Below are 72,089 nucleotides of genomic sequence, written 5' to 3' on the forward strand. Positions count from 1 at the left end.
CATATGGTGACAATCCTGTCTTCCTGTCGGGTGTGTTTCTCATTGTCATTAGCACTAACAGCAGTGTGTCAGGCCATTTCAGATTCATGGATGCACACATCTTTGCAACTCTTAACTTCAAAGTACCATTCATCTGTTCCACTAGTCCTGATGCTTCAGGGCAGTACCTACAATGCAACTTCTGCTTAATGTTCAATGCTGCACACAGTAATTTAATTACTTCATTGTTGAAGTGATTTCCCCTATTTGATTCTAAAGAGATCGGAAGCCCAAAATGTGGTATCAGTTCCCTACGAAGTAGTTTCGCTCCTGTGAGGCTGCCATTTCTTCGTATAGGGTACGTTTCAATCCAGTGACTAAAGATGCAGACAATCAGCAGCACGTATCTCGAACCTACACACACAGGCATCTCAATAAAATCCATCTGCATTCTGCTGAATGGACCTCCTGCTCTTCCAATGTGGCTCAAGTTAACCACTGTCCCTTTCCCTGCGTTCATTTGTTGGCAAATGACGCAACAACGGCATATCCTGCTCTCAGTGTTTCTGTATTGTCTCTTAGACAAGAACCATCTACAAAGATAATTTTGTCATTGTCTTCCAATCGGGTGCCTCTAATATCAGGTCTTGGTTTTCTTCACAGATCAATTACTTCAAGACAATTATGTTCAATGCCTTCCACCTTCTCAATTTCAATATTTTTCTTTTGAAGTAAAGTTGCTGGGTTCAGCACTGTACATCTTTTCAATGACACATTTGGTGACGCTAGAATACTCGTCTCATATCTGGTCAACCTTGCACCTGTTAGTTATTGGGTCTTCATCTTTGTAAGTAGGATCTAAATGGAGTGAGGTACCATGACAGGTAAGGGGTGTCCCATCAAAATGCCTTCACATTTTGTAAAGCTCTGTCCAACCACTGCGCCTGCACGCAGGCAACCTGGTAAGGCTGCTGCAACTGGGTCCAAAGAAGATGAAAAATATGCTACTGGGTAGTGTACACCTTCATGGAACGGTGTCAAGACAGACAAAGAACGTGCATCACACTCATGACAAAACAATGTGAAAGCCTTCGAGTAATTTGGCATACCGGAAGCCAGAGCATTGCACAGACTCTCTCTCAATTCCGAAAACGCTTTCATGCAAGCCTGGTGTAACACTATGGGATCAGTGACCTTCTTGTGGGTCAGCTTTTGCAAGGGCTTGGAAATGACTGACAAATTGGGAATCCAATGGCAGCAGTAGCCTACCATCCCTAGAAACATCCTGACATCTCTCTGAGTGGCTGGGGTTTTCATCTGCAATATTGCTGTGACCCTTTCTCTGGATATTGTCCCTGATCCCTTCTCAATATGGTGACCCAAATACTTCACGTCTTTCTGACAGTACTGATATTTAAGTGGTGACACTTTATGATCATTCTTTCCCAAAAGGTTCAGCGAGGCAATTGTGTCATACTTGCACGCGTCCCTTGTTTTGGACACAATCAGCAAGTCATCAATGTACTGTACCAAGGTCAATTGAAAAGGCAATTCCAACGACTCCAAATTATTTTTCAAGATCTGTTTAAATATGGAAGGTGACTCTGAAAACCCATGAGGAATTCAACACCAACAGTAAACTCGATCTAAAAATTTGAAACAAAAGAGAAACTGGCTGTCCTCATTAAAAGGCACTGAAAAAAAAGCTTGTGACAAGTCTGTGACAGTGAACCACTCAGCATCACATGGAATCTGAAATATTATCACAGCTGGATTTGGTACCTCAGAGCAACATTTGATCACAATGTCCTTTATTTTTTTGAAATCCTAGACAATTCCAACTTTCCCACAGGGCTTTTTCAATCCCATTATTGGTGAATAACATGGGCTGCTCAACACTTCTTTTAAAACCCCTTGGTTTACAAATTCTGCAATTATATGGGCAACCTCTATGAGAATATCCTGCGGCATGTGGTACTCGGGAATCTAAGGAAAAATTGTGTTTGGCTTTATGGACACTTTAACTGGCTTCATTCCCTTTATCAGACTTATCTCTTTCCCTGTCAGATCACCCACCTCCTCTTTAACCGTTCCCTGTAAGTCAGAAGGAAGCTCCTTCACTGTGAACACTGAAAAAAAATCAATCAGGGGGCATTCCTCATTTGTGGTTTCACACTCTGTCTCTGGACCATCTTCATCATCGCTATTCGTCTGTATCTCGATCCCGTCACTTGAACAAGTAATTGAGCACCTCGTTTTACACAGCAAGTCTCTTCCCAGTAGAGATACCGGACTTGAATCACAGACTACGAATTTGTGCAATCCCTGCAAATTGCCGATCTTAACCTGAACTGGTTCTGTAATTGGGTTGGTTAAAACTGATTTGCTGCTCCTACAATCTGGACTGTCTTTCCTGAAAAGGGCACATTTGGAACTTCTGCAGATCTTACTGTAAAACGTGTAGCTCATGTCTCAACCACGAACAAAACTCTGTGACCCATGACTTTTCCCTTCACATAGGGACCTTTTTTGATCTAAGTCTAAGGAAGCTGCAAGCACACATTCCTCCTCATCCGAACTCTCACTCGCCCCATCATCGTTTATTCTATTCTCACTGTGTAACGGAAATTGGTGTACCATTACTTTGGTTGGACCTGTGACCTGTTGAGGAAGCATCACCTGCTGCTGCTATTGGGCTTGAGGTATTAGAATTTGCTGTCTGGTACCATGGGAACCTGCTGTTGCATTGGCTGCAACTGTGTCATTTGTACACGCGGCATTTGTACCTGTTTCATGTGTTGAAAATTCTGCATTTGATTCACATTATTTTGGAAATTCAGATTAGGACCTCTCATTCTCAGTCCTCTCATGTTTTGAAATGAGTTGATATCACATGTTTGCTGAACGACACCTTCCTGTACCATCATCGGACAATCCTGTTTCCAAAGTCTGACCTATCCGCAAGCATGACAATGCAACAATTTCTTCATTCCCTACACATCATTCTGAACCACTACAGTACCCCTGTCTGGACCACGGTTTACATTACCTCCGTGACCTCTACCTCTCATCTGATTCTGAAAGACCACAATTTCCTGCTGCTAATGATGTTGTGGGAAATTTCCCTGCATACCTGTTTGTGCAGCTTTAATCTGCATCACTATTGCCTTCTCTTTCAGCTTTCTCTGCTTCAATTCAATCTCATCACGACAGTATTTTGCATACTGCAATACCTCATCAATTGGCTCTTCTTGCCAGAAAATCAAATGACTCTTAATCATCTGGCTAATTTCAGGTCTCAATCCTTCCACAAATCTGAACACAAAATGAAACATGTCTTTCGGCTCAATTCTTTCTGTACCACTGTAATGCGTGAACGCCTGCAACAATCTCTCATAGTACGCATGCATTGACTCTTTTGTTCCCTGAGCTGTCTTGTCTATTCTCTGCCAGTCAATTTTTGGGGGAGAAATTCTTGTTTTAAAAAATTCAATCACCTTGTTGTAATATTTCATTACCTCAGGAGACGGCGCACCTGTATCCTCATCTTTCTCTGTTTTTTTTGCCGGCCAATCTATACTCCTTTTACACTCCATCCACAGATCAGATGGAGCTACTATCTCTAATAAAGTGTTCAAGTCCTCGCACAGGCATTTTGCAAGTTGCCCAAACCTGTCTGTCTGCTGGTACCATTCCACTGGCTTCTCTCTCAACCCAGGATAATGATTTGCAAATGACAGAAAGTCACTTATGCTCCAAGGGACATGAACAAAAATCCCTCCTGAAATCTCTCTCACTGGCAAAATCTTTACCAGATCCTTGTCCTGCAGCACATTTGCAATTAACTCAGCAGAATCCCTTTTTCTCTTATCTATTTTCTTTACCCATCTGCCTTCCCATTTATCTAATGCTCTCCAGGCCTGGGCACTTTGAAGTAACTCCCTAAGGTGTGTCTTCATTCCGGCGGATCTAACATGTTCAAAATCTTTGGTCGCAAAATCTAACCTGTAACTCCTTTTCAAATGTTTAGTTTGATTTATTTCTGCGCCATACTTATCTGCCAGGTCTGCTAGTTTTAGATGCACATTGCTTACTTCCTTCATAATCTTCGGTCACAGATAACTCAAATCTACGTCTGTGTAGGACGCTAACCTGTTCACACCCATAGTTCCCTCAATGAGCTCACCAGCTTCCATTATTAGTCTAGTGTAGTTGAAGTACTCCTCTTCCTTCGGAGCACCTGTGGGGTATTCAGCTTGTCTAACCATTCGGTCAATTGCTGGGCAGTCAAACCCTGCAACGAAATGTTCTTAGCCTGTGCTGGTGGCGCTTGTTGTACAACTGTATTCGGCATCTGCGGTGTCAGTAATTTCAAGCTCTGACTAATGTTCGACCCTATCACAGTATCCGGAGGAACTCCGAATGGACTAAGGTCCAGGAGAGACTACTCAAATATTCTCATTAAGTCCTCCCTTCATTACATTCTGACTCAGGACTCCCTGTCCATCTGCACTGGGTTTCTCTTTTGCAAACAAGGGTACAATCGGACCAATGGTAACTGGTACAGATACAGCATCTGGGTTTGGTCTGACATTCAGGTTTTATGGGAGAGTAATTCCTGGGTTCTGGTTCATCAGTACAGACATATCTGAATGTGTCCCCATTATTATAGTGTATTTCGTCATTGTTTGTGCCTGCGCTTGAGGCAGTAAAAGTGGAGTTGGCTCTGTCTGAACCAATGTCGGTTTCAGGAAAGCCTGTCCTGTAGGCACTATTACGTTTGTGGCAGTTTCCACAATAGGTACATCAGGGTAAATTGTCTGGACACTTGGCTGTGACATCTGATTTTGGACTACTAGAGTAGTAGGTGTGTTAAGGCTGCTCTGTTTTGGGCTCTGTGTAGGGCTATAATTAACCTGCATTGGACACGTTGTCACATTAACCTGCATCGGAGTAGAAGCACTGGTACTCAGACCACTCTCATGTGCTGCATATGGAGGTAGACAATTTCTTAGTAATTGCAAAATAAACTTGTCATCGTCTGACTCTTCCTTCAATGTCAAAGATTTTCTAGCCTCCCCACTCCCGGAAGGGATTCTCTTAGTTTTTCTAGTAGCTTTCCTCCCTTCTCTCTCAAAGTCTTGTGTAATTGCTGGGAATAACTTAATCCCCTGCAAGGTCTCGGTTCTCCAAAATTTCTGAGCATGGCTCATATAGTCACCTCTAGGGTCTTTTCTGCCTTTCTCATTCTCCTCTCAAATTTCTGTTGCTATTGCTGCCTGGCCACTAACTCCCAGATCACTAATGCCTCGAACTGAGCTGGTCTCGGAGGGGGTTTCAGATCATACAGCACCCTCCTCAGATTGTCTAAACTCCTCAAATGTAATGCTCCATCAGCAGGAAACACTAAGCTCCCATCTTTCTCTGTCCTTTTGCAGAATTGTTTGAACCAAAGACATGGTGCTGTGCCCTTTTCTTCGAACTCAATGTAAGCTGGTGTACCTTCGGACGGTACTATATTCCCTATACTCGTTGTAATGTACGTATCACCCCATAAAGCACTCTTTAAAGCTTTAAAAATGTTATCTTTTTGACCTTTATGTTATTCAAAATCAAATCAAGAAGTGACTTTTAATCCCAGAGTTCTCTTCACCTACCTTCTCAGCCAATTTTGCTTTCACGGACGGCTGCCAATCCATGCGCGACCCTTCTCACTAACCAACCTATCCCAGCCTAGTTCCAATGAAGTCACAATCACATGTACTGCGGCTGACAAAGTCTTGCAACGTGTCCTCCCAAACTCAATTTTGTATGAAACTAATGCAAAAGTATTGCGAGCACCAAACAAAATCAAAATCAGTTTGTCCGTTTACTACAGGTAAGGTAACACAATCGCATCAGAAACATTACGGATTTTTCACTGACAGCGTTTCGCTCAAACAGCTACTCCTTCTTTCTCAGCTTCCCTGATTCACAAGCAAAATTCGACCCCCAAATTTCACTCTCAACTGATAAATGGGCCTGTCTTGGTGCACATAGTACTCACCAGATCTCAGTCGAAAAATTATTTTGCTCACTTTGACTCACACTCTGACTTGTTGACCTTGCCCGATCGACCTATTACACCAGACAAATTACAACAAAATCCAAGTGTCTCATACACTTTTAAATATACTCTGGAGTCTTACACCACGCAGGGTACGTACATCAACAACCACATGCACAATCTTTTTGTACAAATCGCCACACATGTGAAGTTCGACGACTTCCCTACTCTCACACTTTGGAGTACGCACACTCCTTCTACAACTTCATTTGGAGTAAGCAAACTCCCTAAACCCTAAAAACATCACAATTCACCTGTAATTTTCATAAGCTGTGCAAGCACAAAACCTACTTCATTCACACTATCACTACAATGCCGAGAACTTCCTCAAACAACCATTGGCAAGCTCCATGATTCTGGGAAAGTCATTTCAGGTACTTAGGGACACATTTCTCTCCAATTTGTATCATTGAATTGATGAGCTCTTGAAAGACAACCCATGTACCGGCCCTGTATAATGGGCTCTTAAGGAGACAAACCATGTACCAGGCCTCTATGATGAGCTCTTCAGGAGAAAAACCATGTACCAGGCCTCTGTGATGGGCTCTTAAGGAGTCTACTGCCATCTCTGTTAGCGCGTCCGCCCTTAATAAGTAAACTTACAAGGGGACGTAATAGGTCGATGAACCTTTTGACTACGCTTAAGATGTTGCAGTAATGAATAACCATACCTTTGTGTAAAAGTTGGAATATTTATTTCCCTATATTAACAATGCTAATGTAACGTAGGTTAATCTCAAAATCATTTGATAAACACATGAAAAACAACACTGGCTGTCTGAAGCAGCAAAAGAAATGGAGGTTAATCAAGGCTTGAGCTACTACACATTCTAAAATTACAGTACAAATTAATAGCAAGAATAACTGCGCAGATGATATTACATACACTTAGATTCAGGAAAGAAAATACATCAAAGGTTATTCCATGTATTGAACTTCATTAGTGAAGACCCTACTTAACATCAGATTAGAATAACATAATTGTGCTTCATGCAAAAACAATTTAGTCAACAAAAATTTTGAAAAACATCTAACTATGGCTTTATCAAAATAGCAGTTGGTACAAAGAAACAAAAGCAACTAGACATAGCAAACAACATCATAGTCAATATACCTACCTCAGTTTGAATCAGCAAGCTGTGACAGTCTTCGTCCTCAGGACATCAGTTTGGTCAGCAAGGCATTTGGATTCAGCATCAAAGTTCAGAAATGGCAAAGTCTTTTAAGCAATAAAGTTAAGCACGTCTCATCTCAAGATGGTCAAGAAAGTAATGGCAGTATCGCAATGGAAAATGGGCAAATGGTGTCTTCTCAGTGCAGTATGGCTAAGATAGATTTCCTAAAACTACTTCCCAAGTCCCTATTGGTCAAGGGATCGCATGTTCACACTTTGTCCAATAAAACTAAAACTTCAAATCTACATTTCTACTAGTACATGGTTCACATGACGATGATTGGCTCCTTTCTTACTGTTCTCATCATCCGGCTCGTCAGGTAACAATATTGTTGCAGCTTATACTCCAGCTAGAGCCTCAATTGTATTCTGAGAAAGTCAGTCACACACACATTACACAAAACAATGTTGCATTAGCTAGTACAGCATCTTCTAGCAAACAGTTCTCATTAGAAATACTTATAGCTATGAGCACATGGACAGAACAGTGGAAAATCACAATTTAATTCTCTAAACAGACATTTTATTTAACGCCTAAGAAATGGAGCTTGACATGAGGCCATGCAACTAGGCCAAGACTTCCGCTAAGTTAAGGCCTACAAATAATAAGGCTAATACATAATACATAAAAGTCAATATGACATATTACTACATTAATCAAACATAAGCTCAACATTTCATATTTATAAGCCATTAATAAGTACACTTCGTGAACATTGGCGGAGACTCATGTTGTTGCACCTTCAAATGCGTGCATTATTTTTCCCTAAGTTATTACTTTTTCAACGCAAATACGACCCTCAAAATACATGAATATTCATTAGTAAAATCAGCGTTAACAATACCTGCACCTCCTCAGGCCTGGATGTGTAGCTGGGCATCCCCATGACAGGCAGTGCCCACCAGTGATGCTGTTAGAGTGACAACTGATGGTGGATGGCAGGGTCAGGCTGCAAGGCCTGCTGGACAGATGGGACTGGGTTCACCTGTGGCACAACTAAGTTTGGACTCTAGCAGCTGAGCGGTGTGGCAGAGCCAATACAGATTTGTTGCTGGACCCTGGCTCCAACCACACAGGCCCGTATGTATCATTAGGGGGTAAATGTCAGGCAGCACTTGGCTTTATGACAAGAAGTCCTCCTATCCTTGCAACAATTGATCAGTGTACTGTGCAATGGGGTCAGCGCCCCAGCCATGATTTTTAACCAGTATGATTGCCCAGAAGATCATGCCTTCTTGCCTGCGGCCTCTGCTGCCCACCCACCAGCATCCCCATCTGACATTTGATCTATTTCATGCCACTGAGATCCTCACTTGTGGCTACGTCTAGCACCTGCATAGGGTTAATTGCAGAATGTTGCTGGTGCCATTCTCCCTTTCTCCAGCTGGCACTATAGGGGTGTCCAGAGACTGTTCTTTGTCAGTGAGGGACATCCCAACTTCAAAGGGCATCTTTATTGACTCCAGGAGCCTCTTTGTTTTGCTTTTACCTCAATGGACTACTGACTACCCCTGAGGCCTATGGTGCTGGCTGCAATTAGACTTCCCATTGTGGCTTCCCTGTTGGGAACTATGCAGGGCTCTTCTGAATCTACGTGGGTCCTCCTCCCTGTATGCTTGTTATCACAAGAAACTGCAGTATGCCATTCATCACCACATTGGCTTTCATCCCACTCATGGAGGGACGCTGAAAAGAAGGGACATCCATGCTGCATTGCTGTGGACTCATAATCAATGCTGAAGTGCATGCTAGGCCCAACGCTGCTGCGTCCGTTTACTGCTGTGACAGTGTTGGTGTCCTCGCACAAATTCACCCACTTGCTTTTACAGAGTGCATTGTATGTTGGCAACTGGCCTATACATGGGGTCTGCTTTGATACATTCACAATGGCAAGTTAAGAGGATAGTTGCGGTTCAGACCCTTTGCGTTGACCAATGACCCTGGAATGAACAGCTGCTGTCAAGCTGTACAGTCTACGACTTTGTGTGCAATGCTGTTCATGCTGCAGTTGAAATCTGCTCTCTTGAAGACCTCCCAGCTCCTGCAAAAGGGCCTGGTCACCCACTAACATCTGCTGTACAAACTTCATTGCTGACATCACTGGAGGATAACTTTATAGCTCCTGTTAGACAGAATGGGTAACGCCAAGGCTCCTGTGACGTCTCTCAAACCCTATCTGTATGTGGCAAACCTCTTGCTCCGATGCCCGATACGGCCCCCAACATTGCATCCTCATCAAGCTGCAGAAAGGCAGACACATCTACATGACCCAATGAATCACATGTGTTTCCTAGGAGAAAGAGTAGAAAATGCTGATGGCTGGGGCAACAGAAACAACATCAGGCTAGTGGTCGGGAACAAGACAAGAAAGGTCAAGATGCTGTTGTCTTCGGGAAATGTGGTTCAGAAGCTTTTGCCATCTTACAAACCTATACCCTTATTCTCTACTGGAAAGGCCCTCAGAGTCCCAGAACGTGCAAAACCTCCTACTGGATCAGCTCACTGCCCAATGTTTGGCAACTTACTTCGCTACAGGCACTGCCGTATCATTCTACATGAAACCCAGCGGCTAACCACACTGGAAATTAACAGCAATCGAGTTAAGCTGTTTCCATCTGTACCATTGCAGTATATGATCAGCAACATCCTTTGCTGATGTCAAATGGAAATTATGTGAGATGCTTCTAAAATACAAAATTTTAGTCCCTGCAAAACACACAATTATTGGCCAGAACAAAACATAGTTTATTGATAACCCCTCTTCCACATGGGATTGGCCTGAACAACTGTCTGCTGCCTGACCATCAGCAAACACTAGCAAATGGGTCAAGCCAATGTACTGTCAGAGACATGAACTAAGTGTCTGCAAGAATTTTTAGAAAAGTGGCAAAGAGCCTGGCTCCATCGGTGTCGCAAGCAGATGTTGATAAGCGATCGCTATTGAGGACTGCATCATTTTGTGACCATTGCATAGTGTTTGAGACCACTCAGTATGATTAACCAAGTGAAGGAGAATCATCCCCATCCCAAGCATCATTGCAGAGTGTGACAGAACTCCCATTTGTCACCCCCCAGATGGCAGATGAGTAGTTACGAGCATCTGAGAAGTGGAGAGTTCTTACTATTGCTGCAGAATTTACATGGGGCTCCACTCCCTTTATAAACGGCACTATGCCCACAGCACACACATACTTGGGCCTGATTTATGAAAACTTAGGACCACCTTTGTGTCATTTTCTGACGCAAAAGTGGCGCAGCCTAACAAAATATAGTTATATTTTGTAAGTTTTTGTGTCAAAAAATTACACAAAGGTGGTGCTAACTTTTCATAAATCAGGCCATTGATTCCCCGGTCCACCCCATCAGCCCTAACCTCTCTAGGCATAGTCATTTATGTTCTCCTGAAGTAGGTATTTTCAAAACCATCCATCATAATGTTTTCAACTTTTTGCTGGCTTTCCGAACCTCCCCCCACACTTCCACTCTGGTTATTGTTCACTCTGGCACACTAAAGACCGACAAAGGACACAAAATACATTACACATAGTGCTCCTCATAGCTGCACCCCACTAATAGGTGATATACAGTGATATTAATTGGTTTGTATGGAGAGCTATGCCCTCTGCTCCAAGGGCTCCTTGTTGTCATTGTGGTTATCTTGCAGAATAAAAATAATTGTCAAACTTTCTACAGGGCAAAGTGAACACTGCTGAGGCCATCATTCACACGTGATTACTCAGCTAGATAAAATGCCTGTCCCACAACCAAAGATGAAACTGATGAGAAATACAAATATCACTATATGGAATGTCACGAGCATGCCCTCTACTAGAAAGCACAGTGCCATGCAATATTCTCCTCTCATCGGTGCAGGAGAAGTAACATAGCAATTCTTGAGGAGAGGTGCACTATACGGCTAGAGGTTATGATGAAGTTATGCATCTTATAGGGTAATAAAGATGATACCTATCCTCTACAACTTTCTCTGCTTTCTCTTGAATGGCACTCATCTTAATTAGAGCATGAGCTTCATCCCAGCCTGTACTACTGTCCTTGACAAGAACAGCAGACGGACACCTGGATGGGATCCTGTTTGTAATAGGCAGTAATTATGTCCTCAATACTAAACAACCGAAGTCCCTAGGTAAATTGCCTACAAAATTAAGGGGGTTTCCTGGAATCTTGAAAGGGACCTCTTCTGAGTAACAGATTTTTCTCGAGTCTAGATAGATCATTTCCTCTTCTCCTGCAAACACCAACATCATACAATCCCAAATACCTAGCACAGTGGCTGGATCACTGGTCCCTAACAGATATTTGGCATCAATGTATTGCAGGTATGAGGGTCTACTCCTACTCCTGCCTGTATGACTTTATGTCAGACTCAATTGTGTGGTATGTACAGCTTCTATGTACTCCTTGAACACTCATACTGATTATTTGGGTTGGACAATCTCTGACAATAATGCTGATTGGGTTGGGCTTAACTGTGGTAGGGTACAGTCATAGATACCAATAAAATGGCTTCAGCCCTCAATACTTGTAGATTTAGCCTTTCAACCTATGATATAGAATAAAATTGCTGACGTATTTGATCTCAATCAAAATTTAACCTCATTCAATGTCCTTGAATGGAAAGCATTCACATTTACTATGGGGGCACTGCATAAGCATGGTTTGAGGGTTCAGAAAACCCTGAGCAGGGAATTAAAAGCAATCAAAGAATCATTGCTTCAGCTAGAGGACTATGCTACACAGAAAGTTTGTCATGCACACATCCTTGCCACTGAATGTATCAAACAGGCTGCACTACTTGAAAAGTTCTGCCACATTACATTTGCTGCTCACACAGTAGAAACCCGGATGAGATGAACAAAACCAGCTCTTTACTTGCCTAGTTGCTTAACCCCTACTGTGCCCAGGACGAGGTGATCTCGTCGAAGGCGCCGGATCCCCAGTGCCTTGGACGAGATCACCTTGTCCTGATATGGGCCCCCGGGGGGAGCGCTAGTGCTCCCCGACGGCCAGGCACACCCCTCCCCTAGGCAGGGATGGAAGGGGAATCGCTTCCCCTTTCACCCCCACCCCAGCCCATGACTCCCCCGTGGCGTCTGATGATGTCAGTGCGCTTTCGCAAAGCATTTCTCCTCCGATCACGTGGAGGGGGCAGAGAAGCCTTAAAGGAGAGGAAAGGAAATGCGATTGGGAAGCCGAAATGTCACTAGACACCAGAGATTTTTTTTTAATTTACTTGATAAGGAGAGCGGCCCCTTGGGCAAGGGCCGCTCTCCAGGGGGGCAATTTGATTTTGGACTGTTTCTGCCCCCTGGGCAGAAAGCCCCTTAGACACCAGGGATTTATTTATTTTTAGTTTTTTGTGTTTTTTATTTGTGCGGAGCAACCCCTTAGGCAAGGGTCGCTCCCCTGGGGGAAAAAAATTTCTAGGCCATTTCTGCCGCCCTTGGGGGCAGATCGGCCTATTTTTATTAGGCCAATCTGCCCCCAAGGGGGGCAGAAACCACTAGACACCAGGGATTTTTTTTTTTAATATGTACACATAAGGGGAGCAGCCCCTTTGACAAGGGCCGCTCCCCAGGGGGGCAAATAATCTTACAGCTGTTTCTGCCCCCGGGGAGGGGGGGCAGAAACCCCCTAGACACCAGGTATTATTTTTTTTTTTTTGTTATATGTGGGGCGTGACCCCTCAGGTAAGGGTCGCTCCCCTGGGGGAAAAATTAATTCTAGGCCGTTTCTGCCCCCCTTGGGGGCAGATTGGCCTATTTCTATTAGGCCGATCTGCCCCCAAGGGGGACAGAAGCCACTAGACACCAGGGATTTTTTTTGTCAGTTTCTCTTGAAGGGAGCGACCCCTTAGGCAAGGGTCACTCTCCTGGGGAGGGGGAAATTCGTTTTAGGCCATTTTGGCCTATTGTAATTAGGCTGATCTGCCCCCAGGGGGGCAGAAGCCTCTAGGCACCAAGGATTTTTTGTTGTTGTTTTGTTTTATTTTTTTATATGTGGGGAGCAACCCCTTAGGCAAGGGTCGCTCCCCTGGGGGCAAAGTTATCTTTGGGCCAGGGGCAGATCGATCTATTTTTATTAGGCCAATCTGCCCCCAGGGGGGGCAAAAACCACTAGACTCCAGGGATTTTTATTTGTTTGCAAAATTTCACACAAGGGGAGCGACTTCTTAGCCAAGGGTCGTTCCCCTGGGTGGAACATTTATTTTAGGCCATTTCTGTCCCCCTTGGGGGCAGAGCTGCCTATTTTTATTAGGCCGATCTGCCTCCAAGGGGGGCAGAATCCACTAGGCACCAGGGATTCTTCTTTTTTCGCCAATTTCATGCAAGGGGAGTGACCCCTTAGGCAAGGGTCGCTCCCCTTTGGGGGCAAATTTATTTTAGGTCATTTCTGCTCCCCTTGGGGGCAGAACGGCCTATTTCTATTAGGCCGATCTGCCCCCGATGGGGCAGAAATCACTTAGGCACCAGGGATTTGTGTGTGTGTTTTGTTTGGGGGGCAGCCCCTTGGGCAAGGGTCGCTCCCCATGGGGGCACATTAATGTTGGCCATATCTTGCCCCTTTGGGGGCAGATCGGCTTATTTTTGGAAGGCCCATCTGCCCCCAAGGGGGGGCAGAAAGCCCACCAGGGAAGATTTGTTTTCAAAATAAGAGGGTGGGGGTATGGCCATACCCCCACTGCAAATAAATGGGGCCCAAGTTGTTCTGCCCACCAGTGGGCAGATGGGGCTATTACCCCCGATCCACACGCCGGGGGCCAGGAAGTCTACTAAATGCCAGGGAATTAAAAAAAATAGTGGGGTGGTGGCTACCAACCAGTATGGGCATGGTTATGCCCCTTCCCCAACTGAAGGGGGTAACAGTCTTTCAGCTCTCCCCCGCACACTAAAACATCTTATCCCACAGCAAGCAAGTGGACATTTGATTATTTGGGGTTTTGGTTTTACATATGGGCCATGAGAGCTTGGCTAACTCTCAAAATCGTCACACTTGGAATGGTGATGGCTGCAATTTATGGACTTTGGGACGCTGCCATGTAGAAAAATCCACAAGACCTAGACACATCTGAAAACTAAACATCTGGGTGAGTCCAGGGTGGTGTGCTTCAAATGCACCCCGCACCATTTTCTTACCCACAATGCCCTGAAAACCTCCAACTTTGCTGGAAATCACACATTTTTCCCACATTTTTGTGATGGAGCCTACCGGAATCTGCAGGAACCCACAAATTTCCTACCACCCAGCATTGTCTCATCTATACTGATAGAAATTCTGTCCTACTTGTCAGCCTAAAAATGTTTTTTTCCAAACTGCCCTTTTGGACCCACTTTGGTTCCCCCTCAATTTTGTAATTTTTTTGTCTCTTCCCCCTCACAGGCACTTGGCCCACCTACACAAGTGAGGTATCATTTTTACCTGGAGACTGAGGGGAATGTGTGGTAGGAAATTTGTCCCGGTGTGGTGATCCCACACAGAAATGTGGAAAAATGTGATTTTTTAGCTAAGTTGGAGATTTGCTGAGGATTATGGGTAGAAAACACTGGGGTATCCACGCAAGTCACACCTCCCTGGACTCCCTCGGGTGTCCAGTTTTCAGAAATGTCTGGGTTTGGTAGGTTTCCCTGTGTGGCTGCTGAGCCCAGGACCAAAAACGCAGGTGCCCCCGCAAAAACAGGTAGTTTTGTATTTGATAATTTTGATGTGTCCAGATAGTGTTTTGGGGCATTTCCTTTCGCGGGCACTGGGCCTACCCACACAATTGAGGTACCATTCTTATTGGAAGACTTGGGGAAACACTGGGTGGAATTTGTGGGTCCTCTCAGATTCCAGAACTTTCTGTCACCGAAATGTGAGGAAAAAGTATTTTTTGGCCAAATTTTGATGTTTGCAAAGGATTCTGGGTAACAGAACCTGGTGAGAGCCCCACAAGTCACCCCATCTTGGAATCCCCTAGGTGTCTAGTTTTAAAAAATGTGCAGGTTTGGTAGGTTTCCCTAGGTGCTGGTATAGCTGGAGGCCAAAATCTACAGCTAGGCACTTTGCAAAAAACACCTGTTTTCTGTAGAAAAATGTGATGTGTCCATGTTGTGTTTTGGAGCATTTCCTGTGGCGGGCACTATGCCTCCCCACACAAATGAGGTACCATTTTTATTGGGAAACTTCGGGGAACGCTGGGTGGAAGGAAATTTGTGGCTCCTCTCAGATTCCAGAACTCTCTGTCACCGAAATGTGAGGAAAAGGTGTTTTTTTAGCCACATTTTGAGGTTTGCAAAGGATTCTAGGTAACAGAACCTGGTGAGAGCCCCACAAGTCACCCCGTCCTGGATTCCCCTAGGTCTTTAGTTTTAAAAAATGCACAGGTTTGGTAGGTTTACCTAGGTGCCAGCTGAGCTACAGGCCAAAATCCACAGGTATGCACTTTGCAAAAAACACCTGTTTTCTGTAGAAAAATGTGATGTGTCCACATTGTGTTTTGGAGCATTTCCTGTCGCAGGCGCTATGCCTACCCACACAAGTGAGGTACCGTTTTTATCGGGAGACTTGGGGGAACGCTGGGTGGAAGGAAATTTGTGGCTCCTCTCAGATTCCAGAACTCTCTGTCACCGAAATGTGCGGAAAAGGTGGTTTTTTTAGCCAAATTCTGAGGTTTGCAAAGGATTCCAGGTAACAGAACCTGCAGAGAGCCCCACAAGTTACCCCGTCTTGGATTCCCCTAGGTCTCTAGTTTTAAAAAAGGCACAGGTTTGGTAAGTTTCTCTAGTTGCCGGCTGAGCTAGAGGCTAAAATCCACAGGTAGGCACTTTGCAAAAAACACCTCTGTTCTCTGTGGAAAAATGTGATGTGTCCACGTTGTGTTTTGGGGCATTTCCTGTTGCGGGCACTAGGCCTACCCACACATGTGAGGTATCATTTTTATTGGGAGACTTGGGGGAACATAGAATAGCAAAACAAGTGTTATTGCCCCTTGTCTTTCCCTACCTTTTTTCCTTCCAAATATAAGACAGTGTGTAAAAAAGACATCTATTTGAGAAATGGCCTGTAATTCACATGCTAGTATGGGCACCCCAGAATTCAGAGATGTGCAAATAACCACTGCTGCTCAAAAAAGGTTTTCTTGATACCTATTTTTGACTCTTTATATTTCAGCAAATGAATTGCTGTATACCCGGTATAGAATGAAAACCCACAGCAAGGTGCAGCTCATTTATTGGCTCTGGGTACCTAGGGTTCTTGATGAACCCTCAAGCCCTATATATCCCTGCAACCAGAAGAGTCCAGCGGACGTAACAGTATATTCCCGTAAAATGGCAGTTTTTTTCACCTCAATTTCAATATTTTTTTATTTCAGTTGTTATTTTCTGCAGGAAACCCTTGTAGGATCTATACAAAGTACCCATTGCTGAATGTAGAATTTTGTCTACTTTTCAGAAATGCTTAGGTTCCTGGGATCCAGCATTGGTTCCACACCCATTTCTGTCACTGACTGGAAGGAGGCTGAAAGCACAAAAAATCGTAAAAATGGGGTATGTCCCAGTAAAATGCCAAAATTGTGTTGAAAAATTGGGTTTTCTGATTCAAGTCTGCCTGTTCCTGAAAGCTGGGAAGCTGGTGATTTTAGCACCGCAAACCCTTTGTTGATGCCATTTTCGGAGAAAAGAACAAAAGTCTTCTTCTGCAGCCCTTTTTTTCCATTTTTTTTTAAACAAAATTTTCACTGTATTTTGGCTAATTTCTTGGCCTCCTTCAGGGGAACCCGCAAAGTCTGGGTACTGCTAGAATCCCTAGGATGTTGGAACAAAAGGACACAAATTTGAAGTGGGTAGCTTATGTGGACCAAAAGTTATGAGAGCCTATGCAAGAACTATTCCAAATAGGCAAAAAAAGGCCTGGCACGGGAGGGGGAAAATGCCTGGCAGCGAAGGGGTTAAGTAGCACCATGCTCATCCATCTATTTTGTCTATCTGGCTCACAGCCACTACAACTTATACCTACAATCTGAAATACATGCCTCCACCCAATGTTAAACAATGCTATATGAGGTTACCTGTAGTTCCTCCCATCCTCACATTAAAGCCTTTTTGGATGAGGTCACATTGCCTAGAATTACTCCCGAGCAGTTTCAGGAACTAGATGTGCCCATAGTTTTGACTGAAATAAAATAAGTAATCTGCTCCTTAGCCACACAAAACACCCCTGGCCCTGATGGGTCCCCTTGAGAATTCTACAGCACATTCCTTCATGTGCTAGCACTGTAGTTTGAAAGGCTAAATACCACAGCTATTTTGGAAAAAAATATGGCCCAGCCGTAAAGTAGGGAGGTATACAGCTGATCGGATCTCTTGTAGGCCGTTGGTAATCATTAATATGAAGTGTAATATTTTAAGCAGGGTTTTGGCTGAATGCTTACTGGCCTTAATTCTCAGCCTTATTCAACCAGGTCAAAATGGCTTAGCACCAGGGAGGAGCACAATATATCGCTCAATATATGTACACTATTCAGTCACGGAATCTGCCCCCAGTTCTTGACCCCCTTGCAACACGCATTGTGTTGGACCTGTAAAGCTTTTGATTCTCTTGATTAGGGCTAACATTTTGCAATACTACATAAGATGGTCTCAGAAAACACATTATACATTTCATTAAAATCCTTTAAACCAAGCCTATGACACAGGTTAAAACAGGGTGGCTCATTTCAAACCCAATACCAGTGCTCAGAGGCAATAGCCTGGGTCGTTGATGGACTTTGTCCTATATGCAGGGTCACCCCAGATTTTTGTCTTCCACTGCTATCTGTTTCTGAACACATTTTTGTTGATTTTAGGACTGCAAATCACCGGTAAATGTTTGTGTTATCTCCATAAGCTATGGTAAAAGTGGCCCACACCTGATTGGTACGGTTAATTTACTTGTAAGTCCCATGTACAACATGTTCTCAGCACCTGTGAATTAAATGCTACTAGTGGGAAGCAGCACTCATTGTACCGGCCACTCAAGTAGCACTGCAGAACATGTCACAAGCCTGCCACAGTGGCTTGTAGTGCATTTTTAAACTGTCATTTTTGACCTTCCAAAATACTCCTCTCACCAGGCCTAAGCCTTCCATTTTAATACTTACAGGTCACCCCTACATTTTTGTAAGGGGGAAACACCCTTTACAATGCTGCAGAAGCCATGCATACCGTAACGAAGCAAGCGTTACCACGCTTGCCTTGCACCATGCATGTGCCTGAACCATGCAAATGTGTGGTTAAGGCACCATGCATGTGTGTAGTTCAGGCAGACAGCATGGAAGAGAAATGCGGTGGGCGTGTAAGTGGGGGTGGAGTTGGTTGGGGTTGGTGGTGTTAATTTTAGACAGGGTGGAGTCAGAGAGCTAGGAGGGAGAGATAGCTTGGGGGGTTGGCTTTTTTTATTAAGGGGTATGTTCTAGGGCTTAGGGTGGGAGGGCCCGGGGTTGTTTTTAGGGCAGGGTGGGGGTAAAGGGATGAGGACAGGGGAGAAGAGGCAGTTTTGGGGGGCAGTTTTAGACCTCAGGGTGGGCAGGCAGCTCGGGATACTTTTGTTTTTAGGAGTGGGGAAGGTTTTAGGTCTTAGGGCGGGAAGGGTCTGGGGCAAGGTTTTGTGGGGGTTACATTTTTTGGGGGGGAATGTTTTAGGACTTAGGGTGGATGTGGTTAATTTGCTTTTTGTTTGGAGGAACGTTTTAGGCCTCAGGACAGGTGTTGAAGTTTGAGGTACGTTTTTTTTTTTTTTCCAAAGCTGAGGGTTTGGGGGGGCGGGGTACTTTTTTTGCAGTGGGAAGGGTTTTAGGGATTAGGGCAGGGAGGGGCTTAGGCTTTGGTTTGGGGGAGATTTTGTAGGAGGGTAGTTTTAAGCCTCAGGGTGGGTGGAGATGTCAGAGCAGATTTTAACTTAAGGAGGAGGTTTGTATGCTGAGCTACGCACATGTTTAGCACATATACCTTTGATGGGCATGCTTTTACAAGGAAATTTGTTGTAAAGGCATGCATGGTAAAGATACAGTTGTGACTCAAACTGCATTGTTCAGCCATTCGTGGTTCAGTCATAAAAGGCCTAGCTCTCCCATAGGCTAACATTGGGTTATCTAATTGCATTTTAAAGTGCTAATTTAAGATTGGGAGCAGATAGAGATATGTTGTTTACAGTCAAGTGAATTATAATTTAAAATCCTCTTTAATTGTAATTTTACATTATAATTTTGAAAATGCCACCTCTATAAAGTTAAAGTTTTTCTGCCTAACATTCTGAGGCCTTTCTATGAGTTTCAAGCTGCCAGTGCCTGTCAATAGTTCCCCATCAAGAATATTTATTGGACCCAGGCAGTGAACAATGGGACCTGGGTTTTGCTGGGAGAGGGTCTTCCTGACAGGATGACTAGCAAGGAGCTGTACCCTGCATTGATAACATTTGATATGCCCTTATAGTCAGCACACACAAGGAAACCCTATTACAGGCCTGCCCTTGCCTTTACTAGGAAGAACTGACCAGAGCCATTTTTGGCAGTAGACCAGTGAATTCCCCTACACAAAGGATGGCACCAGGTATAAATGTGGAATCTTCAGAACGTCTCATCCAGAGTGACTCCAAGGGTCAGTAGCCTGATCTCCTGTGTGAGCTACAGGGACACAACAAGCTTCCAGAGGCTCCTCTGCGCCTGCCCAGCTGATCAGCATCAACTGGACCTGTCTGAGGCCTGTTGCTGCCTTCTGCTGGGGTGAGTCCTGATAACCAAGAGGTGCCACACATGTACTGGATCCCTGGCCAGAATGAGTGAGAGCTCCTCCTAAAGACATAGATTGAAAATCCTGAAGTTTGTGCTTCTCATAACTCTGAACAGGCCCGTTTGTACTACAACACTGGCACCTATGATGACCATCAATGCAAAGTTCCAAGAGGACCTGCTCTTCCAGCCAAGACGACTGGCAATGTAACACCTGTAGTTTGCGCAGACAGGGTCTGTTTGTGTTGATCAAACAAATGCAAAGATCCAGGGATGACTGTCTTTTTGTGCTACAGCAACAGCAGTCTATGACGTTCAAACTGCTCTTCTTGCCAAAAGCCTCCTCAATGCAGTCTCCTCCAAAGCAAATGGAACTCTTGTGCCATACTTGAGAAGATACCTCTTCAACTGGACTAACCTACATTTGATCTGCACGCTATCGTAGCTGGACTGATCTTGTGACGTTCCGGTGATGTAGCATTACCAGATAACCATGAATGGTGCTTTCTGCTTGTTGGTGCTATGTTCACTAACCACTTTGCAATTCAATAGATCTGGATAGCTATTGATGAAGGTTAGGGATAGGTTCATTTGGTGACATTTGTGAATAAATCTGACAAGGATTGTGATTGTTGCTTGCACCCCTCTTAACCAATAACTCAGTTTCTAACAGTTTTCTTTTGTCTTTTTGGCCGTGCAATGGGACCCCTGGACACCAGGTTGCATTGTGGTGGAACCATTTGTGGCATCCCCTGAGAGGGTCATGTTTCTTCTGTCTCCGTCTGCGCTGAAGATATTTTGTTGTACATTAAAAATGCTACTGCCGACACTGGCAACATTGAGTGCAGTACTGATGCCCAACTGTCAAAAGTCATGCATGTTTCCCTGGATGCTGAGGTGAACATCTGTAGGAGTACGCTTGCATGGCAGCTGGCAGCACAGAACATTTCACTACTTGGGGGAAATATCTATCTTGGAATGCACAGTCTAGTAGATGGTAACATCAAAAGGGCAGTGTCATGCTTCAAGATCAAGTTACAGTCTGGAGAATTCTGTAACTTTCAGTTACTGGTTACATTGCCGTCTTCAAACTAAAAATCCTCTATTGACTGCTTTATTTCTTTTCTAAACTTCCCATATACCTTCAGGGGAAATTTTGTTTATTTCTTGGACATGTTATTGGGAGACCTTGTCTGACAGAATGGGCACCGTAGTGTCGCTGTAGCAAACATCCAGCTCCCCACTGACATGGGTGGCTTCGGCCCATGAACCTCAAGCACTGCTATTAGACAGCACAGTTGAAATTGGTATGCAGTTGGCTGACCAAGCACTACTTGGAGAACACAGCCTCCATGGTGTCTGGACAGACTCCTGCAACTGTTCCACCCCTTTTTGCAGACATAGCCCCCAGTCCTTGATTAGTGTGTATGGCAGCCCTCTGTTTTCTCTAAGGCCTGTGCATAACAGCCCAGAATCATCATTGGCTTAGCAAAATGCAGGATTATACAGATTTTTTCAGACATAAGGCATTTGCTATTCTGACTGTATGCAACCGCTTCCAGGAAGGTTCATTATTGTTCTTTGAAGCACTGGTGGAGCAATGTGACACCCACAGGCACAATTATTAACATATAGGGCCCTAACACTTGCTCTTCGTACTGTTTGAAATATTACTGGGACAGAACTGCTAACTCACACAGTCATGCAATACCTCCACACACATAGGCCCTCATTCCAACTGCGGCGGTCAATGACCGCCGGGTTGGTGGACCGCGGGAGCACCGCCGACAAGCCGGCGGTGCTCCAATGGGCATTCCGACCGCAGCGGTAAAGCCGCGGTCGGACCGGCAACACTGGCGGTCTCCCGCCAGTGTACCGCCGCCCATTGGAATCCTCCAAGGCGGCGCAGCTAGCTGCGCCGCCGAGGGGATTCCGACCCCCCCTACCGCCATCCAGTTCCCGGCGGTTCTCCCGCCGGGAACCGGATGGCGGTAGGGGGGGTCGCGGGGCCCCTGGGGGCCCCTGCAGTGCCCATGCCAATCGAGCCGGCTTCATGGTGGGAAGTTCGTTTTCCCCTGGGCTGGCGGGCGGTCTTTCGGTGGCCGCCCGTCAGCCCAGGGGAAAAGTCAAAATACCCCCGCGGTCTTGCGACCGCGGTACGGTATTTTGACGGCGGGACTTTGGCGGGCGGCCTCCGCCGCCCGCCAAGGTCCGAATGAGGGCCATAGTATGAGTCTTAAACACGTATGTCAGTTTGCCAAGGCTCTCAGCAAATATCTCCCAGCTTACTTTGACTGGCCTTTGCGATAAATAGAAACCAGAAATTTTTATAGCTTTTTATGATTAAGAGGGGGAAATAATATTAGCCGACTTATCTATGGTCTCTTGGAATGCTAGTTTTAAACGTATCCAATCAACATACTCCATGGAGTCTATCTCAGGCTTAGGTGAATGAATTCCTTCCTGCGGCAAACAGTCTTTGTCTTCACTGCTGTTTGCCTGATGTTGACTTGATACACATAATCTGGTCCTGCCCATCCCTGTGCATTTTTTGGCCCACAATTACCACACAGCTCACACAGATTACAGGCTGCACTGCCTTGCATACATTGGAGATCTACTCCCTGGCTTATTATAAAAGCACAAAGAAAATAAATTGTCAGCACAATTTCTAGCTCTTGCATTCCTGCTTAGTAGACATTCTATCATGATTCCCCGAAGGCCACATCATCCCTAGTGTCAAGTCCTCTGATCTGGGTGGAGGCAGAGATCAAAACTCCATAGAGGGAGGAATCATGGGGCCTCTGCAAATATCCCTTATCTCAGAGTTGGGTTGAAATTTTATCACGCTTCCTGTCGGAACCCAATGAGAACATGTTCCCACCCTAGACTTGTCCCCATTACTCACTGTAGGGTCTTTCAGTGCCTTCTCCCAGAGTTAGACTGTACCTTGCCAGCGTCTCCCTCCTCTGAGATCCTTCTTGCACTGCATCCACATCTATTCTACCTGGAATATGGCAGCTATTCTTTTGGTAAAGTTGTCAGCACACTGAGGCCTTCCTTTTGTAATCCCAACAGACTTATTGCATAACATTAAACACAATCATACAGTTTTTGCCCATTTCAAAATATATTTTCTTGTGTCTGCTTTGTTTTAAAGGTTTTGTGCAGGTTTCTTTCTGCTTTGTAGCATATAAATGCTTTGACATTTACAAATTATGTAGCTATTAATGGAAAATATCAATTTGAGGATTGCTTGTGAAAAAGTGTGATATTATTGTCCTTTTAATGTATAAGTTAAATACCACAAAGTCTATGATATGATGAAAACTGGTTACGTTCATCGCTACTAGGCTGCAGAGTAAAATGTCTATCATTTAGCTATATCTCATATTTGTATAAGTTTTATAACCATATTACAAATGGAAAATAATATCTGTATAATTGCGACGGTGGGACTACACATATAAAAATCTATAAAAGGAAAAAAGAAAAAATTAATCTATGGGTAAAATTGAACGCTTGTTGGTGTGGAAAGACAGATGGAGGACACAACTTAACTGCTAACCAGTGTACAGGATGCATCAATTTCCTGAAGTTTAAGGGTAGTAAGATGGGACTAGAGTAGCCAACTCAGCATACCTGTACTCACTGCTATATTGCACATTTATATGTCACATTAAATAAAAGAGGAAGGAACAGTTACAGGTCAGGAAACTGAACTAGAATCACAATCTCAGTATGCATGTATTTTTTACATTCATAAAGGTATAAGACAAGGATAAGAAGAACAGGTACACATTGTGAAATTAAATTGAATGACTGAATGTCATACTGAAAACATTAAATACATGGTTGAAATCTTAGTTGATAAAGGTTAATTGTTAAGTCATCTGTTAAGCGTTAAATATACAATGGACAACTACATTGCAGGAATCAAATGACACAAAGCAAAAAGGTCATTAATAATCTATTCACTTTAACATAGGTGTTTTGCTCATCTTCCAAAGTAAAACAAAACATGGTTGATTTTAATTTGTAGATTCAAAAGCCTTTTGTCCCCCTGACTTTTTGTATTCTATTACCACATCTATGATGCTTATTAATGGTACAGATTTCTTAAAATGTATTGTTCTCAATTTTGTCTCTACGCTTTGTAACATGAATATTGACTGACATGGGGTATTGAACATCTAGTTTCATAAGGCCTGTAAATGGTCCTTCCATTTCTCTTTTTAAGTCCCCTTTGTTGATCCTTCATATATTTTAGAACATGTACAAATTATCAGAAGGTGGTGGTGCAGTAATGAACTCAGATATCTTTAATTCACTGTCATCGGTTGTTTTGTAAAACATTTATTGCTTAGCCGTTCTATACAGGCAAAGCAAACAGGAATTGCATTTACAAATCCCCCTTTAAATTAATTAAAGTGGTAGATCTCATTGGGGATTTAGAGTATCTCACTTTGTCACCTGGTCATTATTTCTTTTATACTGCCCCCCTCCTGCACGTGATTACAAGTCTTAAAGTACTAGGACCTGATAAGTTGGAATCAAGATGTAGGAGATGTCAGTACCTAGGAAGGTTCTTATGGATTAAACTGCTTTGTAGGCTAAAGTCAGAGATGAATTGCACCTTCTTTACAAAATATATTTTCTTAGTATTGGTAGTAGTGTTGATAGGAGCATGTAGGTTTTTAGGTCTGGCGTTAGCTAAGACCCTTTAATTTTACTAAAATTATTTGTGTAATATACTTACTTAAAGGGGCTTTCAACCAGCTCTCATCATCCAATGGCCAGTGTAATCTGCTAATCCTGTTGTAAATTAAATTTGGAACAGCCTTTGTTTCTCTTCTGAATGCTGCTATTTCACAGTATACCAGATTGTTCTGATTTGAACCTGTTTTTTTATAAAGGTAGTCTCTTTTACGTACTACTAATTTGAGGGCTACAGTTATATGTGTGAACCAGTTTTGACTGTAAGCCTTGCTTGTGTTGTTTTCTAGTTTGCTTTCAGTGACATAGACCTTTAACAATTGTATTGCTCATTGAAGCTGTGCTCTATCTATCTATCTATCTATCTATCTATCTATCTATCTATCTATCTATCTATCTATCTATCTATCTATCTATCTATCTATCTATCTATCTATCTATCTATCTATCTATCTATCTATCTATCTATCTATCTATCTATATATCTATCTATCTATCTATCTATCTATCTATCTATCTATCTATCTATCTATCTATCTATCCATAACTATGTATTCCTATCTATCCATCTAATTAGCTTTGCAACACTATCAGTCTATAAAAGCCTCTCTATCTGTCTTTGCAAGCACCTCTAGCTTTCCAAGACTCTTAATTTATTTGTAATAAAGATTTACAAAAAACAACACAAAAATATTTCTATAGCATAGCTAGTTATAATGGTTTTCAGACTGACATCATCTGTAAGTCCGTTTTTAATTCTACTCTCTGAAGCATGCTTCATGCTACAATGTTTGGAGCAATTTTTTAATGTAGGGGCAACCCTGATGTAGTAGTGCATGGAAAAAGAAATACTTTCCAGAAATGGAGGGTGTAGGCTTGTCATCATTAAAAACATCTTACTGAAATACATCCCAGTCGTCTGGAGGTTATTCGTGTGCAGAAGATGGAGTACTAACCCATGTGCAGAATGGATGTCATCTCCACCACCAAGGCCTACATACTGAGCCTAAAGGTCATCCATATTTGGCTGGTATTTGCAGATACAAGGTAATCAGGATTTCAAGTAATGCTGGAACACTGCACTTCTAAATTTTGTGCCATGCACATTTTGTCTGGAAAAACCCAGAGAAATGTATGAGTTGAAAATTGCCCAGAATATGAGAAAACCATGCATAAGTTGAAGCATAGGCACTTATTCTCATAGTTGTTCCCTATTCAACAGGCGAAGCCTTAGAATAGTGTTGAGATAGTGCTAGGGAAATTAGGTATCCTTTAAAATCTGGATGTCTGGCTGATGCATTACATATAGGGAGTCCTGGCACTCTCATAAAGAGGCCCAAAGTGTAAAGAAACAGGGTGGTCTCCTCACTACTGATATTACAATGGCATTTCTTATGCTCTGGTAGATTTAATCAAATGCCGATGTTGTAGTCCATTCTAATTCTGCTTTTTCTCTGCACTGAGCCAGCCCCTAAATGCAATATGGCAGTGAAGGTGAAAATATATATATTTATAGTTATATATCCTCAGAACGGTATGTGTTTGTAGACCCTAGACTTCTAATAATTGAATGATATTGGCATAATTATAACTTCCCACACCTTCTGCCTTCACAGACATCTTCAGTTGTTACCATCCTTCTTTTCTGTGCATGTTTTATGGTCTGTCTGGTGAAACAATATAGTTCAATTCCTTAGCCTTTCTCTCTTTTAATCTCTAATCCTCTTTCTTCTGTTTCTTTTATTGTTTGATTCTATTTTCTTTTTACTGTTACACTTGCTTATCACTTATTATCTTCATCATATTATCCTCATTTTGACGTACCAATGCTTCATTGTTCACCAGAGTTTGGGGTTGTTTCTTCTTGTGCTTCAATTTCATCATGATTACATCTGTCCCTCTTTCCTCTTCCTTGGAAGTTCTGTTTGTTCTTTTTTCATTCACATCGATCAGAATCCTTTCACATGAGCCAGGTTTTTATGGTGATTATCACTTCAAGGAGTTCCTATCTTTTCAGAATATTAATTTTTTTTATTGATCATTATAAATATTTCTTTCTTTTTAATTTTGACCATCAAACCTTTCACAGTTGAGTCCATGAGAGAATTTTTTTATGTTTAGAGAAGTCTGCATTTAAGTTTGATATATTTTTATCAATAATTTTTACCAGGCCCTTCATTTAGCAGAATTTTTCAAAAGTCTATTGCAATCAATAAGTATTCCTTTGATTATAGTTTTCAGTTTTTTTCAAACTAGTTGAGTTAATATTAGAAAATAGTGAGTGTTTGTCTGCCCTGAAAAACTATACATTATTGACTTATACCTTAAAGTTCCGTTCTTGTATAAACTAGTGGCACATGTAAAGTGCTGTGCTATACTGACGGGTTTGGTTCAAGTTATACAACATTCAAATAAATAAATATACAACTCCTCATTCTGGTTTGTGTCCGTATGGGTTGATAGTACTGTTATCTATCATGATTGACATGTTATGCTATGCTATGTTATGTTATGTTATGTTATGTTTATTTGTAGAGCGAGCTATCTCCCGTGGCACTGAGCAGGTGTTTCTGCCTAGTCTTGCCTATGTTAAGTTGGTTACTTGAAAAGCCGGGTGTTCAGCTTCTTGCAGAATTCAAGAAAAAAGGAGTAGGATCTGATGTGGCATGGGAGGCTGTCCCACGCTTTCGCAGCAATTTTAAAGATCCATCCAATCCTGTAAAAACTTTCGGCAGAACCCAACATCATTTTCAACTACAGACCAGTGTGTTACAAACTCACATCAAACAGTTGTCCCCCACTTCCTTCTGTCACAAGTAAAGTCAAATGACCTTCCTACTGTTCTTTCTTCCTACTGTTCAGACCCTGGCAGGTTACCATGTCTAGGTAAATCTTTATGAAGAAGTGCTAAACTCCTGGGCCCAAGGATTTCCTTGTGCCTTGACTTTATTACCCCTCTCACTTTATAAGTGATGCAAGTGAATGCTCTGATTCTGTGTATGTGCGGGATGTTTGGGAGCAGGAGTCCTGTAGAGCAGAAGTGTCTGGCTGATTAGTGGAAGGAGATGAGACTGGTCAGGTGGGTGAGGCCTAAGTTGTCTAGTGTCTATAATGTGCATGTGAGGAGTTTGAAATGAGTGCATTTGTGTGTCAAGAGACAGTGGAGCTCCCCAATTCAGGCATGGAGGGTGTTCCCTTAGTCTAACTTGTTGGTAACTAGAGCTTGAGTGACAGTTTTTCTAGTGCTACTTACGGGAATTTGTGATTCATACTGGCAGTATATCCCTCCCTCCTCTTTTGTGCTTTAGTGTTTGATCCAATGCATAAGATTTGCATCTTGTGTCCAGGGGGTAATTTTCAATTGCTTATTGATTGCCATTCTCCAAGCAGAATATGGAGTAGCTTCATCGCAGAGGGCTGCATCTTCTATCTATTGGATTGCAATCACAGCTCTTGGACCAAGGGTTACCAGGAGTTTCAAAAATACATTTCAGGAAGTTGTTAAGGAGTTTGTTGTGGCTGTCCTGGTTCTAATGTAGAATTTCTGCTGGGAACCTTTTGCATTCTAGTGATTGAGTAACTAGCCCCAGTTCTAACAGTCTTGAGCGGCATGCATATCTCAGTTATTGAAGCATTCCTGATTTTGTGTGGTCCATAATGCAATATCATCTGCATATTTGCAACTTTGTGTTTCTATCTTAGGAAGGTCCAGGGAGCTGAAATGCAGTGATTTTGCTAAATCAGCCGTGTAGAGGTTAAACAGCAGAGTGGCCAAAACACAGCCCTGTTTTAGTCCACAATTCATGTAAATTTTATGTGCAGTTGTCGGTTTTCATCCGAACCCATGTCACCATGTATAAGATGATTACTGGTCTTAAGAGGTTAGGGGGTATGCCCCAAGCGACTAGCTTCTTCCAAAGGGTTTCCTGGTCCACCCTTTCAAATGCCACATCATAAACAATGAAGCAGGAGAAGAGAGGTAACCCATTCTTTTGTAGGACTTGCCTGAGGAAGGTTAATTCTAGAATGTTATCTACAGTATGTGTCCCCACAAAAAGGCCTAATTGAAAGAATGGCAGAATGCCTTAATTTGTTACCCAAGCTTCTAACTGCTCCAGCGGAGCTTGAGCATAATCTTCTGCTTCAACATCCAATAATGCTATCACACAGTAATTTGAAGCTGTAGTCGGATCTCTCTTTTTAAATATTGGGCATAAAATGGACCCTCTCCAGGCGTCTAGGATAATAGCAGTTTGAAAGGCATAATTGAAAAGCAGAGTCAGCAGACTGGCCCAGCTGGAATGGGCACACTGGTAAGCCATTCAGGCCCATGTCCCCGTCGGTTTTTAAGCGTCTGATTATATTTGCGACCGCCCTGGAGCTTATTGAGTTTCCTGTGTTGAATTCATTCTCCCCTGGACTGTGGTCCTGATCATGCACTTGATTGTCTTGAATCTGTGGCCAAATCTATACTATCCTAGATTTTTGATCTGTGATGGGGTTAGGCTTCCAATCTTTTGCCATGCCCTGGCTGGTTGTTGAGAAGGTGGCTGTCCGGTCCACATAAAGCTCAGAGGCCTGCAATATTCATCCCAGTTCAGAGACTCCATTTTCCCTAGCTATGTTGCCAATTTTGAGTATATTGACATAGTCCCAGAAGCATGCTCGGTTAGTATTTTTAAGTAGCCAGAATACAGCGGTCCATTCTTTTCGATTTCGTTGCTTTTGATGTTTCCAGACTCTTTTTTTACATTGTCTAGTCAGTTTTACTACCACAGCAGTACTGACAGACAGTTTATGCTGATACGCCTGCTGGGCGTTGTAGAAAGCTCTTTTTGCCGAAATGATAGCTTTTTCATAATGGACTACCGTTCTCTTATCTTAACCCATCAGTTTGGACTTTGGCTTGCCGTTGTCACTCGTCAGATGGATTCTAAGGCCTTCTAGGTATTTTCCCCATGCAAATAATGTTGATTCTGGTTGACTTTGATTTAGAATGGGCTGGAGAGTCCCTAACCAAGTACTAACTGTTGCTGTATGTTCCGGGCACTACTTTATTCTACTTACTAAGTTCACTGACTCCTCTCCCATTGATTTTAACTTTATCCAAAGGATGAGAAGTTAATTTCAGTGTGCACTTCAGTGGATTATGGTCACTTTCTGTTCTGTCTGTTATATCAAAATTTTGAAGCTGGGCAGCCAGACCCTCGGATAAAAGATGTAATTGATGGTTGATAAGCCTTTACAGGTTGGAGTATAGACCCATTCCTTCTCTTTCATCTCAGACTTCGTCTGCTGCCAAGGTCACTTTATGGGTAGACAAGAAGTCCTTTATGTTAGACCCTGCTCTCGACTGGGAGGTACATTCTGGTGACACCCCAGCCCTCTGATATTAAAGTCCCCTGTGTTTATGATTTCATGACATGGATATTCCAGGAGAAGTGATTCAAGTCATCATCATCCTTTATTTCGATTCATTGAATCATAAATGGTAGAACTAAAACAGGTGTAAATACCATCAGAAGTTAAAATATAATTTCATACCTTCTCCCACTCCCATGTGGGGGTGAAAACATAGTAAAATGTAAGTATACACGCAATATGTCTAAAATATGCATAAATAAATATTCAAAAATACATTTTGAGTCCTCTGATTTTAAAAATTATTCCTTAATACTTAACGATCTTACTCTAATGTACCATATCACTACTAAAACCTTTGCCACAGCACACACCACAGTGCCATGAGTGCTTGTTCTGGAGATGCTGAGGGCCGAATGACGATTCCTAATGCCCAGAAAGTTGCAGAGCGGTCTAATCCAGCAGGCCCTCTGCTTGTTATATGCAGGACAATGGAATAGGACATGACTGATGTTTTCTTTGGTTTTGCATCCTATAGGGCAAAAGTCTGTTAGACCATCATTCTGCTTCCATTTAGAAGCGAAATCATGCAGGTGTAAGCATCCAGTTCTTAATCTAATATAAAGTGCACATGCTCAAGGCTGTAAAATAGTATCAAGATAATGAGCAAATTTATATTATCAGCTGACTGATAAAAAACTATCCATCATACTGCTAGATGGAGCTGATGCTAGTTTGGCCATTTGCACACTCGCCCAATATGCGTCCTTCAGACTCTATAGGGCATTTTCTCGAAGATGCAAGGGGTCCAATCAATACCAGCCCAACCCTAGTTTGAAAAAGCTTTTTTTACGTAACTACACCACACAATTTTCTCAACTTGCGAGGCCCCTAGGAGCTCTCTTAACCATACCCTAGGGATCTAAGATATCTGTAGACCAAATCCTGATCCAATACTGTAGTTGCCTCAGGGCAGTGATATCTGCAATGGAATGCAGATTAAAGTCCAAGAGGATTGGGACCATGGGTAAGCTCGATGGAATCTTTAGCAGGGCCTTTATGAAATGGTTCTCTGCAGTTACCATATCATGCAATTTACCATGGCCCGATAGCTCAGCACCATACAAGACTCCCCCTCTAGCTTGGCTTTTATATATTTCTATCGCTGGTGTGATGGAAAAATTAGAGGATCTTCCAACAAATATTAAAATACCCCCTGCCATTTGTCTTAGGGACATGGTACACCTTAACAATTAGGCTGTCCATTTATGGGAATTTTCTAGTCTGACTCCAAGGTGGTAAAAATCTGATACTCGTTCGAGAGTCCAGAGTCTCACCATCTAGCGATATGGTTTTCTTCACTCTGTGCTTTGTGTCACCATAAACCGTGTATTTGGTTTTGGTACTATTTATTTGCAAGTCATGATCCTTGCAGAACCCCAAAAAATTCCCCAGGAGCCTAGTTCATCTGGACGCTGTTTGCAATAGTGTCATCAGCAAACAGTGAACACGGTGTCTTTGACCTACCCATTTTATAAATAAGGGATAAAGGCATTTATTAAAAGAAGAAAAAGTGTGGGGCCAACACACAGCCCTCTTTGATGCTTTTCTGTATGGGAAGCTCTTCTGTTTGTTCCCCGTCCATTCCCCACCTTATTCTGTCAAATCAGTCTTAGCAAAGGCCCAGGAACTTCAATTTTGCCCAAGATCTCCCATCGTTTGTGTCTGGTGACTAAATCAAAGGCGCATTTAAGATCTACAAAGGCAACAAACAGTCTGCCAGCATCCAGGTCAACCGATTTCCACTTCATTGTGAAGAACCGGAAGATTTAATCCACAGTGCTCGTCTTCTGCCTAAAGCCCTCCATTAAGTGACTTAGAACATCATTCTCCTCTATCCAATCCCTGAGCCTACTTGGTAGGAGAATATTTTCTAAAGTTGTCTAGCAGACTAATCGGTCTGTAGTTGCCTGGGACAGACTTATCCCCTTTTTTGTAAACGGGTACAATTATTGCACCTTTCCAGGAATGGGTGAAATGACTACCTGCCAAGACGGCATTTGACGCACAATTTATGTAGGTGCGCCAAAGCTTCAAATCAGATTTGAACAGGTTGAGTGGTATCCCATCTCACCCAGGCGCCTTCCCCGTTTTTTTGAGCTATAATGGCTACCTCAGTTTCCCTCATGGTAAACGGAGTGATCACTCCTACCTGTGCATTGTCCCACTCATTTAAACTCACTGGACCAATTGGAGAAGCGGATCCCCTGTCTATAAAGTTCGCTGAAATGAAGAGACCAGTTTTTAGCAGAAATGTGGCAATCAGGTCTGAAACTCTCATTTCGCCCATTGTGAGAAACCAAGAACCAAAACTGCCTGGCATTGTTTTTCTTAGCTGCTATTAATAATTCCTCCCATGTGGCCTCCTCCCACATTGCCCTGCTAGTCTATACTACAGCAGCGTACTCATGCCTCGCCAAAATTATCATTGATCTATCATGCCTCACCAAAGTTATCATTGATCTATCCTTTTGTCTTAGACTTGGCTTCTAAGAGTCTACACTTGGCCTTTTTACATTTATTATCAAACCATCTTTTGGGTTTGCTCAAGTTCAACTGCCAGCTTCCTTTAGCATCCCTAGTAAATATAACTTTCAGGGAAGCAAACAGCTCAGTGTGTTTTGACATGATCTGATTTGGGCCGTAGGTATTGGATGTAAGGTCTGGCAATTGGCTGGAAACTAAGTTGTACATTCTAGCTACTAGACCATCTGAGTTCCTGAAAGTATCCCATTTTAAAATACATTGGTTACTGGCCACCAGTAAAGGAGGCATAACCTCTTGCTCTAATGGGTTGTCCCCCTTGCCAGAGAACCACCTCTCCCACTCTACCATTATGGGAGAATGGTCACTGTTTTGTTGCTCTCCCACCCTAAGATGCTTAATCTTCTGCCAAATCCTTACATCTTAAGCATATGATCGATGAGGCTGCTATAGCTCCCTCTAAAGAAAGTAGGATTGGCTGTGCTATCTGAGGAGAAGTGTCAGTTTCCTGGCTGTAGGAAATGCTTCAGCATTAGGTCAATGAATTGCAATGCCATAGTACTGATCTTAGGCTGCCTCGTTAGCATTGAAAAGGGTGGAATCCTCCAAGTAGCATCTTCTGCCTGCGTTAGGTCTGAAAAAAGGGAGTTAGGTTCTAAGCACACATTAAAATCTCCAGCTATGATAACAAAATGTGATGGTAGTAACTCTGCCACAAGTGCACTTAAAGAACTAATAGTTTTCGTAGTTTGACTAGGAGAACCTGGTCTACTATAGAGATTTACACACAGGAACAGAGGTCCCTGATTTAATCTAATTGAGACTGCCAGTATGTCAGCTGAATCAACGTAAATTTCCTTCATTGTGCCTTCCTGTGAGATTTGTATCTATGTAATGAGGCCCCCTCCTGACCTACCTGCAGATGAAGGACTTGCCTCCTTGCAGAACAAGATATACCCCTGCCTATGCACATTTGTAGTGGCCCATGTTTCCTGAAATAAACATACACTAAAACTATCAATAAACAAACCCCACTCTACATCATCAATCTTGTTTCATATGCCCCTACATTCCATGCAATTAGAGCAGGGCAAAAGGAGCCAATTCCCACATGCGTATTACATAAGTCCCTGGCACTGGGTGTTAAGTTTGATCTCCTGGTGTCATCTGCCATGTTGGAACTCCCAGCCTGTCTGAATATATAATGGAGCCGCATTGTCTGACATGTCTTATCCAGTGGATGACTTTGTTTTTTAACGACGGACTATTCACTCCTTTGGAAGTGTTTGATTAATGCGTGTCAACAGGTGGTCTCCAACTGCGAGACAGAATTACTCGCTCGCCAATGAACTTTTGAGGTTTAAGCAGATTCACACCTGTTTAAAGTGCCTATATTTCGTCTCCTTGGTTACAACCAAGAAGAACATATTAACACGTCCATTCCAACTGAGTGCTTCTGTCGTTAGGTATTCTGCCTTCTCCTTGTTGTAGCCCAGAGCTTAGTTTCTGTGCTCCCTGGATGATAGACAGTGCCGGTGGCCCAGCAGCTGTTTCCATTCGTTGTACCATCTGTGAGGTTGCACTTTTCATGCCTGTCTGGCTGCCCAGTTCCAGGGCTGGCTGACTCAAACTTGTCACGTCATTCTCTGTGAGATATAGAAAAGCTGTGGGCCCAATATTGCAGAAGGTTAGATGTAGTTTGGTGGGCTCTCGCCTGCTGGAACCCTAAGATGATGACTTTAGAGACAGTGCTGCCACACCTCCTTTAAGACTCAGAAGCCACTGCCACCATCACATGGAGAGAGGAGCTTGAGCACGCTATGAGGGCCCTTAAATTCACCACTCAGACCTGCCACATACAAATGTCACTGAATTCAAAGAAAGGATGAAAGGTACAGCACCCAGTAAGAAGAAAGCTCTCTCGTGATGCAAATCGCACCCACCCTAGCGTGCCTCTTACTCTTCTGTGTACCTTGGGACTGAGCACTGCCGCGTGTCATCAGCCAACTGAGATTAGGTTTGGTTGCTGTTCTGACCAATGGTAAAGTGCTTACAGGCTACCGGCTGTAAGACTGGTGGCTGGTGCGTGAGTGAAGTCCAGGATGAAAGTAATCAAAATTGAAGTAATGAGTATTAGAGATGGCTGGATAAATGCCATGTGCAGTCTAGATGGCTACTCTCCTACTCTCTGTGTTTGCATTGCTCATGTTTCCTCTCACTCTCTCCAGTTGCAGCTTCCGGTTTCCCTACCACACTGAGACCAATGCTGGGGTGGTGCTGGGTGGTGTAGGTGATGCTGCATAGTTAGGTAGAGAGCTGCTAGCCAACTGCACTATGACTATGGCGTTCTCCAAAGTAGCGGACTGGTGCAATGCTGGTGACATGCTGGTGAGCCACAGGGCAGGCAGGGTGTAAGCCCATACTGGCTGCAAGCCACACCCAATCCTAGTCGTCCCACTTCCGTAAACTAACAGCACAGCCACCAGTAGCAGGACCTAAACCTACTAGCCTGCACTGTCTGCTGCCTCCACCTTGTTTACTGCTTCTGTTGCCTTTATCTTTGCCTATGTCAGTGTGGGTATGGTGCGGGTACCGGATGCAGGGCCAGTGCCCAGGCTCATCCTTGTACCAGACCAGCTTGATGCCGATACTGAGTGTCAGAGAAGGTTGGGCGATGTCAGGTTGCCGAGGCAGTGGCACTGCCAGGTGGGGGGATCTAGGGTACTTCTACGGTTGCTTTTCCTCATGGCTGCTTTTCCTCACCAAATCCACATCTGCTGCCACGTCTGCTGCTCCACATTCATACCTGCATGTGTCACAAGGTCTCGATAAAATCCAAAGGCATCCAGTTTGGCTATGGTTGTCTTCTGTGCATGCAGTTTCCTTAACCACAATTACAGAAAGTGTATTTTTGAGGGGGTGGCAAGAGCTCATTCACACTAGAAGTTGTCAACCAAGGAGCCAGGATAGACTCAATGTTTGGAATAACATTGTTTGCTGATGTTGCACTGCCTCAGCAAATAGCATTAGCAAAGCTGATAGGTCAAAATGGCAAGACTCAATGGCACTGCTAATGTATATTCGTCTTAAGTGTCTGAAGAATCAAGCAACCCCATCTTGTGAGGATAATTGCATGAAGGACTTTCATGCTGTGCTATCCAATATTACTATTACTGATCACATTGGTGATTTTGTAGGCACCATTTTTCATGTAATGAACTATCAAAATTATTATGTTCTACATCCACTTCACTATTCCCGGCCCTATTTATCATTGTGATTACTAAGCAACAGTGGTCTTGCAGCTTAATTGTTCTGGATTTAACTAAGATAGAGCCTGAAACACTCTCTTCCAGCCTATCTCATTTCAGTTACTTATTTAAAAGTTCTGAATATATATATTTATGTTTGCAACAAACTTTGTTACTGGTAACAGATTAAGGGGGTCATTCTGACCCCGGCGGTCAGAGACCGCCGGGGCCAGGGTCGGCGGGAGCACCACCGACAGACCGGCGGTACCCCGCAGGGCATTCTGACCGCGGCGGTTCGGCCGCGGTCAGATGCGGGAAACCGGCGGTCTCCCGCCGGTTTCCCGCTGCCCTGCAGAATCGCCGCCATGGGGATTCTGACACCCCCTACCGCCATCCTGTTCCTGGCGGGAACAGGATGGCGGTAGGGGGTGCCGCGGGGCCCCTGGGGGCCCCACAAAGTATTTCAGTGTCTGCTATGCAGACACTGAAATACGCGACGGGTGCCACTGCACCCGTCGCACCTTCCCACTACGCCGGCTCAATTCTGAGCCGGCGTCCTCGTGGGAAGGTTGATTTGCCCTGGGCTGGCGGGCGGCCTTTTGGCGGCCGCCCGCCAGCCCAGGGCAAATCCCAAAATACCCTCAGCGGTCTTTCGACCGCGGAGCGGTATTTTGGTGGGGGAACTTTGGCGGGCGGCCTCCGCTGCCCGCCGAAGTTAGAATCACCCCCTAAATTCATTGTCAGAAGCAATCTATGATACGCGAGTCCCCTGTTCCAAAAGCAGCAGCTCAAGTCACAAGGTCACACCTCCTCCTTCATCATTGTTAATCGTTGTAAATATTTATTCAGTATTCCTTAAAATAGTTTTTGAGAACCATGTCATGGGTTCACCTCAGCAAGCACTACTATTTTAAATTGGCATTTAAACATAATACGTAACTATCTATTGTAAGTTTCTTTTCACCTCCAACTGAAGGAGGTCTCTCAGATTTTAGTTGATCTGTAATCATAATGAGTTATCTTTAAAGAATTATTGATAGTATTTTTAAAAATTTGAATTCCCTAATGTGTACTAGTGTGTGTGTGTTTGGGGGGTATCCCTTTATAAAGATCAATATGATATATAAAACTATTAATAACATTGAAACAATGACTTTGAGAGAATAATAGGTATTGTTCCTAAAGAGGTTGCCATATATTCTTTTACAGAAGAGTGTGGGTAACCACATTCTCATAATATAAAAATTAATCTTTTCTACCAGCTGCATAAAGTTTTAAATGTTAATCCTATTGCCATTTTTCTGCCCACACATGAGCTGTCACCACATAAAAGAATGGATTTCTATAAAGTGAAAAGTGGAGGTGATTGTTGTGATTACACACATGATTATTAATTGGTATTACTTGTCCCACAGCTATTTATCCTACCTTTGCAACAGTTGCCTCTAATTGTGGAACTGGCTATACTGTAGGACTTGTGGCCTTAATTAGAGTATGGTGGAATGGTATTACTGCTGTAAATATTCAGTCCTCCCCGCCTGCCAGAATGATAACCCCACTCTATTTAGAGCTGGGGAATTCCCAAGTGTACACCAGTTGAGCCACTGACATACTGCAAGGATGCACCAGGTCAACGTGATGGTTGACAGTCCCTGCACATGTGGCCTTTATCTTTGTTTTCTCTAAATGTTTGCCATGCAGGAGCTTTAAACATGATGACTGTCCAGCAAAGGTGGAGTTATGTGGTCTGCTGAACCTTACTACTCCTTTCACATCACAGACATCCTTGTCAAGCAGTCAAGGATCTTTACATAGAATGTGCTGACCTCCCCAAAGGTGATTTAGATAATGGCTTTGGCCGCTTTAGCAGTCCAGTGGGCCATCAGCAATACTCTATATTAGAACCTTAGTTGTTATGTACATCTCAAAAAAGTGCTTCTATGTTACCTTGGTATAGCTATTGTACTGTTTATAGTCAAATTTGTTGTTTCTTTGCAGTCTTGAATATCAGTTTTTTTACTGCAACACACGATTTGGCTGTGTTGTATTTTTAATCAAAAGCTTCAGATTTGTATTTGTCATTACATCTGATAACAGGCACATATTAATGCAGGAAGAAAAATGATTGCCTTTACAAATGTCAGACTTATATTTTCTCTATTCCAAGTGATGTTTGAATTGCTCCACATGTAATCTTGATCAATCTGGAGAAAATTGACCCCAGTTTGTCTTTCTGAATATGATATTGAATAAAGGAGTTAGACCAGGATATCTCTTTTCCACTGATATCAGCTGAATGTGTCTGACACCTGATCAGACACCTGCCCCACGCCTGATGATTAATGGCATTAACTGCTTCTGAGACAGACAAGAAAGACAGGGCACAGGGCAATCCCTGGTCCCAGGAGCTAAATATTAAGATGCCTATGATGACTAGGCACAGAACACTGCCATAGTCTGAATCTAGTCTGAAAGGAAAGTAGGAAGGCTATTTCATTTCCAGTGTGATAGACGGATGTTGGGTGATAACTATTTGATGTTTCTTTGCAAACCACTGGTCTGTAGTTGGAAATGCTGTCAGGTTCTGCCAAACGTTTCTCCAGGATTGGGGTGATTGTAACACATATTAAGGCTTGAGGGATAGAGCCTGTAGAGTGGGATGTGGTGATTATGGTAAACCTCAGCGTTACAGGCATCACATGCTGCAGCGTTTTTTTGAATGGACAGCTAAATGTTTCTCAGATTGTCTTCATAGGCTGAAACTTGAAAATCAACATAGATCAATCAGGTGTACTAGACAAGGTTCTTCGGGAAAAAAAGTGGTAAAGCAGAGTCTTCCTCTTAGCATTTCTTTTTTTTCATAAAAGTAGGATACCTGTTGAGGGCACTGGGTGACTAGACGTTTGTCAAAATGTCATCATTACTATGCTGACTCTAAATGTTCCTTTGGCTTAAAGTGTGTAATAAAGATTAACAATAGGCTTCTCACCACGCATTTCTGCTGGCCAGTCTATGATGTACTCAACCTGTTTGTTCATTACAATGAGAAAATATTGTTGTAAAGCGTTTGATGTTAATGGTAATGTATATATATCTAGCTTTCTAACAGATCAATATCTCCATATATGTCTCTAATTGTTGGCGATTTCACTCTCATACAGAATCATCATCAGCTCTTTATCTTGTGTTGTTTCTCTGTGGGGCTTGCCTTAGCATAATTGGGTTACTGGTTCAAGTACGACAAATACATGAAGGAACCATTATCACTTATCACTAAGAAATGCAGTCCTAAGCCTAAGAATGTTACCCCCCCCCCAAACTTTAAATGCTCATATCCTTACATTAGCTGACTTAGTTCCTTTTCCACATAATGGGATTATAAATTGGTTCTGCATGTCTTTTTTTATACCAATATCATTCTCTGGTGTCATGATACATGACTGCCTTTTATAGATTTCAGCTATCTTGAATCTGGAACATTCTAGAATGTTGTTTGTCGTATTTGAGTGCCAATTAATTTTGAAATGTTGCATGATAAAGGCTTCAGTTGTAAGAAGAAATCTTATTTAGCTCTAGAAATCAATTGGATGACAAGATGGTACTTTATGCTGTTTAGGCTTAGAGCGCAAATGCATGCTAAAATAGTTAATTCTATGTCATTAAAAACAGCACATCTTTTGTCTCTTATGCAAAACTAGCAATAATAATCTACTGCATGCTGAAATGTCTTGTCCACTTATGGCAAATTGTTGCTCTATACCCCCTGAACCTCTAGGGAAAGATTTAAGTGACAAAATCTTTGAGAGGCAAGGAAATCATGATTTTACCATGTAATGAAAATTAAGACTAAAGATGGTCACAACTTATTGGCATTTCATGAGATATTTTAACTGTGTTAATGATTGAAGTTATATATATTAGTATTTTATGTAGAAAGTGTTTGTAACTTCAAGTATGTTTATCCTTTTATATGATGTGGGTTGTAAATAGTGTAAATAGTCATTATCCCTGTAAAATTATTATTAATCACATGCAAGAGACAAGTAAACAGAAAAGAGGAGAAAACACATACAGGTTGCGGGGGAGAACAGGCAAAATAGGGTCATATCTATATCATCCATAAGTGTAACTGTTTGGTGGGATGTCCTGCAACATAGATTTGTAATGTGAGACCTAAACGTCTGATCTCTGCCAGGTATGAACTGCAACCATGGGAGCAGTTGATTGTGTTGAGTGTTAGGCATGATACAGGGTGTAGATCAGAGCATATTAAAGGGAACTGTGCAGGTGGCATTTAACATCATTAAAGGGGCTGATGTGAGTGACAAGTTCAATGGGTTCTAGAGACAGAATTTTCCCAGTCCACTTGCTACTCTTAGCAACAATATGAACAATGTCACAGTGCTTCAAAGGGGCACTAAGAGGCATTTTTTTAAAGTTTAGAATCTTGACACTTTGCTCTTTTAGAAAAATATTTTTGAAGTTGTAAACTAGTGACCTTTGGAGCTTTCAAAACCCTTACAGATGAGACAATTTTTATATGTGTGTCTATTGCAGGGGCAAATAGAATTTTTAAAGTGGTACTGCAGCGATGCTTTAAAATGAATGTCTTTGCAGATAAGTATTGCAGTATTGCAAATCAACAATCGCATTGCAAAATCCACACATCTGGAATCATAAATAGCATTTTGAATGTCAATATCATTTAAGTGGCAGGGGTCCTGAGATACAGTAGAAATGAGCAACAGGCATGGCCAAAGACCACACACCTTGCGTGTAGCCCGACACATACTTACATAGGTCTTGTGATTGTACCCAGGATTTAGGGAGGTTTGAATCTTGCCTAGACAAAGAAAAAACCCTTCATATGGTCATAGACGGAGGAACTGACCAGTAGTTACAGAAGCAGGAGAAGGGAAATTCCATGCAGGGTTTAATCTTTTGTCACATTCTGCACCCACGGATGTTAGGCCTTTCTGAGAGGGCACTTATTGGGTAGGAACTAACATTTAAGTCTGCTTTATTCCACTTGGAATTATGGACTACACATTCATAAATCTATCCAAAGCACATTTAATGACCTCACGTAAGGTCTCATAGATGGCATTACCAATGCCAACATTGGTGAAATCATATGTTGCATCACTACTTACATTGGTGCTTCGTTACATAAAATGGAGTTGTTAAGGTGAAGTATTTTCTCATGAAGGAGATGTCAATGTATAATAAATTGTCCTCCAACTTATGTTTTTTTAAGAGAATTACAGAGTCACAATGGTAGCAGTTAACAGAAAAAGAAAATCTTAATTACAAATAACTTCCCCACACCCTAGTTTCCGAAGTAATCAATTATGTTTCTCAGATTCATTTTATTTTGGTGTCCTGGTGGACAGAAGTTACTCAAAGTTGATAAACTTTGCCCATTTAAGGTCCATAGTTGGAGTAAGTGCAATTCACTCAACATTTTTTAAGAAATGTAAATGAGAAATATTTCTGGATTTGTTTGCAGGTTGGTTTATATAGATGGGAGAATAGTGCATAGCATGTGAATCCAGAAACTTTTTCATGCTGCAAAACTACTTGTGCAGATAAGTAACCATTTCATTAATCTAAACAATGCCATGTCATTATTTGATACTACTAACATCATGCAGAAACAAACCAGTATGTTCCTTTTCAAGGCAGAAAAGTCCTTTGATCGAGTCTCCTGATGGTTCCTCTGGGAGATCATAGCTAAAATGGGGTTTAGGGATATATTTGTTTGACAAATCCAGTTCTCTTTCTTTGATAAGCCAACTGCTAGTATTGTAGTGATAGAATGGGTGCCTATTAGGTTACACATCTTGAACCAGAGCTCCAGTGTAATTTAAAAAAATCATCTACCATATCCTTCACAGACAATATGGTCAAGTTGGGCTTTATTCTTATACCAATGATGTAGCAGTTTATCAGGTAATGACTGCGGTTATTTTTTGTAAATAATAGAGATGAGAGGTGATACTATTTGGTAAGGCATCCACATATGTCATGTTATTGGCATTTTTTATAGCGCGCAACTTAACCCTGAAGGGGTATCTCGGCGCTGGGGTGCAGGCCAGGGAGAGAGAACTAAGGATATTAAGAAAGAAAGTAACTAAAAAAGTGAAGTTTTAAGGAGCTGTTTTAAATGCAACGGACCCCGGCTGGACTGACTTTGCAGGGGGAGCTTGTTCCAATGGTGCAGGCTAAGGTAAGAAAAGGACTGACCTCCAAATTTAGATGTTTGGACCCTTCAGGGTGAAAGCAGAAGCTGATTATTTGATCTTAGATTTCTAGCTAGGCAGTAAGGAACAAGCTTTTGCCGGAAATAGGCAGGGCCTACTTCAGAATAGGACTTGAATACGAGGCATAGAAGTTTAAATATGCCCCGTTTTTTTATGGGGATCAGTGGAGAGACCTTAGAGTGGGTTCAGACGGGAACGGGAGGGGGAAGATTGCAGACTAAGGGGGTCATTCTAAGTTTGGCGGGCGGCGGTCGCCCGCTCGGAGCCGGCTCCTGTGTTGCAGCCCTCCTTCCCGCTGGGCCGGCGGGCGCTAACATAGTTAGCGCCCGCCGGCCCAGCGGGAAGGTCTGAATGCCGTCAGCGGTCTTTTGACCGCGTAGAGGGCCAATTGGCGGTTCCCTCCTGCCGCCCGCCAGAGTAGGAATGAAGCCCTATGAGTTGTTCTTGGTGCAGTGTAAGGGTTGATGAAATTCCAGCATTGGGTTACAAGTGTACAGTATTAATTTTGAGTACGGTTTGTGCTTGCAATGCTTTGGCTAAATTGCGGAGAAGTGTGATGTATGAAGTGAGTAGGGAGTTTGCGTACTCCAGGTAATTGAATAGGGAGTTTTGCGTACTCCAAATAAGAGAGTGGGGGAGTTGGCGTACTCCAAGTAAATGTTGCACTTTGTACTAAAAAATTGCCCACATGGTTGTTGCTGTTGTTGATGGATCCTGCATGACCTAAGGCTCTGGCGTATTGTTCAAGTATTGTTCAAGTGTATGGAGATACTTGGTTAAGTTATTGTCTGCGGTAAGGTGTTGGTCGCTTGAGCGCTGTTGACAATACCAATAGATTCCTTGAGTGTGTGAGTTGTTGGTTGGTATTAGGGGAATCCTGAGTGCACAGGGAGAATCAGAGTGAGATTTACAGATCCAATCTACTTGCACATGTGAGAAAGCAATAGTCAGAAGAGTAGCTGTGCAAAAGGCCACAGTCAAAATTCTGTACAGCTTCAAATCATTTCAGTCCTACCCATAGTGAGCAGACAGGATTGGTGTTGGTGCTCGCAATATTTGCATTTAGGTTTTGCATGAGAGGTGTATGAGAAAACTCTGAATTGAGTTGTAGCTGCTGGGTGAACTGAACCTGACGACATTCGGTCCATGCTGGGATAGGTCAGTTGGTGAGAAAAGCCACGCATGGATTGGTGGACAAGACTGTGCTGCTACAGGTTGAGAATGGCTCATGAAAAGGATTGTGAGATTGAAAATTAATTTCTGGTTTTGTAGAAATTGTGTTTGTGAATTAGATTTGTGTGAAAATGACGTTTTTCAAAGTTTTAAGGAGTATGTTGAGAGGGGATGGTTTTATTCCAGCTAGAGAGGGTGAGCTACTCCACCTGAGGGTACACCAGCATTAGAGGTTACGGAGGAAAGAGGAGTTTAAGCATGTCCTTTGGTAAATAAATGGTGCAAGGTAACTGAGAAGGAGGGTACCTTAGCTTTTCCCAGTTACAGAACTTTTAATTTGAGGATATTAGAGAATCTGAGGAGGGTGTTGTATGAATCAAAACCCCTTCCTAGACCTGCACAATTTGAAACACTTGTGTTTGGGAATTAGTTGCAAGACAGAAAGAGGCTCAGAAATTTGAAAGAAGAATGAGGAAAGCAGAAAATACATTAGTGGAAGCTAGATGGGATGAGGAGCATAGAATGTGGAGAACAGATATATTACATGCTGTGAAGTTAATCCCAGCAATTACTCAGAAAGGTGATGGAAGTGTTAAATCTAAAGACAAAAAGAAATCTGAAGAAAATCGAGAACAGAAGTTAGGTGAAAATAAATGGGTTACTGACACCGAAAGTGATTCATAGGATGCATTTATAACTCAGTAGTTGCAGAATCGTCCCCCACCATATAATCCTGAATATGGATACAGCTCCAGTTTAACAAAGCTATTTTCAGATGACTCCAAATGTGCCTAGTGCTAAGATTGCACAGGTACCAGCGGTCCATCCAACAGTTCCAATTGTTCCACAGCCCGGATTGTCACAGTTCAAGTTATGCCACAGCCAATTCAGAATGCAGGAACGATTCAATTTGAGTCCACACCTAATGTATAGATACCTGCACAGGTTGTGAACCAGAGACAGACAATGCCTTTGTATTCCCCAGTAACAACACCACAGAATGTTGCACCAAATCAGTCTAATCAGCCCTTTGGTAAAGTACTGACTGGCCAAGGTAAAGGTTTAATGTTCCCACCAAGTCAAACAGATTTGTCAGGACCAGATGCATTGACAGTCCCTGTGACAATAGGTCCAGTAGTCCTGTTGTACGACCAGAGTAATAATGAAAGCGGTTCACAGATTCCAAATCCGGTATAACAATGAATTTTCCTTCTAGAGGTATTGCAGAAATGGCAAGACTGGGCATTACAGTGCCAGCCATGACTCATATGAATACATTTGGTTGGAAACAGACTCGTGATAGAGTAGATCCACTGAATGATGTGACATGTACCCTATGCTCAATGGGATCATCAATGGGATCATCTCTGATGGCTCACGGGCAGGCTATGAGAGCTCCATGCAATACTCCACAGCTAATGCCTGAGACAATGGAAATAACATTAGTTTACAAGGATTGACAGCCCAACAGTTGACTGAATGGTTATACAATTTGAGAGAAACATCGGTTGCAGGAAACATGCCTGAAAGAGAAAAGACATTGAACAGGGCTAGACTAAAATTGGAATTAAATTAAATGATTGAGGGAACACTTGAATTAGACAGATTGGATTCTTACAATGAAAACTAATTGTGCTTCATGTGCAAGGATGTTACTCTTCGAGCAGAACAGGTTTATGAAAAATTAACTACTTTTGCCGAAAAGTATGAAATCAAGATAAATAAATCTAAACAGTTAAAGAGAAGTTACAGATTAGAGTTAGATTTGAAGGACATTGCAAACATGAGATCACCTGGAATGAAGATTCATATTAAATATTTAATTTGTTCATGTTCCTTGGAGCAGAAGTGACATAGGCCCTCATTCTGACCTTGGCGGGCGGCGGAGGCCGCCCGCCAAAGTCCCGCCGTCAGGTTACCGTTCCGCGGTCGAAAGACCGCGGCGGTAATTCTGACTTTCCCGCTGGGCTAGCGGGCGGTCGCCTTCAGGCCGCCCGCCAGCCCAGCGGGAAAGAGGCTTCCACGATGAAGCCGGCTCGGAATCGAGCCGGCGGAGTGGAAGCTGTGCGACGGGTGCAGTTGCACCCGTCGCGTATTTCACTGTCTGCGCAGCAGACAGTGAAATTCATTTAGGGGCCCTCTTACGGGGGCCCCTGCAATGCCCATGCCAGTGGCATGGGCACTGCAGGGGCCCCCAGGGGCCCCGCGACCCCCCCTACCGCCATCCGGATCCCGGCGGTCGGACCGCCGGGATCTGGATGGCGGTAGGGGGGGTCGGAATCCCCTCGGCGGCGCAGCAAGCTGCGCCGCCTTGGAGGATTCAATGGGGCGGCGGTACACTGGCGGGAGCCCGCCAGTGTTGCCGGTCCGACCGCGGCTTTACCGCCGCGGTCGGAATCCCCATTGGAGCACCGCCGGCCTGTCGGCGGTGCTCCCGCGGTCCTCCGCCCTGGCGGTCTTTGACCGCCAGGGTCAGAATGACCGCCATAGTCTCATTCACAAATGATTACCCAAAGTTGAGAGAGAAACCAGTGGAGTGGTGCCAGCTAATGGAGAGGTTTGTCAAGCTTTCAAAGAGTCTGTGGGAAGATCTGAGCACTTTATTTGAGATTGGCCAACACAAGAGCTGCTATGGGATGCAGTAACAGGTGTGCCATCTGAAGAGGTCATGAAAAGCTACTACAAGGTGACTGAGTTTTTGAAAACTAGAGTTTCCCCTAAAGAAAATGATTGGCAAATAATTGACAGGACCTCTCAGGAGACAAAGGAGTCTGTTCATGCTTATTATGAGAGATTGTTGCAGACATTCAAGTAATACAGTGGCACGGAAATAATTGAACCAAGAGACATGATTAATTTTGAAATCAAATTTGTTAAACTATTGAAGCCTGAAATTAGCAACATGATTCAGAATCATATAATTTGCTGGCAAGGAAAGACAATTGATGAGGTACTATATTATGTAAAATGCTGTAGTGAGGAGATTGAGTTGAAGCAGAAAACACTGAGGGAAAAGGCAATGGTGATGCAAATCAAATCTGCCCAAGCAGCAGGTATGCAGGGATTGCAAGGAAGGGTGAACACAGGAGGAATGCAACGGTACACAGCAGCAGGGCAATATGGTACCTCAGTTCAGAGGTAGAGGTTGTGGAATCCAAGTAGATCCAAATGTTAATGTGGCTGGTGTTCAGAACATGAAGAAATTGCTTGCTTGTAATGTGTGCAAAAACAAATGCAAATCAGTTAATCACACAATACCCACTGTTTGATTTCAGTGATGATGAAATGAGTGAAGAATGTATGAGTGAAAGTTTAAAATAGGAGGAATGTGTGTTGGCTGCCTCAATGGAGGTAGATCAGCATGGTCCTTATGTGAATGCAAGTGCCATGGGTCATGAGGTATCATTTCTGGTTGACACTAGAGCAACTTGTTTCACTGTCATATCTGTTGAAGTCCCATATGTGCCCCTTTCAGGAAGGACAGCTCAGGTTGTAGCAGTAGCAAACCAGCATTTGGTAAACCCCCTCCACTTAAAATAGGAACCTTTTGAGGATTTTCACCAATTCGTAGTCTGCAATTCCAGTCTTGTGAGTCTGTCAGGTAGAGACTTACTATACAAATTAAAATATTCCACCACTTGTACACATGGAGAGACAGCAATTCAAACTAATAGCGATGATGAGACTTCCAGTCAAACTGATGAGATGTATCCTCTCACTACATTGTTTCCTGCCATGACAGTTAAAGACCTGCCAGACGAATTACAAGTGCCATTAAAAACTTGTGATCTTTCTGGGAAAGGTATTGAACTCATAGGTGGCTGTGAAGCCAAATGCAGTTTTTCTCAGAACACAACAGTATAACATGACCCCAGAAGTGATTTATGGAATTACCCTAATAATACAGATTATGTTGAGCAGGGAGTTCTAAAAAAAGTGATGAGCAGCCCATGTAATTCTCCAATTATGGGACAGCGAAAGTCACGTGGGAAATACCATAGTTCAGGATTTGAAAAAATTGAACGAAATTGGGGTATCCGTTTGTCCCATAGTGCCCAACCCAGCATTAATATTATTTCAGAATTAATGGAAGCAGAGTGGTTTCCGTTATTGACTTGTCTGTCTTTTCTGTACCCCTACATGAGTAAAGTCAATTCCTTTTCTCATGCGGATTTGGTAACCGTGTGCATGTGTGGTGCTACACTCCGCAGGTGTTTTCAGAATCACTGCCCATCTTTAATCAGATTTTGAAGAAGAACTTACAGTCATTGAACATGCCATTTCAGTCTGCTTTGGAGCAGTGCATTGATGACCTGATGGTTGCATGCAATACATGTGAGGCTTGCAGACAAGATACCACAGAATTATATAATCATTTGGGCAAAAATGGACATAAGGTTTCCCTATATTTGGGTTGCCAAATTGAGAAAGGTGCAAGTTGTACTTACCTCAGGGCACCAATTCTAGTCACTTGTGGTAACTCTAACTATAACTGGTGAATTTCTATGGTTTCGTACATTTAAAATGTGAGTCTAATCATAACGCCCCTAGAACCTTTGGTTGTTTAAGTGAATTTCTATGGTTTAAAAAAAATTCTATTTCCAAGCCACAATTTCCCTGTAATATTTGTTTTGTTCAGTGATCTTCAATGTGTTTTTTAATGTACAGTAATTTGCATTACTTTACATTAATCCAACAACCGTCATGCACGGCCTTTGGCTCTGTGCAGAGGTGGTTGGCCACAGGTCCTGGCCTCTGGCCAGGTCCTGAAACCAAACCCCTATAAGCACCCAAACTTGCACCGTGCACGGCCTTCACCTGTGCACAGAGGAGGTTGCCCGCAAGACCTGGCCTGCAGCCAGACCCTGTGGCCAACCCCCCATAACCTCCATCCCCGTGTTTTGCACGGCCCTTTGGCCGTACGCTGCAGAAGTTGGCCATGGCCTCTCTGGTTATGAAAATAGGAGTGAGAAGGTGTATCTGGGGGTAAGACTGTGAGTGGGTGTGTGAGGGTGTCAGTGGGTCTGTGAGTGGGTGTGTGACAGTGTGAGTGGGTCTGTGAGTGGGTGCGGAACTGTCTGAGTGGGTCTGTGAGTGGGTGCATGAGGGCCTGAGTGGGTCTGTCAGTGGGTGTGTGAGTGTCTGAGTGGGTCTGTGAGTAGGAGAAAGATTGAAAGAGATAGGGAGTGAGAGAGAGAGAGGCAGAGAGAGAGAGAGAGAGAGAGAGAGAGAGAGTGTGAAAGGACAGAGATAGAGAGTTTTTTAGGCTTTGATATATCACATACGTAGAAAGAGACACATTAAAAAGAGTAATATTACCTTTCAGTATAGCCGTAAAGACATTTAGTAAAACAAAACAAAAAAGTCACTACATATTTTTTTTTTTTATTTGACCAAAATGCCCTTTACTGGCTATCTGGCACTGCGGGGTAAACCTCAAGGCTTACCTCGCAGTGCCTTTGCTTCAGCAAGCAGGGAGCTGCTGTTCCAAGCACGCGTGCAGGGGACAGAGATGAAAGCTTTACAGGTTCCGCTGTCAAAAGCCAAATTCTTTGCTGTGACTTGGCTGCAGCTGCAAAGCTACAGCCAAGCCACAGTAAACAGCTATTTCCCAGGGGTGGGCACCCCGGGACATAGCAGGAGCTGGCCCTGGGGGATGGCGGTCCCCAGGACCATCTGTGGCTCCAATTTTGAAATAATAAAAATAAAACAAATGTGTGTATATATATATATATATGTATATATATATATATATATGGATGCAAATGCTCTTCCAACCCTCCCAATCTTGTGCTGAGATCTGATTGACTACCAACACTTCAACAAGGAAGTGTTGGCAACCACCTTAGGACTCAGCTTAAGCCGAGTCCCTCAGATAAAAGTAAAAAATTGAGAAAAGTGGCAAGGATAGGAACACCTTGTTCCAAGAGCTCTGGTGCTGGCGTCCTAGAGGGACTTCCCAAGGGCAAAAAGCATTTTTTAATTATTTTTTGACACAAATTTGCAACAGAGCCATAAATCTGCAGCAAAAAAAATAAATGATAAGTGCGGGCTCCTGCACTTGTTTTTAATGAAGCCCCCGGTTAGACCGAGTCCCATGGGCATGTCAGAAAAAGGAGGAGGCTTGCAGGGCACCCCTCCTAAAGCCCCAGGGACCACCACCTTCACAGGGCGATTACTACATTGAATGCATGCAGGGAAACAAATGAAAATATTGCTTTTGCAAGCAGCTCCCTGCTTGCTAAGCAAAGCCAGTTCCCACAGGGGTCAGGAGCAAGCTAGGAGTGCAGGGGCCTTTAGGCCCCCTGTGGTCCTGTACATTTACAAAAACGAAATTAAAAGAACAATAAAAAGGCCTACTGTGACAGCTGTCAGTTAGTAAGTTGAAGGTTCCAGTCCTGGCATCTCATGCTATGTGTCTGTTTATTTAGTACTGTTTTGAATGTTAAACATTTTTTATGATGGAACATTTACATGTTTTTGCCATCAAAAGCTGTGAGTTGAAAGCCATAGTTATGTCTGGACAGTGTAAAATAATATGTAACCTGTGACATAGTGGTTAGGGTCTCAGACTATCACATTGAAGGTTGTGGGTTCTGCTCTAAGTGTGACTCCAATTTCAAATATTTAAGGTACATATTGAAAAGTGATCTCACTCTACTTACTTGACAGATGCATTTTTCCTTTCAATTTGCCTAGAAAATATCTAATTTGTATTTCATCAAAGCTGGAAAAAGCTCTGTTCCTCTCTCAATTTCACTCTGGGTGGCTATCGGGGCTTGGCCAAAACCCATGTGCAGCATGGGGTTGGGTGGCTATTGGGTTTGGCTGCAGGACCTGGCCAGGTCCTGCAGCCAACCTCCGATGCGCACTGCCAAAGGCCATATATGTAGCACAGGGTTGGGTGGTTATAAGAGTTGACCTCAGGGCCGAAGCCTGTGTGAAGCATAGGGTTGGGTGGGTAAAGGAGCTTGGCCGCATGGCCTGGCAACAGGCCCTGCAGTCAAACTCCACTGTGATGGTTGGATTATTGTATAATAAATAAAATGACTTTATGTTAAAAAGCCATAGAAATTCACTGAAAAAAACAAAGGTTACAGGGACGTTATAGTTAGGTTCTGAATTTACTTGTACAAAACCATAGAAATTCAGCAGTTATAGTTAGAGTTCCTTCAAGTACCTATAACTCGCGGCCTAAGGTAACTATAATTCACACACTCTCCATGCACTGCAAATTACCCCAGATATTACAGCACTCGTGACAACTTTTATAATGTCAATAAAAATATCAATGAAACATTAGCAGTCAAATTATTGAAGAGAAAACTGTGCATGGCGAGGGCGCGAGTTATAGTTACCTTAGGCAGCGAGTTATAGTTACTTGAAATAGCTCTGAATATAACTTAAGAACTTTTATGAACTTTTATGGCTTTGTGCAAATTCAGGACCTCACTATAATATCCCTATAATCATATATATATAAATATATATATGTGTGTGTGTGTGTGATGTGTGTGTGTATATATATATTTTCACTCTATTGGACAGAGACAAACGTGTAACTGTAGTTCTCAGTAGTAAAGCAAATGTTAGTTAAATGTTGGAAATAGAATCGCAACTCACGTTGTACTTTATGTATAATATTTTGCAGATGGATCACAGTGTAGTTAGGAGAAACGTTTCAAATTAGGAGGAATCAAAACACAGAATGGAAAGACAGAGATTGATAGTTATGGAAGAAACTATGGCTTCTTCAGTCCATATAACTAGTATCTGGGCATTTAGTATGTGTAATGAGATCGTAATTATTTACACTATTGGTAACACTGTTTGAAGCATCTGAACAGGAAAGGAAGAATGTGCAAACCACTGCAATTATTTCTACTGTTGGTTATATAAATGTGAGTTTACAGCTTTGTGAATAATGCGGTTTTTGGAACTGGAAAAAAAGGTGCTATGACTACTGAAAGCCTTTGAAACCAATGTATATAGGTTTAAAAATAATGTATTGAAAAAGCTGAGTTATCTGCTAACTTTGAGTGGAATCATAAAGTATACAAGGAATTGTAGGTATTTATCTCTTGTGACAATAGAAAATTATTAATTCACCTTTAATTAGATACAGTGTGATGCAGTGTGTCCTCACTGTCTGTTATTGCTCATATAACATACTGAGTGGAACTACAAGTCATGTGATCAAGTCTCAGTTGAGGTCGAAACATTTTGTGGTAGTCATCCAAATTAAATATCTTTTGAATCAATTTGGCTGGTGTGGTTTGTTTTTCCACCCAAACTATGGGTGAAGTGGGTTGATGATGTATTTTTCTATGCCTAACGTATAGTCATTGCATAGTTTTCATATAAGTTACTTGAATAGATGCTTATGGATCTCTCTTTTATTCATCTATCACAATATGTAAATAGTTTCACAACTATTTGTTCTACAACTGCTTCACTCCCTCAATTTGAGGAAAATAAATATAAAAATATATACTCGTTATAAAAATTCACAAACAAATTAGCGTAAAGTACAGCAAAATTTGAAAGTCTGAGTTCATTCAATTCTACTTTAATCTCAATATCTTTCTTAGACATATATAGCCTCTTTATGTACTTATGTATCTGTATATTTATTACTTTACTCCTACTGTAGAAGAAAGGAAAATAAAAGCTTTGACTCTATCCAATGCATTACTCAACGTCTCACCCTATACCTCTCTCAATATATCCTCTACCTCCACTCTCTGCGTCATCCCAAACCACATTCACTACTGTGAGCTCCAAAATAATCCTTTCTGGATTCTTCCCTCCTCTGCCTCCCCTTGGATCACCCCAAACCTCATTTGATCTCCTAAACAACCATTTCTAAATTTTTCCCTCATGCATCCCTCCATTGACTCATTCCAAACCTCATTTTACTAATATGATCTCTTTAATCCATTTCTAGAGACCCTTCCCTCCTTTGTCCCTCAATATACTCATCCCAAACTTAATTTTACTACTATTATCTTCCAAATAACAGTTTTTAAACTCTTCCCTCTTCTATCCCCCATTTTCCTATTCAATTCAACTAACAGACACCAATCAAATTAACTCATATTTCCCTACACTGATCCTCTAATAATCCTTTTTGGGTTCTGGAGCATCGTGCTACTTGCTGAAAAGAACTTTGATGCCTTGCCAAGTAATAAGCATTATACAAATGCTATTTATTGTGAGGAGGAGAAAATCTGAGTAAACACAGACCATGTTCTGACATGAAGGCCGACAACTAACTGAGTCTAGAACAACAGTTCTAGAGTCTGTTTAGGTTTGTTGCAATTGATCTATGGTGATACAAACAAAGGTAGTTATGGTTGTTCCTGGCAACAAAGGTTGACAGTCTGGAGCAACAAAGGTTGACAATCTGGAGCTGGAGAACCACACAGATTGGTATGTGTCATTTTTATGCTCTGCACACTTTTGATGGAAAAGCAGACTAAATAATTTTCTGAATGGGTGTACATGTGAAGGGTGACATTTGTGATGTTCCAACAAATGCAGGTGGCAATGTGTGGGTGCCTTAAAGAAGCCAAAGTTGTTGGTGGCTTTTGTGGTCACTAGTCTTTGATGACCAGGTCCTCTGACACAAAGGTAGCCACCAGTATGCAAAGCTTTAAGTTCTGTGATACTGTGGTGACTCATGATAACTTCTATGTACTTTACTTTCAGGAAATGGACTAAAGCTGCGTTTCAGTAGTGCCTTGGCAGCATGGTATAACCTCTGTCCATTTTGGGAGCCCAAAGGCAGGTCCTTTTCCACAACACTCATAACTAACATCCTGCATTTGGTTAATGTGGTTCTGGTATGAAAGGAGCTCTAAATAAGGTTCTGCCAAGGCCCACCATGCTTTTATTGGTGGACATGAACAGAAGGCTTACCAACGCAAATGGCCATTAAGTGGCCAGTACGACACCATTCTTGTTGGCACCAGTACTGCCAAAACAGTGTTTTTGATGGCAGAGGCATTGGAGGCTACATCACCAGGGACATCAACTTCTCCCTAGCTGAAAATGACAGGGTATGTTGAAGTGCATGGGTAAGATATCCATTGTACTTTGCTTGATGTCCTGTTACCAAAAGCACCCAAAATACTTCCTAAGTATGTGATAGCTACCTGTCAGTTTCAACATGTTGGGTTGTATGTTGAGTCTCAGTGTGAGCATCAAGAAACAGCAATTGATGGAGGTTGCAATAATTAGGGAATGCATCAATATTGTAACTTTGAAATTGACAATGTGTGGCCACTGGATGTGTTTGACTTCTGATGTCATACAATGATCAGAAAAATGTGTCTGATTGAAAGGGGTAGAAGATGAAGATGAAGAAGAAAGGGGGAAAATGAAGCGTAAGACAAAGTGATGAACACATATCAGGTTGTATGCTATAGTTTGTCGGTGTGGCCTTAACTAGTGACACTGCAGCAACACTAAATATAGTGGCAACGAAAGTACAATACAATACTGTACCTATTGGTAAAGGCAAGGTGGGGCAGATATGCTCAAAACATTGCTTGCAGTTAAATATGGCTTGCAACCTCCAGATTTCATTTAGTGAGAGATTAAAGATGTAGTGACCGAGAATAGATTAATGTAAATGCTAATATAAACGTTATGAGGGGATAGCTTTTATTTCTTGATGTACATTATTAAACTGTGTGCGATGTCATGAGCCCAATGTCTACCTGGCTGCGTCACTGAGATGGGATGCGAAGCCAGCAGAAACTGAAGTGTTGCAACACTGCAGCAGTATCTAACAGTGATTAGTGGAGAGGCTAACATATGTACAAACTTCAGACGTTTAATAAGAATGAAATATTAGGTCTTTGTTTCTATATATTTGTGGGAAATTATCTTTTGAGGTGTATGGCAAAGATGATCCAGGCTTGTCACTAAGTATAGCAGCTACCACCTGCTTTCTGCCGTCTCTGTCCTTCAAATGAATTGTATCATCCTTCATTTTTTCTTAGTGTCTCACCAAGTGTGACACTCCACCCTATAATATTTAAATGCTGATCTATTGCTGCACATATCTTCTGTATTGAGGTTGTGTGGAAGTAGAGTTAAGAGTTCCCACCACAAACGTCAGACCAGTGATTGTCACTTCCTCTTCATAAGTGCTGGCATCGTCTTCTGGGTGTGCCTCTGCAACGATGCACAGCTAAAGTGGAAGAAGACAAGATCTTGTCAAGCCAGCTACAAGTGTGTTTGGCAGTTTTCATTTCCGGTGCACGTGTAACATTGTGCTGCATATGTTTACGTAATGCATTGCTACTGTCCTGTAATGTAGATGTAATTTTATTCCAAGCAGCAGTTTTTGCAGGAAATAATATTTGTACTATGAGAACAAAGCTAGGCATTCAAAGTCCCACCTCTGACAAATCTGGAGTATGACGTCACAGTTTTCTGTCGTCGCATTGAGGCAGATATTATGCAGTATTATGCATGTGTAATATTGAACACACACATTTTTTGTGAATCATCCCCTTTGAATATTGCAATTGTTCTTATTACAAAATAGGATAATGATAATGATGGAATTAGACATACCTTTCCCACTTGACCTTCACCAATGATCATAGATAATTCAAGACATTTCTTTTTAATATAAAGTTGCTGGGGATCTGCTGTTTGTGGATGATTAGACACCCATAATTCTGTAGGTGTTAAATAAGATGCCTACGGGCTCTTTCTCTTTACTATATACATGCATTACCTGTTGTGAAAATGTCATCACCTTTCACAGGACACTGAGGGGTTTTCAAAGAAAGCTGAGCTGCTACGCCCCTCTTGAGCTTTTATCATTCCATTGCATGTGATCATTTGCACTAATTCAGCAGATTTAGGCTGACCCACCTAGGTCGTCGTGTCGAACAGCCTTTCAATTTCGCTGGATGTTTTAAGGGCAGGGTTCCTGGAAAATAACACTCTTTTTTGTGCTAGGAAAGCACTTGGAAAAATTAACGTTTTATATAACATTGCCCCATTGAAAAACACTGCAATGAAATAACCAATAACACATAAGAAAACCTTCTGAAATTGAGATAACAGACTCTGAGGCAATTCAGTACAGAAGAAACATCGAACATCTCTTTCAGGCAACACATTCTACTACACATGTTAACATACAAGGTGTCGCTAATTAATGTCTTCCTCCTTAGTTTTATTTGTTGTTGTTTGACTTTCAGAGAGTAACGTTCTTTTGCTGATCTATTTTGCTGCCTTGTCTTTATCCTCACAAAATACTTTCCTCTCTTATCGTATTTAGGATAGAGTTTCTTATTAATGGAAATATCCCTAGATAAATTCAGTCATGGGATATTGTGAGGTATTGAAGAGATTTAGTCATCAATTTGATTTCGGGAATTATGCTATGTTTGTATGTAATTATGTGTAATCTTACCATGGGGAACAGCATTTTCTGTAGACCAAGAGTCTCTGGGGATCTGTGAGGTTTCCTCTCCAGGGTATAGAAGTCCTTGTACAGATTTATCTTGAGGACACAAGTAGTGCTTTTAACGGTACATAGAGTTACCCAGCTTTTCTAGGTGCCTGGGCAACAGCCTCTTGCTCAGGGCTGGACTTTGACCTCTCAGGGGCAAAGAGATTATAGAGAGAATGCAGACTCCTTTTTCCGTCCTCTTTTAGTTTTACAATGTAGTAATCACTGGGCCTAGCCCTACAAACCTATTTTTGTAAATTTTGATTCGATCAGTTTTTGTGGCTTTCTTCTGCCAATTTCAATTATGCATCGAGTCTGCTACAGTCAATTCTAAACAGGATGAGAGAAATCGTAGTACACAAGTCATGTCGCATCCATTTGATGCATTGCGATTGTCACCTGAAATGAGCTTGTACGTTTAACTATAACGTATTAGGGTTAATAAATAAGTTGTTTTTAAGTTGCTGATGCAATAGACATACCTATTGATCTGTCAAAAGGACGCCGGTTGCGTTTGTGATGTCATTCATTCCAAGGTCTAGCCTTATTTTGGTGACTTCTCTCAGCGTATCCGTTGAAAATGCAGTCATCATCCATTGCTGCATTGAGAACTCTGAGAACGATTCCCTGCAGTTAGCATGCAAAACTCTAAACATTGATTTGCAACCTTTAGAAAAATCTTAATTCTCCACGGTTTTTGATCACTTAGGCTTCTACTGGTCTGGGGTAATACGCCGTGCCACATGTTTTCCTAACAAATTGCATTCGGACACTTTCCGACACATTCATTATTTTAACTCAGGTAATAATTAGTCATTGTCAGAGCTAGGACATAGGTTGCACAAATCAGAATACATTTACCTTGCTGCAGCAGCAGTCACAAATGAAGCAATAAATTAGAAATTGCAAATTGTTATGGACTCAAGAGATCGCAATTCAAAATCTCTTCCTGAGATCTTGGATATACCACAAGGCTCCCAGGATTTCTCCGAATGCTTAATTTACCTCTGTGATTTATTCAATGAGCTGATGATAAGCCTCGTAGATGATGCATGACCCATGTCTATGAAATGTGCATTAAGACTGCAACTGTTTTGCAAAAAAGTTTCTTCTTAGAAAATGGCTCATTTATTTCAAATAAAATCGTTACAATTTTGTAGGTCCCATTTAACTTACTTGAATTTTGTTTGCCTGGAGCAATTGGCAAAGGTGTCTGCATACGCCGACCCTGGACCACACTACATAATAGTATACTGAATTTTGTGCTAGCCTAACAAGGAGCAATTCTTGAATAGAAGTAGAAGGAGTACATAAGGAACACAAAGGGAACCCCTTCACTTTTATGAAGAATTGGCCTGCAGGGTGGTGGTCTCCAGGGTGTGGGGGGCCACAGGCCCCCCTCCATATATCTAACTCAAAGCCCTGTAGATGGCGGTCCCCATGGCACGGGGGCCCGCACCCCCACATTTTAAAAATGAAAGTCGCGGGGAGGTGGTGGTCCCCAGGGCATGGGGGGCTTTGGGCCCCCTGCATATATTTAAAGCAAAGCCCTGGGGGGTGGTGGTGGTGGTCCTCAGGATGTGGGGATCCCAAAAGGACCCCCTTCAATTTTATTAAGCTCAGCCCCGGCAGTGGTGGTCCCTGGGGAGGCCACATGCCGCTGCTAAGGAGAATACAACACCAGGCCATGGAATACCCTCAATTCATATTTGAAAGTGCAGCCAAATCAATACCTTTTTAGAAGACTTCCCAATCTCAATCTTTTTAAAGCAGTCTACAGGCCTTATTTAAAGCTTGGGAGTTAAGGGGCATCTGCAGAAATTTGGTAAATGGCCTATGTGTCAACCACACTCATAAATGAACTACTTTATGGGGTCAGAAAAGCTGTTGTATAACAACAAATGACCCCCTAAAACTCTGCTGACTCTGCAGGCACATTAACGTTTCACCCCTCCTCTTCATCATTTATTATCCCGTTAGCCTTTGATGCTTACAGTAAGTTCATATCATTGCTCCCTCCCTCTCAGAATGCTCCCCCACTTGGCACAGGAGATCCCCACCCAACATAACATACCATTTGAGTAAACTAAGACCACTGGGGCTGCGTCTGCAGCGGCTGCCATGGAAGTGGGAGCAGCAGGGGGATAGGATGTCCTAGAAATTACTGGAGCTGATATCATCCTCCCAGAGGTCTGTGCAGGATTCCAGGCCATTGACGCACGATTTGATAACACTTGCCACTTCAATTGTAAGGGAGAAGGCTTGGATAGACAGGCCACTCGTGTAGACAGCACAGCAGAGTGTATACCTGGCCTGGATGATGGGGCTACTACTACGCCCAGGAGACTGGAAAAATTAGAATTAGAATAGAAATGAGGGCTTGAAGGCATGCAGATTGTTAGGGTGTCACGTAGGCTCTCATTATTCTAATGAGACCACTGGACTTTGAGTGGCAGAATCGCCTGCGGTGTGAGAGACTGAGTCTTAACCCACTACAGGTGACGCCTGTCGCTCTAATCAGGGTTTTGCTCTGGCTAACTAGCAGTGCCTCATCTCTACCCAAGGGCAGGGATGATTGGGCAGCCAAGCGCATGACATAGTTGATTTCTCAGGGAAATCGTGGTCACTCAGGTCTCATCCATTTCTCTCAGTTATATCAGTCTCACATACACAATAACAAAGAGAGGCAGTATATGTTTCAAGAAGGTTTTAATGAAGCAACTGCATCTTAGATAGCAAAGCATGTACTGCAATAACCAGGACGATACAGCATGACAAGATTAGAATTGTGACTCGGATAGTGAAGCATAGGAATAACGCTACCATATTGTCACTAGAGTCAATAGACTAATTCCTAAACTAGGCTATAATAGAGCACATCATGGTAAGCTCTAATTCTGCCCTTCAGGTTTCCCTGGGAAGATATCATCCCCCTGTACCGGAGCAAAGGCATGAAGTCTGCATAAGCAGCTGTAGCGAAGCGTTCAGTAATCAGCATACAGTTGTGGTTCTCTGGCTGGAATCTCCCTCTAACGTGGAAGGGACAGGGAAGTGTTTATATAATAAAACAGATGATGTTCTGAGAAAATGTCCCTACGTAAGGATGTGTGTTTTCTATGAATGTCAGGGACAAAACTTGTACCACGTTCACCGGCAACCTATCTTACTGCAGCCTTGAAAGAAGCACAGAGTGAACAAGAATGTCTTGTTTAAGAACATGGTGCTGGCCTCAGCAAAAACAGCTAGATAGAAATAAATAAAACAAGACCTCAAAAGTGGCTCTTGTAAAAATAATAAATGAAGGGGAATAAAATATATTGAGGTTAAAGTGCACAATGGCAGCCCTAGTGTGCTAAAATAACGTGCATAGAGCTGTAACTAAAATGGCTACACAACACACCCTCCTTGTCGGAGAAGGTGGTTCAAAGTCTAAGTATGTCTAAAAGCTACTAAAACTCAAGCTAAGATATGTGAGTAACAAATGTCGATAATGGCAAGTTAAAAGGACACATGAGCATATAAAAGTACAGTTTAAAATGGTAACATGTGTCATAAAAGGGGCCGAATCAAGAGTCAAAGTAACTTTGAAAGTTGCAAATTGGATCCGGGACAATGGAGGACAGGAAATCTTCCACTTCTGCAGGTGTTAAAGTTGGAAAAGCATCGCCGAGATGAACCAAGGAGCAGTCATGGTCCATAGCCTGAACCTCAGCCAAGGCAGCAGCATTCTGTGGTGTGCCCAGTAATGAGTTAAGAGCCGCATTCTCCAGGAAGGGCAACTCATAAGCAGCTTCCCGTACGAAACACACCCTCAGCGCGCATGTCCGGTAATGAACCCTCAACGAGAACATCAACAGATCAGCATCCAATGAAAACAAGCGCTGCATGGAAAGGCAAACTTTCAGTGCATGTTCGAACGAGCACCAGAGGCACCGAGACATGGGCTGCACACAATACAAATCCAGTCTGAATGACAGAGACCAGACACACTCCAATTCCTCCAGGAGTGTTACTCCAAAGTACTGCATCATGCATTCACAACACATCTGCGCTGGTGGGAGCTCTTTCATTCTTCCTTGCTGTGGCGGGACAGCCATTGCACATGAAAAGTAGCAATAGCAAAATGCCAACTATTATAGCCAAAGTTATTGGAAATCCTTAAAAATACTGGAGAATATTGAGTGGATGGCTGATGGTATCAGAACAAATATGGAGGAGAAGGTGTGAACGAAACCAGAACCAACAGCCTTAAAGAAATTTGCGGTTCCAGTCGTACTGGACTCATTAAATATATGACCCACGAGTTCACCAAAGTGCCTTGGAAAGTTGGTACTTAAAAGGGACTGTAACTCTGATGATGACCTTGCCACCTGAAGTGCGTAGGTCTCGTGTGCAGATGTGAGGGCCACATGTTTTTGGAACAGTGAAGCTTCGAGTCTGCTCAACTTGTCAAAATTCACAATAGAAGTAGCAATATGGGGCCAGCTGTCAGCTACCTCTTTTAATGTAGTGGGAGGAAAAAGTATGTTCCTGCAGCATGTAACAATCCTAGAGACCGACACAACATAAACTATTCTGGCTCACATCCCACAACAGTCTTCACCATTGAGGAGAACAGCTGCCATTTGAAAGCACCTGGATCATAGGTCTAATCAAGAGGACTGGAACTCTCTTCAGATGACAAGCCAAGTTCGCTGCTGACGCGTTACACACCCTGTGCAAGGACAGCTGTTTACAAACCATCGAATGGCTGACAGAAGCCTCGCATTCACTACTGCTAAGAAAGACCTCTTTCGTGCCACTGAGACATTTGTACGAGAAGGGTAGCTCCCACATGGATGTAAGTATCTCCCAGCCTTTCATATCTGCCTACCGGAATATGTTTTAGACAGGACGTGAACTGTAGTGTGGAAATAGTCAGATTAATGACCCCGTGTATTAACCACTCAGCAGATGATATTACAGCCACAGTAAAGGGCAAATTTTCGATTTTTTTGATGTTTAGCATGACATAAGTCCCTTCTTGCTTAGCCATTAGTTGTTGTTGTCGCGTTGACTTAAATGTAGAAAATATGTCTCTTGCATTAACTTGTTGCCAGGGAACGCGACCTGCCTTCAGTGTTCGAAGTGTCCAACCCAACTGCATAATGGATCTTAGTTGACTCTGTCCATGGTAAAGAATACATATTTGTTTGTATAATGTCTATAGCAGAAGAGACGATGTTATTTAAAGTGTATATCCAGTCGGACAGTGTATTAATCCCATTATCTACAAGAGCTAATGCCTTCTGTAAATTGTTTTGGTCTATTAGCCTTAACCGGGCAGCAGCTTCTTGTTTGGAAAGCTTCCAACTCTCAAAATATACTTCATATAAGAAGCGCTTTCTGCATTGTCTTCTAGAGCATAACAGGAAATCCTGTAAGTTGGTGTTTTTAGACAGGAGACTGAGGTGTTCTCTCCCCGCATCTAGTGAGGAACTTTTCAACCATTGCTGGCATAATTTCCCTACACTGTATGTTGTTACTTTACCCGCATGTTCGGATGATATATAGCGAGGGTCCAGCCTACTAGTTCTAAAAACCCCTGTGGAGTTTATAAAATGTTTATGCCACCCACTAGTATCTATTGGCCACAATAACCACCCCCCTGGACGTGTTGCAAGCTGATACACAAGAGCCTTCCCTTTCACCCACTGGCAGTGTCCTAGTTGAGGACCGCAGAAATGTTCAGGTGGCTCACATGCTGGTGGGGCTGAATGTCCTGTTGATCAATATATATGCCCAGAACATTGACACTCCTGACTTTTTCTGTACTCTCATGGACCTGGTGGGACGCATAGAGGCTGACCACATAGTAATGGATGGCAACTTCAACATGCTCTTTGTCCCACACCTAGACACTACAGAAGCTGCTATAGTGGGCAAGCCTCATTAGTTATGGGTCCTGCACAATCTTTATGAAACATAAATGCTTCGTAACCCATGGTGCTTGTGTCATGCATCCACTCCAGTGTTCACGCATTATTTCTCTCAACATGATACTTGGACCAGTATTGTTTATTGTTTTTTCTCGACCACTATTGTCCCATGGTTAATCTCGATCTCCCACCTTGCATGCACTCTCCAGTCCAACTGCTACTTCTCATCCCAATTGGGGGCGGCCAGGAGAGACTGTGGCCTTTCCCAGCAATTATGCTCCATGATGAGGCCTTCCACTCTGAACTACATACGTAGATTAATATTTCAAAAGAAATACTGGCACAATCGCCTCGCAGGCTACCCTTTGGGAGGCCTTAAAGCCTATATTAGGGACATCTGTATTTGTAAGCACTCAGGAGTGCTCCATGATTCCTGCAGGAGCCTATCTTGTTTGGAAGACAATATACTGGAGCTTGACCACGCAGATGCCCAGCAGCAGCATGGATCACAGTTGCATAAACCAGCTACCCTCCAAACTGAATATACTGATCTAGTGAATCTCAGGCTTGCTTTTTGGAAAAGTACATCAGGGCCTCTTGATACGGGGAAGGTGAAAGTACAGGCCCTTCTTTGGCATGCCTCCTCCTCCCTCACACCCCTATGGTGGTGCCTCGTACATCCCAGAGCTGTTGATTGACAATGGTGACATCGTTTCCACATTACTCACATACTACACTTAAATCTATGCCTCCCAACTGACCAGAGATACTCCTAGTTTGACTGACTATTTGGCGGGTGGCCATGGTGTGGCCTTTGAGTGCCCAACAGCAGTCCTTGAGTGAACCATAACATCTGAGGAAATGATGCAAGCCATAAATTCAATGGACGGCTTCAAGATGTCTGGCTTAGACCTCCTCACTAGAGTCTTCTATAAAACTTTTAGGAAACTCCTAGTTCCTCCCTTACTAGATGCATATGTGGAATCTTTTAAAACAGCGACACTCCCTCTGACAATGAGAGAAGCAGTTATCATCTTACTACTCATACCTGGAAAGGTCCCACTTGCCTGTGGCTCTTGTTTCCCACTGCCATTGCTTAGTTTTGACAATAAAATCTTAGCTAAGGTCCTTTCTACTCGCCTCTCACTGCCGATGAACCAAATCATATCCCCATTCAATCGGTCCACCTCCCACAACCTACGCACATTTTTCTAGGTCATTAGAAGATCTCGGCCAAAGTGCCAGCAGCAGTGGCACTACTGGACGCTGAAAACACCTTTGATTCTTTGGAATGGCGCTTTTTATATTGCACTCTGCAGAAGTTAGGTTTGCCTCACGGTTTCCTCTCGCTGAATAAACTTGTCGCGTAGGCTTTCATTATTCTAATGAGACTACTGGATTTTGAACAGCAAGATCATCCACAGTGTGGGAGACTGTGTCTGACCCACGGTGGGTGACACCTGTTGTTCCAAATCCAGGTTTTGATCCAGCTAACTAGCAGTGCCTCATCTCTCCCGAAAGGTAGAGATTATTGAGCAGCCGAGCGCATGACATATCATACTTCTCAGGGAAGTCGTGGTCACTCAGGTCGCATCCGGTTCTCTCATTCACAATTCGGTCTCATTTATAAGTGACAATAAAAGCAGTATAAGTTTTAAAGATTGGTTTAATAAAACGACTGCATTTTAGATAGCAAAGCGTGAGCTGCAATAACCAGAACGACACAACACAACAATATTAAAATGGTGACGATGAGAGTGAAGCATAAGAATAATGCTATCATATTGCCACTAGAATCGATGGACTATTTTCTATCTAAATCATATTTTGAGCATGGCATGTTAAGCTCTAATCCTGCCTTTCAGGTTCCCCCGGGAGGACATCAACCCTCATACCTGAGCAAAGGCCTGTAGTCTGCGTTAGCATCTGCAGCAAAGCATGCAGCGTACAGTTGTGGTTCCCTGGCTTGAATCTCCCTCTTGACGTGTAATGGGACTAGGAATTGTTTTTATAATAACACAGCTATGTTCTAAGAAAATGTCCCTACGTAAGGATGTGTATTTTTCTACGAATGTTGGAGACTAAACTTATACCACGTTCACCGGCAATGTACCAGACTGTAGCCTTGACTGAAGCACAGAGTGATCAAGAATGTGTTGTTTGAGAACACAGTACTGGCTAAGCAAAGCAGTTAGATAGAGGTAATTAAAACAAGACTGTAAAACTGGTTATTGTAAAAACAACAATGCAAAGATGAATAAAATATATCTAGGTCAAGGTGCACAATGGCCTAATGTATTAAACTAACGTGAATGGAGCTCTAACTAGAATGGCTACACAACACCCTCCCCTTGTCGGTAGAAAGTGGTTCAAGCCACAACTAACATTTCTCAACCTAAGATATATATAAAACCCTACTCAATTTTGACAAGTTAAAGGGACACACAAGCACACTACTTGGCAATTGAAAACATGAGCACGTGGCTCATAACCGGATTCAATGAAAATGGCAATTTAGAAAAGTTCCAGTCATGGAAAGTAGGAGATCTTCAACTTCAGCAGATGACAGAACCCGAAAGTCTGCGTCAAAAATGATCGAGGAGCAAGTGTGTTCCATAGCCCCATTATCAACCAAGGTGGCATGCTGTGGAGTGCCCATTGATGAGTTGATGGCAACTTCCTCCAGGAAGGGTAACTCATAATTAGCTTCACGTAACAAACGCAGCCTCAGTGCGCATGTCTGGTAATGAACCCTCAGTGAGAACATCAACAGATCAGCATCTATTGCTGGGGGCCTTGCTGTGAAAGACAAACTTCCAGTGCATGTTCAAAAGAGCACCAAAGGCACTGGAACACGGGCTGCACACAATACAAAACCGGTCTGAATGACAAAGACCAGTCACACTCCAAATGCTCCAGGAGTGTTGCTCCAAAATGCTGCATCATACGTTCACGACACATCTGCGCTGATGGGAGCGCTGTCATTTGTCCTTGTTGAGGCGGGACAGCCATTGCGCATAAACAACAGCAATAACAGGATGCCGGCTAATAAAGCCAAAGTTATCGGAAATCCCCCAAAAATACTACCGAAAATTGAGTGGATAGCTGAAGGTATCAAACCAAATATGGAGGAGAAGGTGTGAACAAAACCAGAACCAACAGCTTTGAAAAAATGTGCTATTCCAGTCGTGCTGGACGCATGAAATATTCGTCCCACGATTTCACCAAAGTGTCTCGGAAAGTTCGTATTTAACAGGGACTGTATTTCTGCTGATGACCTTGCCACTTGAAATGCGTAGGTCTCGCATGCAGATATAAGGGCCACATGCTTTTGAAACAATAAAGCCTTTAGTCTACTTAACTTGTCAAAATTCACGTTTGAATTAGCAATGTAAGGCCAGATATTAGCTACTTCCTTAAATTCAGTGGGGGGAAACAGTACGTTCCTACAGCATGTAACAACTTTAGAGACCGAAACAACGTAAACTATTCCGGCTTGCATGCCACAACAGTCTTCACTATTGAGAAGGACGTAGCTGCCATTTGAAAGCACCTGGAATTTGGGTCTAATCAAGGGGACTGGAACTCCCTTAAGATAACAAGCCAAGTTTGCAGCCGAGGCGTTACACGCCCCATGCAAGGACAGCTGTTTACAAATCATCGAATGGCTGACAGAAGTCTCGCATTCACTACCGCTAAGAAAGACCTCTTTCATGCCATTGAAACATTTGTACGAGAAGGGAAGCTCCCACACCTCATGGATGTAGCTGTCTCCTAGCTTTTCATATCTGCCTTTTGGAATGTGTTTCAAACAGGAGGTGAATTGTAGTGTTGAAATATGCAGATTAATAACCCCATGTATTAACCACTCTGCTGATGGTATTTGGGCCACGGTAAAAGGCAACTTTTCTAATTTCTCGATGTTAAGCATGACATAAGTCGCTTCTTTCTTAGCCATTAGTTGTTGTTGTCGCGTTAGATTAAAAGAAGAAAATATCTCCCTTGCACTGACGTGCTGCCATGGAACGCGGCCAGCCTTCAATGTTTGAAGCATCCAACCCAACTGCATAGTGGACCTGGTCTGACTCTGTCCATGGTATAAAGAAGACATATCAGATTGTATAATGTCTATAGCAGAAGAGAAAATGTTGTTAATTGTATAGATCCGGTCGGACAAGGTGTTAATCCCATTATCCACAACAGCTAATGCCTTTTTTAGATTTTCCTGATCTATTGGCCTTAACCGGGTAGCAGCATCTTGTTGGGAAAGTTTCCATACTTCATTGTACATTGCATATAAGAAATGCTTCCTACGTGGTGTTCTGGGGCCTGACAAGAAATCTTGTAAGTCAGTGGTGTTAGACGAGCGATTGAGGTGTTCTTTAACCGCGTTTAGTGAGGATGATTTTAGCCACTGTTGGCATAATTTCCCTACACTATATATTGTAATGATATCTGCATGTTCTGGCGATATATAGCGAGGGTCTGACCTACTCGTCCTAAAACCCCCAGAGGAGTTAACGAAACGTTGATGACACCCATTGGTATCTATTGGCCACAATAACAACCCGCCTGGACGTGTCAGTGAATCATTAAATGTACCATTCTGGACCCACTCATTGAGCTCATCTTTAGTTGCATTCGTGTATTTTTGCCATTTGTCAAATTTAGCAGGGGCAGGTATACTGGGCATGTTTAATTCTCTGATTGTTGCTAAGCCTAAACAACTCATTTGTTGCACAGTTTAATTTAAGAAGATCATCTGAACAGGATTAAGACATGCTCTATACAATGTTTCTTTTCCCTTAATTTGCCATTTTTTTGTTCCCCAGACACTTTTCAAATCAATTGATGTGGACCAACATTCATAGCCTTCTATTGATAACCGGGAAACAAAGGATTCCGAATATATAAATTTCGTACTAGTCAATAACATATATATACCCTTAGTAGGTGGTACCTTAAAGTAATACGACTCAGCATTCTTTTGATTGTTCCCAGAAAAATATGCACACTTTTCAGAATATGTTTTAGAACTCCCTTGCGGTGGAGTTGGACAATGTTCCCATTTTGTGTAATTAAAGATCATTTTGGGACTGTTCGCTCTATGTATGAAGTGGTGCCCATAATAATTATAGCAAAACATATCACCATAATTTTCTTTGAATTGGTAAATATCTTTGTTTTCAAAGACAGTATAATATTGCAATTCTGTCATCATAGAATCAACTGTTTTCACGTCCCAATCATCAGATACAATGCCTGGTATTACTATATCATTCATTGATAATTTGAACACATACGGTATTTGAATAATTTCCGTTGGACTATATATATCAAACATTACTTGGTCCCAAACAATCCCATCAGGAATTGGCACTGCGGAAATGTTCACAAACGATAAGTCTCTTCGGACTTTGTGTGACGAAAAATGTGGTTTCAAAACCTCCTCCACCTTTTCAACTGTTGATCTTTCAGGAAGAAAATGACCATGAATCAATAAGAAGAAGGCAATAACAAAACCAATCCAAACTAGAAATGCTAGGACAGTCAGAGAAAGCCATATATAGTTCCATGGAAAAATAAAATACGTTTCTTTAAGCCAGTTTGTTAGCTTACGTGCACTTGACAAATCAGCTGTCGAAGAGGCGAATGATTCTGAGAAATCATTGTTGAAGTCGGTAAAATAACCAGAGGCAGTTCGTGCAAATGGCATAGCCGTTGTCAGTGGTGGAGTTGGTGTTTCCTGTGGTGGCACACTATAGACAACTCCATCCTTTTGGCTTGTAGTCGAGTTGACTTGGTCAAATGTTTCTAAGTTAGTTGATGTTAGTGGAACTAATGCAAGATCATCTTCCACCCTCCCCAAGCTCGGAGAGGTATCAGTGTTGGTATAAACAACTTGTAGTGGAACTTCTTTGCCAGTAGTGAGAGGGACTTGGGAACTACTGGATGTTCCTCTTGGTCGGCTGTGCAGGATCGGCCACATGGTGTAATTTGACATTGTCAATTGAAACAAAACGATTTTCTTTGGCACCTGCCAACGGTGGTAGAATAACAGTTCTGGTACTGTGTATCCCTAGTACAGGGGCTGGTGCTCGATAAGAAGGGCCAAATTCCTTTTTCACTGCGACTTTTTCACACACAAGATCCCCAACTCTGGGAATCCAGCCGGTAGATGTTACTGGCACATCCTTAATTCCTGTGGAGGCGGCACTTTTGGAAGAATTGTCATCACAGAACTGTTGTAATTCCTGTAAGACAGTGACACGTTCATTTATGTCAAAAGCTGTTTCCGCTGCCTCCACGCCAGGACCATCAAGATCCGGAACAAAACATTTGAGTTCTGAACAGACACTCATATGAAGTATGACCCCCCAGGGACCTTCTAGGCAGGTTATTAAGTGCTCTCTGGACTCCATACAGGTGATTAAGCCAACTACGACCCATACATAAGACTCTGGCTGTTAAGGATTGCTTTAAATCACGGCTTAATCACTCCACAACACTATTTCCCTTGGGATGAAATGGAGACGAGTACTGCAGTTGGACCCCCAACAAAGCCATGGTGTCCCTGAATGCCCTTGAGGCGAAAGCAGGGCCCTGGTCCGAATGGAATGCCGCAACTGCATATGTACCGATAAAGACTCGCAAATCTTTAATAACAGTCTGAGCGTCAGCCGAGCGTTGTGGCCACACCCATACAAATCTGGAGCATAAATCAACAGCGACTAATATGTATTTGTATGCACTATCAGGTGATAGAGGACCGCAGTGGTCCAAGTACACACACTGTAACAGTTTGTTTGAAATTAAGAGGGGTGTCTGCGGCGGGCGCTTGGCCGTGGAAACTTTGATTTGTTGACAGATGTCACAACAAAGGACATACTGCTTAGTCTCTTTGTAGAAACCTGACCACCAATAATGAGCCTGTAAGATTGAAATTGTAGCCGCCACACCAGCATGTGCAGATGCCACCCCCTCATGTGCTTCTTTAATCGATTGTGGTCTTATATCTTTGTTAGGGATGTCTTGTACGCCTACGCCAGGTATCTTAACTTCATCGTTCAGCATACTTCCCATATGATAATGATATTTGTTAGGAAATCATTTAGGATGGGGTGTACCATGAGCCGTAGCTTTCACTGCAGCCCAAATGTCTGCATCTGGTTTGGAACTTGAGCGAGTCACTGCAGCTCCAGTGGCTACTGCCACTGCTGACTTTGCGGCTTCATCAGCCAATGTATTTCCAGCAACGTGTATTCCAACGCGCTGGTGTCCAATTGTATGTACAATATGGACATTCGGTAGCATCTCTTTCAGGTCAGCTACTTTCCCCCACAAATAGTCTGTGTTTAATGTTGTTGCCTTTGGAGTCGCTGAACCCATTCTGGTGCCAATAATGCAGATATTCATTAAAGGACTGGACACAATAATATGAATCACAAACAATCAGCGTAGGCTATGCCGAATCCATGTGTTTCAGTGCCATCGTCAGAGCTTTTAGCTCAGCCAATTGTGCTGTAAAATCCCCTAGGATCTGTGTAAAGGTATGTAGAGGACAAAATGTATCCCCTTCTATATAGCCACTTACGACTGCGCAAGCAGTAGAATATTGATGTTTAGTTCCAATTGCAGGTTGTGCAGAGCCATCGGTGTACATGACTCTATGATACTGATCAATAGGCAAGGTATTTGCTGGAACTGGATATTCTACTTCATACTGTAGGAATTCCTGAGTTTGTAACTTTGGATCAAAAATGTAGTCTACATCAGCGGCTGTTAGAGACGTAGCCCATTGTATCCAACGTGGATGTAGTGCTTTTGCGTTCGGAACACTAGCTTTTGTAACAGCCTCTAGGGCTGGGATTGGAGAAAAAACAATAATGCGTTTTTCTTGGGCAAGAGGTCTTTCTTTAATAACAGCCATCTGTACATCAGTGAGTATTTTCTCTGTGGGAGCAAAGCGTTGTTCAGCTGCTGAATACAAAGGTGATGTGTATGCAATCGGGACTGTCTCACCTTCATTAAATGTCACATAGGTGATACTGTTGGCCCCAGCTATTACCCTGATGACCAAATGTGTTTTGTTGTCCCTTATGTGCAAATGTTGTGCTGCAAGCATGTCTGTCTACAATTATCTAAGAATGCGTGTATGTTCAGTTGTCCAGTATTTACTTGAAAAATCAGGACGTATTAAGTCATAGAAAGGTTTAATGCGTGTAGCATAATCTGGAATGTAGGTTCTGCCAAAGTTTAAGAAACCAAATAATGATTGGAGTTTTTTAATCATATTCAGTGTTTGTAACTGTGCACATTTTTCTAAAAATTGTGGCGCTAGGCTCTTCCCTTCACTTGACAGCTCATATCCTAGAAACAGGATGCTGAGGAAGGCAATTTTTGTTTTTTTAAAGTAAAATTTGTAGCCAAATTCGGCAAACCCTACAACAATGCGGGCTACCCGTCTTAAATGTTGTAGTAACTCATCATCCATGAGATATATATCATCTACATAGGACAATGCTTCAGGGTTGATCTCGTGTAAAATGGCAGTGACACGAGCCGCGAACAGTCATGGGCTGTTCTTATACCCCTGAGGTAAACAACAGAATTTTTTCTGAGAGCCTAGTGCGCTAAAGCTTGTTAAGTCCCTGCTTTCAGGCACTATATTCTGGCAGAAAAACCCATTGGAAATGTCTAATGTTGTTTTGTATTTTTTACGCACTATGTTGCTCATTAGTGCAGTGCTATGTGAATTTTGTAAAGCATAGGTGCATGTATGACTGTTTAGATGTCTGCAGTCTAAGACTATTCTGTATGAATGGTCCGGTTTAGCTATGGGGAATAAAGGGTTATTCATTGGCAAGACACAGGGTTCAATCAAACCCTGGTACTCTAATTGCGTGAGTATTTCTCTCACTGGTGCTTTTGCTTCATGTTTTACAGGATACTGCGGTTGTGGCTGAGGTTCACTTTTAATGGGAATTACATGGTAGGGGGAGTCTTTATCCCACCCTACGTGATTTCTGTATAATGCAGGTGCTTGTGCTAGAGCCCATTCAATGGAATAGGATTCAGCTAGTTCCTCTGGAACAAGGGGTGAAGGGGTGAGAAGGAAGGCTTAATGACATCTTCTCCTTATGGGCAGGTACGGACAAAGTCAGGCGACCAATCTTGTTCAACCAACAAGACATCATACACCTTTACTATGCAATCCCAAAAGATTGCGTTTATTGTGCATTCAATGTCTCCTTCTAATTGCTGTGTTACTTTGTACACCCTATCAGGCTTGGAGACATGCATGTCCGCTGTTTCTACTTGTATAAAGTCATCAGTTGCTTTCACCTCCAGATGCTCTAGAAGATTCCGGCGCACTATTGTGAGCTCTGCCGCTCAGTCTAGCAATGCTAGACCCCAATTCTTGTTTTTCAGGAGGACCCTCTTCCTGTGTGGCATGTCGAACTGCGACTGCTGCCACTTTTTTCTTTTTAAATTGTTGTTTTTGTTGGGCAGGTTTCTCTTCCTTTTTAACAGAAACCTCCGAAGAGCGTTGTGATTCCTGTCTCGGTTTCACGTACTCTGTTCTTCGCTCTGATCGCCCACCTCTCTCATTTCTCTTTTCCGATGAGCCCTGAAAGGAACGAGATTGGCGTGTATCAGTATATTGATATCTATCAGGCGTTTTGATATCATCTCTATTTCTGAGATTATACCTATTCTGTGGGGTCTCCGTACGTGGAGATTCTCCCCTTTCTTTTTTAGGCGTTTGTTGATTTTTATCCCAGCGTTTCTTATTACCTTTAGGTTGCTGTTTGGAGTTATCTTTATTTGATTTACCCTGGAATTGAGGTTTTTGTGGTCTGGCCCCTAGACTATCTCAAGCGATACTTGAATATGTTTCCGCTATTATTTTAGGCAGCTCTCGTTCTTGGTCTTGTTGCAGAACGTCACGAAGCTGCATGCGCACTGCAAGTGTGACTGCTTCCCCTTTAAGGTTACTTAAAATGATTGAGGACACTGTGGCAAAATTGCCCATCAATTGCATCCCCAAATCTAGGGCCAAGGCAGCCCCATATATTTATCTTGAATTTGTTTCAGCACTTCCGGTAAATTGGCAAGTGTCGGTGTGCGGTTGTGTAGAGCGCGGCAAATACCGTACCCCAGGTATTACAGTTTTCTACTGTAGGGACCTTCCCAAAGGGCAAGCACATTGTTAATATTCTATGTTTATCCTTAGGACCCGTATGGGGAAATACTGCCTCCAGTGTATTAATTTTTTGTGCTAACCAAAACGGAGTTTCTTCTCGTTTGAGGGGCACTTTACCCATAATCGAATGTACAGTCGCAGGATTTATATAT

Source organism: Pleurodeles waltl, chromosome 3_1 (genome assembly GCF_031143425.1).
Source record: "Pleurodeles waltl isolate 20211129_DDA chromosome 3_1, aPleWal1.hap1.20221129, whole genome shotgun sequence".
In the NCBI taxonomy this organism is placed as follows: Eukaryota; Metazoa; Chordata; class Amphibia; order Caudata; family Salamandridae; genus Pleurodeles; species Pleurodeles waltl.